The following is a 72,089-nucleotide window of genomic DNA, read 5'->3' on the forward strand; positions in this document are numbered from 1 at the left end:
AATGTGTCACTACTGTCTTGTTAATGCTCACCTTATGAAAGCAATATTCTTTGAATGGAAACATCAAAGATGTTCCTTAATCTACCACAAGGAAAAGTCTCTATTTTATGGCCAACACTAAGTACATAGAGAAATTGCAATACTGCACGTCACTGAAAAAATGCTCTTTGTTATAGCATTGCATAGCTAAAGTCAGCACAATATCATTGCATTAATAAATAAAAAGTAATCGTATCAATATTTGCTTGAATAAGTAAATGATGCCTTCTTATCTAACTAAAGTCAAACTGATACATTAATGAAATTTCTTCGGACTTGTTTGTGGGTAGAAACCAAGTATCTATGTTGCAAAAGGACCTGAAAGTGTATGTGTGCTGCAAATGATGTAAATTCACTCTTAAGGCAAGAACCATATTCTGTGAAGCCTGCATAAATAAATGTGCTGTCTGGCACAAGAGAAACACACCCCCTGGAGCAAGGAATCACGTGTGCCAAGGCCAGGGAGCAGACAGCCTCATGCACCATCTGCCCTTTAGCCATTGGAGGAGGCAACTGTCACAACAGCCTAATCAGAGACAAGACTTTCAATATGGATAACAGCATTAATAATAACAAATTGCAGACTCTGAGTTTGAATAATTCTACCAAAATCAATGGATTTCCATAACACAAACAACGTGGTTGTATTGATGCTTCATGACCAGGCATTGAGAAGTGCACCTTTCAGCACTACAACATCTCCGTTCAAAAGATCAAACCATAAAAAGAAATTCAGTATGAACATAATGATTAAATAACTTACATCAGCTTGAAACCGTGTGGATGCCCCATCCCTGGAGATGTTCAAGGCCGGGGTGGATGGGATCCTGGGGAACCTGGTGTAGTATTAAATCGGGAGGTTGGTGGCCCTGCTTGTGGCAAGGGGGTTGGAGATTCATGATCTTGAGGTCCCTTCCAAGCCGGGCCATTCTGTGATTCTGTGAAATAGAATGGTTTTAGGGGACAGTCACTTTGTACAGATGTTCAAAGGGTGTTTCAGAGAATATAAGGCAACTGATCATAATTTCAACACCAGCAAAACTTGTTCTTAAAAACAATAATCCCCGCATCAAACACATACTTTCAACACAAAAAGTGATTTTTTTTTTCACCAGACCAAATATAAATATATCTGAAAAGCAAGCATTTTAGTGATAGACACACAAATAGGAAGTTTTAACTAGAAGCAGTATGTCATAAAGAACACAGCTACTAATTATATGACTAGAACTATAACAAATAGAAAAAAAAAAACAACAAAAAACTGGAACAATGGTTTATATTTTCACTGACTTGAAATCTGTAGTTAGACCTGCAAGAAACAAAGATACTACAAGGGTCCAATGAAGGCAGATTTTGGATAACAAATTTAGATTTTTTTTTCCTCCTAGCAACTTAATAATCATGAAATTATGTAACAAATCTGTGAACCAATTACCAAATGTCAGAAGGTGCCCTGATTAAAATACACATATCCCCTGGAACGTGTCATATTCACAAATTAGCCATGTGTTATTTATAGCTCCTCAAGGCACACAATAACGAGGAAAGTGGTAATGAAATCTGAAAGCCTGAATATCTCCCTTATGTTTGAAAGCAAATCCCATGAGACCCATCTGTAGTTCAAACTGGTGAAAAAATTATTTCAGAAACAAACTGAAAAAAATTAAAAAGAACATCTATCATCTCTACAATTTCACACTTTGTATTTTATTTTTAAAATAATGAAGCTCACAGTCACATGCCATCCTCCATGTTCCCATACATTCCTTCTATTATTTCTTCAAAATTATCTCTGAGTTTCTTATTGGCCCTTACTGGGATGACAAAAAACATCTTCAGAGTTTCAAGACAAAATCCTTGTAACTTCAATAGTCCAAAGAACTTGAATCCTATTGTCAGTCAGATTTGTTTCCACCTACAGAGCAAATGATGGGGGGGTGAGGGGGGGAAGGTCTTACTAACTCCATCTCAGGTCCCTCATAAGGTACATTTACACTTACCTTCATTCCTCAGAGAGATACACTTGCTTCAACATTTTAACATCCATACATTAACATTCACAAGGCCTTTATGATTTCATCTCTGCCACTTTGCTTCCCACACTCTCTAACACTAATCTTAATTTTTTTTCTCCTGTATTTACTCTGCTCATTATCAATAAGAATGATTATTCTACTTTGGATGTAAGTTTTTCTACTTATGATCACATATACACATACAACATAGGACATCACCTTGTGCTGTGTATTTTTGCCAGTGATGAACAAGAGACTGCATGCCATGCTCATAAAAATCTGCACCAGAGGAGGTGACCCACTGTTGTCACCACTGCTGAAATGCACCACCCACATCCACAGGCTGGTTTTCATCAATGTTCAGCAAGTATTGATGAATGTCAATAGGTGACATTTTTGTCCACAAGGAGGAATTCAGTGACACATCTTTGCTTCATACGCATTTCCATGTCAGACACCATTTTGTCAGACTGCCTCCCCTGCTGCCATTTTCCACATGGCAACAAAAATAAAACATTAAAAAAAATCATTAAACTACAAAAACATTTAAACATATATCAGAATATTTAAAATATGTTTCTAATTACTCACTGGTAAAATAATCATTGCTGTTTTTCAGCTCCTCAGTAATTTTTTGATTTTCCCTTGAGATCTTTCCACAAGAGTCTCCCTCCATAAAAATTCCAACAACAAAATGAACAGCAACAACTTCCACCCAAAGTCCTGTAAGAACATGCTGGCTTTTTCTTTTCTTGTCCTTGTCCTCCTTTTCCCTTTGACTGCTGTTTTTCTTTCTCTCTCCCTTTGCCTTTGTGTTTTTTCTTTTTTCTATTTCTTGTGTTGTTAGATACTTCAGGCAGCCAAAAAGCTCTTTGAGGTGTCTGAAGGGGCGAAAATCATACTAGAAAACAGGAGTTGCATCTTTTTATTACTTTTGCAGACCTGACTTTTAGCCAGAGGGTTAGCAGATGGGCATGTGCTGCCAGAACATGTTTTGAATTTAAACAAAATGACACTGGCTCTCTCCAGGCTGCTTGAGAGACACAGTGATCTCAGATACTGCTTCTACCTATACCCTGTGCCCAAAGACGAACTGCATAAAGGTTTGAGTTACTTGATTTTGATCTTCTCTTTATGTTTAAGAAAATGCAATCAGGTCTAAATAAAATAGTTCACATCATCCTTAATCTCCCATTTTTGCTGTGCTTTTTACCTATTCTTTAATATTCTGCATTTTGAACAGATCTTAAATATGATTTTGAAGTACTTCTAATGAATAGAAGCTTCTGATTTGTGGAGACCAACTTTAACTGCAAAACTACAAAAAGCAAACCTCAAAGTATGTAAATTGCTCCAAAAATAATACATTCTATTTATTTCCACGGAAACTACAACAGCTAGAAAAATCTCGTCAATACCATCTGATAGAGCAGATTCTCAGATACAAAACACTATTTTTTCAACATCTTCACCACCATTAGCTATGCATTTTTGTGAACAATGAAGAAGAGCGTGCATGCCATGTTCATAAAAGTCTGCTTCAGCGGAGGTGACCAGAGTTGCTGTCACCACTGCTAAAACAACATCACCCACCACCTCACCGTGTTCACATCCACTGGTTGGTCTCCATTCAGCAAGTGTCAGTGTGAGTCAGTGGGAATCATTTTTTTCACATGAAGGAATTCAGTGACACAAAGCTCCATACACACTTCCATGTCAGATACCATTTTGTCAGACAGTCTCTCTGCTGCCATCTATCACACAGCAAGAAAATGTAACGGACTACTGTAAGGAAGGTTCAGCCTCTATACTGTCATACCACCAACATCCACCTCCAATGTCAGGGACCAACATCATAAAATAGAAGGCATTACTTTCAGAGCTGTCCTTGTAGATGTCTTTCTGTTTACTTCAACCAGAAGCATTAGTAGTCACCTACTAGATGGCATCAGTGAGAAAAAGACTTCCCACCAGGTGAACAGAAGGCCTTTGGTTTTAGTGACTTACGAAAATTTTAAGCTGAATGGAGCCTTCTGCCACTACTCCATTTTGGTCTGTGTACTACATTGCTCTTGAGTGCTATAAATTTGCAACTGGGGTTGGCCAGCAGGGTGAGGGAGGTAATTGTCTCCTTTTACCCTGCTGTTGTGAAGCCCTGTTTCCAGGCCTGAAGCTCCCAGCATGAAAAGGATGAGGTGATGTTGAATCAGGTCCAGAAAAGGGCCATGAGAATGATCAGAGGGCTGGAGCACTTCTCCTGTGAAGAAAGGTTGAGGAAGTTGGGCTTGTTCAGCTTGGAGAAGAGGCCCTAGGGAAACCTTGCTGTGACCCTCTAGTACTTAAAGAAGATTAGAAACAAGAGGGAGAATTTTTTTTACATGATGTGACAGAGGACAAAAGAAAATCGTCTTAAAGTAAAAGAGAGGAGATTTATATTGCATTACGAAGAAATTCTTTACTCAGAGGACTGAGAGGCACTGACATAGGCTTCCCAGAGAAGCTGTGGATGTCCCATCCCTAGAAGCGTTCAGGTTGGATAGGGCACTTGGCAGCCTGACCTAGCAGCTGGCAATGCTGTCCATGGCAGGAGGTAGGAACTAGATGATCTTTAAGGTCTCTTCCAACCCAAGACATTCTATGATTCTACAATTTCTGTCTCCTACTGATGATGGTATTGAAAACAACCAAGCCAGAGCTAGCTACTTGTCAAGTGCATTCACAGGCTTCTATTCAATGGACAGACTTGCTTAGAACAGATATGAGTTGGGTACATCAGGTTTTAGTCATCAGGAAAACTTTCTAGGGCTATCATAATGCAGATTTTTCCCTGCCACCTCTTATGTTCCCTAATTCCAGAGCTGCCAGCTGGAGGGTTCCTATTTCTCCCCGTCAGGGACCTCAGCGCGAGCTAATGGAGCACCCTGTCAAAAAGAATTGTCTTTTCTGCATTTCACTGTCTGCTCCCTGAGATTGACTTCTTTTCATGACTTAAGAGCTGACAGAACAACCTGAACAGATTTGGTTGGGTTGAGATTTCACACTGAATCCAAGACCAGCTCTAATTGCTTCTGCTCCCTGGAAGAAATTTGCATTAACTGCAAATGCATCATCTTGCTTCAGAAAGCTTTCTGACGACCTCTGGGGCTCAGAGGCCACCTCCGTACCCAAACATTTGCAAAAACTCTTTAAATTGCAGGGTATCAACTGACACCCTTTTTATTTTAAAATTTGATGGTATTTTCACCTAAGGATAGAATACTCATTTCAGGAAAGATTCCACTTTCCAAGAAATTTTTCCATGTCTTCTCTGACCGGCGGTGATGTTCAGAAGACGTAGAGGATCAGTGTCCCAATGGCCAGTTCTGTGTTGCTGGCAATTGTGCCCCAAAGGGTATCAAAAGGCATCAAAGCAGCCAAAAAATGTCTCCCTTAAGAATACCACTGGAGTCACTGATGTGAAGATAAGAAATTGAGTAATGCAGTCAGCACCTATTCTCTACTTGAGACCACTTTCAGCATGACGGTGTCATCAGAAAGTCTTCTATTGAGAAGTTCAAGTTCAAGTACCTTAACTTCAAAATTTAAGTTATCTTCATGAAACCATGCTATTTTGTTCATTTCAGAATGTAACTACCTTTTCTTACCAGGACTGTACAGAGATGCTAGGTGGTAATGATTGCCTTTTGTTAGCAAAAGCAGACTCTATAAGCTATTGTGTTGCTAATTTTGTAGTTATCTTGACTTCCCTAATATCCATTTAGCTATTTCTTTTCTTTATGGGTACCTCATTTAGCTTGATTCTGTCTCACTTTGAACCTCTGTTGATGCTGAGGATTTAATGCATTTTTTTTTATCATACTGTGCAAAATGCTGATGGAATTTTTTGTGCAGATTCTTTATTGTAAGAAAAAGATTATTATTATCCTCCCCTTTATATTGTATCTCCAGAAATCTATGCACATGCTTTGCAGCCACCCACTTTGCACAAGAGTATGAGGAAATCATTTTGTTTTATTCACTACAAAAGCACATTTTTAGAGATGTGTCTTCATAACTGTCCTTTTTTAAATTTGTGTATGCATAATATATTGCTTTTAAACAGGACTTGACTGAATTGTGCCAAATGTACAAACCTCACCACTCTGTCTGCTTCTTAGCTCAGAAGTGAAGTAATTTACGGTGAAATCAAAAGGACTTTATTAGATTTGAATGCAGAAAGAGAAGACTTTAATTCAGTGACTTTTGTGATGAGAAAGCCCCATCTGCATTCTGTATTAGTCATTCAATTACTCAATTTCTAGCATTTTTAACTGTGCTAAACTCACCCAAACTTTTTATTGTCCCACCCAAGCAGTCCTTGATCTATAATGGCAGAGAAGAGAGAGTGAGCTTCCTTCATCCCTGTCCTCCCAAGAGTTTTCATACTTCCATTAAACTCCTTTCTGTCTGCTACTCTGACTTATCAATGATCTATGGTAAGGATCTGCAGCTACCCAAATTAAATGGCAATTGACTAAAAGTATTCAGAAACATTTTTATGTAAGCAATGAGTACACTGTGCTTATTATTCCAGCCAGCCAGCTATTCAGACATCCTGATTTACACACGAATAGCAGCTGGTTATTAAGATGTAGTTGTGATATCCATATATTGACCATATGCTCATGTAGAGAAGCAGAAGCGAATGTTTTCTATGAAACAGGATTAAATGAAAATAATTAAATAAAACAGCATAAGACTGAAAATGCTGCCTAGTGAGTCTATTTACTTATTATGCTCTGTATTTCTACAAATTCATTTTGCAGTCAGGACACATGGGGTTTGAATAATTTTCTGCCATTACATTTTTCGTGCTCCTAAAGGTAACATGGTAATGATTTTCAGTAAATATAAATCTGCTCATTTCTCTAAAGATTTGTGTTCACTCTGAATGCATTTGTGACATCACGTTTTCAGTGGAGGAGTGAAAAAATAACAATCTATATTCCTGAAAAACCAAGAAACCAAAACTGCTTTTGCAAAAGAGAGGACAAGAGAGGAGAGGAGAAACAAGGCAAACTCTGTGTTCAAGTGCAAGTAGGCTGAGAAGTGTAAGCAGGGAGGCACATATATAGTGTGGCACAACACTTTCAAAAGCTAGACACAAATACTACATCCAAATAAAAGCATAAAACTTCTAACAGACACCTCTCAGCAGCACGGCTCACTAATGTGTTAGGATTCCTTGCTAATAGTGCTCTGAGAGCAAAGCTATGGCACAAATTAAACAGGGAGTCCATTTTACAATAAAGTCTCAATAAGAAATATGTCATATTCAGTATTAGTGTTTGAAAAAAACCCTCCTTGAGCCTTTAGATTATGTGTTTTGAAACACATAATCTTCCAGCTGCAGCCATAAGGAACAAGAAAATAATTTCTGAAGAAAAATAATATCTATATAGCCTCTTCACAGCTTTTTTATTTTGTGCATACTTCCTTTTAGGCACTGACAATAGCTGCACGTGGAACAAGCAGAAATTACCTCTTCTGCAAAGAAAACCTGCCTCATTGATCAAAGCCATATTTTCACTTGTTCATATACAATATACTGTTTGTTTAGTAGGCAAATATTGAAATTTGAAAGTGCTTGGAAAAGTATATTTAAAAATAATAAAGCATATAAATAACACTGAGAAATGCTTTTAAGGGCACCCATTCCCTATAAAACTCTCCCAGCTTCAGGTGTTATTACTGCCTTACCAGAAATTGGCACTGACATCAGTGAAAGAAGACTCGGCATTTCAATTCTTTAAATAAGATCTCTAAACAGGACTGTCACTTTCACTTCACTTGGACTGATTCAGTTGAAAATCCCATATAGAGGAATCTGTTTGGAAAAAGTCAACCTACAGTTTGCAAAATATCAGTTGTAACAGCTGCAGTAAATATTTCTATAAAAGATTATCAATATTTCTATCAAGGATGAGCTGAAAGCAGATCAGGATCTAAAATTTAATTATATTTACATATGCATGCCTCAATATACAAGAAAAATTGCTAAGTTGATGGAAATTTTTCACCAGCTTCAGTGGAAGCAAAATTTCCCACTGAATGCTTTACTTTTTACGATGTCAACTGCGACAAATGACTAGAAACTACATTACTCATTTTCAGTGCAGTTTAAAACTAATTAGAGGCAGGCCAATTGTCCAAGTGTTACGCTTATACTAAGAAAATACTTAGAAAAATCATGTGAAGCTTTATAACCTGAGGGGAGAAAAAGAAAACAAGCTTAGGTTGAGGTCTAAATCAAATACGAAGCAATCTATATTTTCCATTAAAGCCAATGTGAAATTGGCCATTTTACAAAGGTCTTGATTGAAAACCATGTGAAAGTTAATGGCTTTCACTCAGATGATCCTCAGCACTCAAATAAGAAACAAGGCAAAAGCAGACTCAGAAAAAAACGGATCTTGAAATAAAGACCTACTAGCACAAATCACAGAAAAGAAACAAATTAAACATCTCTAGAAAATTATAAAATGATAAGACTAGAGGGAGAATCAACAATGAAGACTCTCATTATACTTGTCATTTCTGCATTATATTTCTCTGCTTCTTTTTTGTTCTTTTTCCTTTATCAGAGACATACCAGTTAGATTTGCCAATATTGATTCAAGATGCTACAAGCCTTATTATTTATTCTTTGACATTTGGTGCTTTTCTCATTCTTCACTTCTAGCAAAAAAACAATAGAGATGTTTGTTAAGACTTCTTGATTTGAAGTCTAATTAGCTTTCTGTGAAAAAATCCAATGTCTTTTGAATTCCTATTTCTAGGTTCTTTTGTGGTCAGTTTAATTAAGTTTGTTAATATGATGCTTCACGAATAAAGAATGAAAGGAAAAAAAAGTCTTAATAGTTTAAATAATTTAGGTTGGGCTTGTCAGCGCCAATTAACAATTAGTGTCCATTAAACTAAGACAGAAATCAGCTGAATCATTTTCTAGTGTGGTTTTCTTTACAACCTAAGGCATCCTACGATTTCATCATGATTTTTTTTAATGTTGTCCTTAAAATTTTGGCATCTTATAAAAAGAAGCCAGAGAAGAGAAAGAAGCCATGAGACAATATGGCTACTTCCGTTCTCCTCTCTCCCCCCAAAACAAGAGGCAAAAAATTGTTGAAAAGCTTGAAAACACGAGTTCACAGTTTAAAAGGCCTGACAACCTCTTATGGTGCTCTGCTGCAGGAGCTATGATTTCAAGAGTGAGAAAAGTGGCTCATAAACGCTACTGATAGCCGAAAATTAGGTGATGAAGAACACTTCAGAATGTTTAAGTGTGGTAGGTATGATTACAGCAATCAAAATCCTATCCCATTTTGCTACAATTTATTTTGAACAGCAAGGTTAAAAAAAACATATAAAAAAGCTGCATGATCCTAAAATGTGCAGTACGCATAAATGTTAGAAACAGTAGTGACAGAAGCGTACACAGGCTGTTGACCCAAAAGGCAACGTAGCTTTTATTTTGTTTTGTTCTTTCAACCAAAAAGATTCCTACTGCTTCTCCAGGAGGTTTCACCCCTACGTTATGGTCTGAAGTAATTCTTTGCCAGCTTGGTATTGCAGACTGTCCTGTTTCCCACAAAATACCTATGCCAAAAAAGGGCTTCATCCTTAATCATAACTCTTGGGCATTGCAAGGACGTTTGCATAAGTAATTGATGAGCTGTAATGATTTGGTATACATTACAACGTACAAACAGTAAAACAGCACAGCAACATAGGCAGTAAGACATGAATTTGGTCTTACAACCATGAATATAACCTTTTTTGCTCCAGAAAATGAATATTACCTTAACATTTATATGTACTATACGCATAATAGTCTTTCTCCTTTGGAAAGCTATTTTTGGCCACTTGGGATATTTTCTCCTCTTCACATAGTGACTTCCCATGTAGTTTCAGAGATGTTTATTGCTCTTGTTCTTTGCCTGGCAATTGCTCCACAGCTTGAGGCCACAGTTCATCCAGAGCACTCTAGGGTGAAGCCATGAAGCCAGCACTAAACACCCTCAACTCTTGGCTCTCCTGTAGAAAGCTTGCAGGAGATAGGATGTCTCCAAGGTTCATCACATAAACCTTCCTATCTTCCCTACCAGTGCAAAATAGCCCCATAAATACACTGTGACACACATTAAAAACTCAAATTGAGCTAACCTACCACAAGAGATCTGCTCTTTCAGCAGAGGACAAGAGAATAAACAACAGATGACAACTGTTAGGTTACACTCATCTTAAACCAACATAACTCCACGCTGTCACCAAATACAAACCCTCTTTCTTCATTCTGTCACTGAATCAGCAAGCTCATCCCAATTCATTGGAAAGCTGCACTACTGCTAATGGACATAGAAGAGAGTCAACGATGTAGGACAAACATATGGAAGAAAACACAAAAATCTAGTACTGATAGCAGTATTCAGTATTGCTCAGATTAAAAAATGCGAATAAAATTCATTTCTATCTTTTTAATACTAATACTTAAGGTCAAATTCATCATGAATGCCTGTGTGCTTTATTCATTACCAGTAAAATAAACTAAACTAAAGTCTTTCAGTAAAATAAATAAGATATAAAACAACAGAAACAAAAGTTGTAATGAAAGAAATACAAGTTAAATGAAAATCTCTCCTGTGAGGTTAGGAAGCAACCAGATGTTCTTAACTTCTGCCAGAAACTGAAGGTAAATCAGAATAGGCATGTGAAGCTCTCAGCTGAAGATCTGTACTCCAGACACAGAAGTTAATTGGCAGCTAGCTTCTTCACCATAGTTTAAAAGATTTTAAAACCCAAAGGGATTAGCATGATCGACAGATTTGACCTTCCTTATACAAGAGGCCAGAAAATGTCATGCAGTAAATCCTACATCAAATCTCAAAACTTCAGAGCTAAAGTAGAATACATATTCAGCTAAGTATCCAGACCCAGCTTCCAAGATGTAAAGATATGAAGTGTTCATTGGCAGCCTTTAAAAACTGATCTACCTGCTTTTATTGATAATGGTTGCCTACTAGGTTGCTCAAGGAGGTTGTGGATGCCCCATCCCTGAAGGCATTCAAGGCCAGGCTGGATGTGGCTCTGTGCAGCCCAGTGGTTGGCGACTACCAGGGGCTGTTGAACTAGATGATCATTGTGGTCCTTTTCAACCCAGGCCATTCTATGATTCTATGACTCTATAACCCAGTTTCAGTAGCCCTTTCTTCAACAGAAGTAGCCACTGCCATTAATTCCTGGCTTCTTATTACACTCTTTTTTTTTTTTTTCTGTTATTATTTTAAAGAAGTAAAAATGAAATTGTAATTTCAAAAGTGAAATAATGCCATCAAACTAAAATTAAAAAAAAGAAAAGAAAAAAATACTCAACAGTGCTTATTATATGATTTTAGAGAAATTCTGATTGAAATGCTTTGAGAGAATTGTTGAGAGATATTTATATTAATACATTCATTAAGCACAGAATGCACTACTCATTGATTTAATCACCTTTCATAAACTAACCGCTATTGCTATTCTTTGTCATCTTCTCTGCTTAGAGAGTATTCAGTGACATAACATTATTTGTTTTGCACAGCGTCCATCATTGCATTCAAAGGAAAAATGTAACATTAGCTAAACAAGCAGCCCAGGAGGACTTGTGAAACTCTTCAGGTTTCCTGCATACACAATCACTCAAATCACTCACTAAAACATATTAGGAATAAAACTGCTTTCTTCAACCTCCTCCCTTGCAGACAATCTGCAAATTTTCTAGCAGCTGCACTGAAGCCATTCAACTGGTGCCTAAAGTGAGCAACATATAGTAGCCCCAGGCACTCACCAAGTCCATGGTACTGCCTGCAATACAAGAAAAATCCCCTTTTTCCTCTTTTTAATTAGTTCTTGAAGGAAGCCTCTTGCTGGCTTCTCGCTTGTATGCTGAGCTGCTTGCTCCCTGCCAGGCTGATGAGATCTTGTAACTAGGTCCTCCCTTGCAGTCTAATGCTACCAAATGCAGACAGGGAACCAATCCTGTACTCAAGTAACCATAAATCAGGATTCACTGATGTGATAATTTAGGAGCTTCCATTTTCAAAAGCATGTGTACAGGAATTGCTTATACAAACAAACAAAATAGCATTATAGAATCATAGAATCACAAGGTTGGAAATGACCTATTAGATCATCCAGTCCAACCATCTCCTCATCACCATTGCCACCACTAGCACTAAACCATATCACGCAGCACATCTTCTAGATGCCTCTTGAACACTGGCAGGGACAGTGGCTCCACCACCTCCCTGGGCAGCCATTCCAGTGCCTGACCACTCTCTGAGAGAAAAAGTTCTTCCTTATGTCTAATCTAAACCTCCTCTGATACAACTTGTGGCCATTTCCCCAGGTCCTGCTCATTGTCTGGGAGAAGAGGCCAAAGCCCTCTTCACCACAGCCTCCCTTCAGGAAGTTGTAGAGCGCAATGAGGTCTCCTCTGAGCCTCCTCTTCTCCAGACTGAACAATCCCAGCTCCCTCAGCTGCTCCTCATAAGACTTGTGCTCCAGACCCCTCACCAGTTTCGTTGCCCTTCTCTGGACACACTCCAGGACCTCAACATCTTCACTGTAGTGTACAGGGACCCAAAACTGAACACAGTACTCGAGGTGCAGCCTCACCAGTGCTGAGTACAGGGGGATGATCACCTCCCTGCTCCTGCTGGCCACACTATTTCTAATGCAGGCCAGGATGCCATTGGCCCTCTTGGCCACCTGGGCACACTGTTGGCTCAGGTTCAGCTGAGCATCAACCAACACCCCCAGGTCCTTCTCTTCTTCACACTCATCTTGCCACTCATCCCCATATAATAATAATACTAATGCAATGCAAAAACAGTTGTCTTTAAGAAGTATAAGCAGGAACTCCCACCTAGCAAAGCACTTACCAAGCAAATAATATAAATGCAGCAATTTGAAAAACAGCAATAATAATGTTTGGCAACTAAGTGGATGTTTGCTTATGGAAATACCATAGACAAGTATCAGCCCTGCCACCCACTGCCTTCTTTTCCAAAGAAAAAGAATTTCATGGTCGTATATCATCATATTATAGAGAGCTCTCTGCAGCCTTTTTATTGATTAAAATGCAAGCAATTGCTGACAAGTTTGGTGGAGCATAGAGACCCAGTGCTTGCATCTACAGATGCAAGAGTAGAAGCTTGTCCACATGCACCTCAGGAAGACATGCTTTGAGGTTTTTTTTTTAAGTTTTGAAAAAAAAAATCTATCATAATAAGAAAACAACAAAAAATAAATTCCATAAAAACTCTCAAGTTCAGTACTTTCAGAAGGAAGTCTGTAACCATTAGCTATACTGTATAATACTGGAGTATATTGATGAAGTGGGAAGGCAAAGTGAGAGGGAAAGCACTCTGATACTAAAATTAAAAAGAAAAAAAATCAAAGAATACATTATCTTCACGCATCCAAAGTGGGAAATCAGTAATTTTCTTTCGTAACTAAATATATATATATATATATATATATATATATATATATATATATATATATATATGTATATATAATGGAGTAACATCAGTATAGGAAAATATGAGAGAGCACTACTTCTTACTTCACATTTTCTCCTATCGGAGTGAATACAGTTATTACACAAGTTTCTCTAGAGGGGATGGTTACCTTGTGAGAGTGATGCTCACATAGAGGCAGCCCAACTGAGAGTCCTACAGCTGTGGAGGTGAAACCACCTGCCTGAGTTTTATTGCACAACTTTTTGTTTGTGGTTTGGTGACTTCTGCTGTCGTTGCTTACCGCAATTTACAAAAGTAAATAACACTTTTTAATAAACATTAAAATTAATTTAGTTTTAAAAAGTAGTTGCTGAGAAGCACATGAATTTCATGAATTCAACTGTTGATTTATATTTAAAATGTATTTTATTAAGTTATTTAGTGAATTGTTGAATAAAGGCTAGTTATTTATGATTTGTGAAATAATTCCAGCTCCTGAACTAACCATTCCACACTGAAGAGCCAAGACACCTTTACATAACTATGAACTGATAGCTAGCAAAATACAGTGCTTTACATTAATGGGAAAAATTATGTTTCTTTTTCTCATTTATTGCAACAAATTTAGAATACAAATGATGTACTAGATGCAAAGAGGATCTAAGGTAGATGCAGAAGGAAAACCTGTGAAAGAAGACAGTCTGGTGAAGTCTCACACACAGGGTGAACGCAAAGTGACAGATGGAGAGTTTCCACTATGCTAAATTTCATAGAAATGATTCTTTGGATGGTGAATCACCAAATTAGGTGACTGTTGAGTGGTCCCACCATGGGGTCTTAATGAATAATCAGCAACTTCATTTCAAGAAATTTTACACAAAAACACACCAGACAAGCATAGCCATGACCATTGAGCATCTGCTTTCACACTGCCAGTGCAGCCAGGAGTTGGAAATCCAAGCAGTACAATCATTACAGACCTATTCCTGAAGGTCTACTTTTCTCTTGGAGCACAGGGAAATATCATTTAATGAAACATAAGGAACTCCCATTCACCTGAACTACACATTCATGAACAGAGTCAGTCGGAAATATAAGTCATTATTTTCACAGATCCAGCAGAAATCTGGATCACTGCACCATAACAAAGCACGTGTGGAGGGAGCAGTGGAAGAAGGTCAGGGAGAAAACACAGTCCATTATATGTTAATGGCTATAAGAGGACAGTGTAATGCATTTGGTTTTGGTCCAAGATAGAAGCAAGTAATGTAACATCAAGTCAGGAAAAAGGTACACATTTACTTTCATATTTCATTGAGCTTCTTACTTGAAAACTTTGCATCTCAGAGTCTTTCCTGATGTGCCCCTACTAGAAGCAATATGTCTGTAAATGCACACTTTTTCTGTAGCTTATAAGATGATTTATTTTAAGAAATCTGTTTGCTGGCAATAGGTTTTCTTTTCTGTTCATAAACAATTGATAGTATTCTGATGTACTTTTTCATGAATCTGGGCTACAAATATAGGATTTCTAAAGTTCTTCTAACATCCTTCTATTATTTCTTCTGTTTCCAAAGTTTTCCTCTTATCTCCAGAGAGATGAATTACTCTTAAACTGTAGTATACAATACAGATAAAATACAGAAGAGTAACTGATGCAATTTAAGGTAGAAAGCCAGTGAATCTTACAGAAACATAAGGAGCTGTACACCAATACCTGAAATTAAATATAAACTATTTTTTCCCTGCTGAAAGTTTGTGAATGGTTTTTCCTCTCTGTCAGACACAATTCTTCCTAATCCCCAGATTAGAAAAAAAAAAGTTTAAATGGCAATAGCAGCAAATGTCCAGCAAAGGAGGACTGATGAATATTTTTTACTGCCTCTGCGTATTTACGCAGATAAAAACCCTCCATAAGTATTTGTGTAACCAAAAGCATACATGCTCGAAATGTTGAAATAAAATAAACGAGTGCCAATACTGTTGAATCAAACAGTTCTTAAAATAACTGTTTTCAAAAGAAACTTGAAAATGTCATCACAAGTTTTACTGATGTTCTCTGTCAATGGTACTGGCAATTAAACACAAGGGGAAAAACAGCTCCTTCACGCCTTTGACTGAATACAATATTTAATATAAGAGAAAATGCAGCTGCAGGAATATGGCACATTTATGTAGCTGTTCAGCAATCTCCTTTATAACCGTTATTAATAAACAACTAAAAATATGAATTATGACTCACCAAAATTCATCTGGTTATGTGGCATCTGCACTGCATCCAACAGATTCAGTAACAGAAGAGACTGAGAACAAAACATAAAAAAGGAACTTTTACGACTTGGAAAATTCAATATTCCACCACTTATTTTCATCCAAGATGGGGAGTAAAGCTATCTGAAACTCCTCCATTTGTCTGAAAGAAAACAGTTGGGCCTTTGCACCTCAGCAGGACCGGGGCACTGGGCTCCGCCATCTTGTGGGGAACTGCAGGCCTTGGCCATGCTAGCATGAGGAGACCCTCCGTTCTGAGGGCTACTGATGCTGTAAGTTGGCTTTTGTAAATAAATAACCTTGGCTAACCAAAAATAAATAAATAATTGTGGAAATAAAGGCTAAGCATAAACTGTTCCTTCCTATTTTCTATTCGTTCTTTCAGTTAAATAAGAACACTCCTGAAGAAGTCTGAAGTTAAAATAGCAAAAAGTATTACAGAGAAAAATACAAACTGCATTTCAGTGGACTTAAACTAACATTTCGGCAATGTGAATTTGACCCCGAATGTTAGCATGTTTGTTCAAATGGCTTTCCATAGCTGCTTCCTGAAAAAATTGGTTAGAAGCAGGGAGATGAGGGATATAAGACACTGCAGAACATTAGGAAGAGAGCAACATTAGGACCACTGCAAAGTAGAGACTGCACCCAGAACCTATCATTTAGACCTAACTAGCCAAATAGTCAAGTATTTTAAGTGTCATTTCTAGATTGAAAGGAGAAATATCACCAAACTGTAAGCACCCACACTATGAAAAACTATTTCAAGACCTCCAGAAAATGCAAAGGCTGCACCGAAAGTAATGTCCTCGTAATTTATTGTATTGGCCCATGACGTCAGAGGCGGATATTGGTGATACAGCAGTAAAGGCTGAATCTTCCAAGTGATAATCTATTAAATTTTGTTGTCATGTGACAGATGGCAGCAGAGGGGAAATCTGATGAAATGGTATCTGACATAGCAGTGAGGGTGAAGCAAAGGTGTGTCATTAAATTCCTCCAAGTGGAAACAATGACAACCATAGACATTCATCAATGTTTTCTGAATGTTGGTAGAGACCACACAGTGGATGTGAGCACAGAGAGCCAGTGGGTGGTGTGTTTCAGCAGTGGCAACAGTAATGCAATATGACAGAGAAGCTGGAATGGACAGACAAATAGATTTTTTTTTGAGAAGTCCAGCATGCAGGCTCTTGTTCATCACTGAAAATGCATAGTTAACGATTCTGTTTAGTTGAGAAATAGTGTTTTGTAGCTAAGAATTAGCTCTATCAAATAGTACTATTGTGCTTTTTGTATCTGTTGTAGTTTCCATGGAAAGAAATAGGAGGCATTAGTTTCAGAGCCACCTACATTATTTAACGAAATGACAGCCACTCGCAGATCAGGATCTCCTTGACACAGGCCACTAGAATATATGGTCAAAACCCTACTGCATGAGTTGAGTAGAATTTACTTTTACAGTATAATCAGTATTATTTTTCCTCCCTCACACACATTCTTTGTCAGAGCTTTCCAATAGTTTTCTTACAAACATAACTACATTGCTGACTGTTTCTTTTCTTTTAATAAAGCTGACCTAGCCTTGTTAAGTTTATGCAAGATATCTGCCTAACAAATGTTAGCTCTCTAATCCCAGCAAGTATTTTATATATGCCTGATTATCTTCTAAGTACACATTGTTGTTTTCACAAAGCAGAGAGATGCAGTAATAGACGTCTCAGTTCTTCCTCTAAAAACTTTCAATTTGTCCCTTCCTTTCCATATTATCTCAGTTGACAAAGTAGGAATCAAACATTTATTTAACTTCTCTCTTGTTCTTCCTGTCCTCCATAAGAAAGCATGCAGCATGCCATACACTCGCTAGATTGCAGACTTTAGAAATTGAAAAGTCTTCAGGTTCGACAGAAATGAGGATGAAGCGAGAAACTGTGCCTGCAGTTCTCTGAGGCAGTTACCTGGGCTGTGACTTCTGCCATTGGGACAAAGCACATTTCCCTTCATGATTTTGCTTTCAAGGTCTCCCACCACTTCTTTTTTTTTTTTTTTTTTCCCCTCAGCAGGCAACCTTCTTAGGACACCGTGGGTTTCTGCCTCATGTTTCCGTTCCTTTTTCAAGGAGATTTTCTGAAGTTCTCTGCCAAAAACAACAACAAAAAGTCTTTCAGATGTGATAAGGAATAGAAGTATAGATAAATTGGGCAAAATAGGTAGAATTTGGATAGAAACATCCAAATCTCCACTCATTTAACTTCTACAATTTCTAGCAGTTTTCTGATCACGTTCACCAAATACCTGCAGGCAGAAATGTTCACATTTCCAACTCCTTTTCAACTGAAAACAGCAGAAACAACAAACAAGTTGGGAAAAAAACTTCAACACTCAATCTTCTTTCATTTCCTCATTGTTAAAACAGGCACAGTCCATTTTGGAAACTCCCATGTTTATTCCGTTCTGTAGAATAGCAAGAACTTCTCATGTTGAATATTAAACAGACTACAGTGCATATATCATTTGCTGTATTGTGCTCTGTTTTGTTTTTTTTTATATATATATATTTTTTTTTTTTTGGAGTAGCTCCATTACAAGCTAGCTTTGTGTCTGTCTAATGGAAAAGTTTCCTTTACTTGCAGTTGAAGTACAGAAAAGAGCAGTGTTTTTCTGCCTTAGCAACTTCCATAGGCTCAGCAGTTAAAAAAAGCCTAAAGCTGCTTTTGCTTTTTTTCTTTTTCTAATAGCTATAAAAATAACTCTAAATCTCCTGAACACGCACCATTTGACCTACTGAGCTCATTAATTTAGTGGAGCAAGGCCTCAAATAAGAAGTCAACAGATATTTAGATGAAGTATTGATGATGTGTAGGCAACAAGCTAAAATTCTAAGGAAAATGTTGCTTTAGAAAAATTTAATTCCTTCTTTGCTTCAGTTTTCTCACAGGGATCTCTGAAAAATCTCCTTTGAACTACTTCATGATTTTCTATGTCTCTTTAAAGCATGTCAGGGGAATGAGCTGTAAGTAAATAAATGAAATGAGTCGTAAATAAGTGTATGAACACCTCTAACATAGAGCTTTTCAGAATATCAACATATTTTTACTGAGGGAGGTCACACAACATCATCAGTGGAAGAATTTTACTACTGTAATTAATGAGAAGAACCTACTCACCAACATTGAACAGTTATCAGCTTTATTACTCATAGGGCTGCTTTAAATGATACAGCATCTCTTGAGCTTCACTCAACTCCCACAGCTCCATGGAGTCATATAGGAATCTTAGTCCTATCTTCATGCAGTTTCACTTCCGAGTACTACTACTACTAATCATAATAATTTACAAAAATCCAATTCTCAGAAGTTCAAGGAATTTGTCTTTTATCCAGACTGTAAGTGGCATTGTAGGTGTTTGACTGTCCTAAGAACCACCGCAAAATAATAACCATTTGATGGTGCACCTTCTCACAGCTGTAGACCTGGACGACACTGCGGTTTGAAAATATTTCAATGCTAAGCTTCATAACAAACACCCAACCTTCTACGCTGTCTCAACATGAGGTAGAAATACCAATGAGCGAATATCAACATGAGGTAGAAATACTAATGAGTGAATATTTTTTTAATTAACTCTATTTTAATCCTGATATCACCCTGATCCTTGAGGAAATCTTTTATATTGACTTCAACAGCAGCTTTAGAACACAAGCACCTATTCATGTTTTTAATGAAATTGAGAGATAATGACTGCAGTTTTTCATGAATTAAGGTTCCCTTTTAAAAACAGTATTAGAGATCAGCATTCTTTTTATTTTATTTTTTCTCCAGGATTATACAGCTTTTTACAATGAAATTTAATGAAGTACGCTTTTATTACAGGTATTTCCTATAATATATTTCAATGGAAGTAAATACAAGCCAGCAAAGTTGCTCATGTAAGTATTTGGGATTTAAGGAATTACTTAAACAGTGAACACATAAAGTTATTAACCTTCTTAGGGAATTAAAATGTGCCACTACAGGATGAATGAAAATCAGTAATCATTTCAAACTTAAAGGATTGATTCTGTACACGCAATTGAAACATAATTAAAAAATTACCCTATTGTGTTGCTTCTACAGAAAATTTGAATAGACTTTAGACTGGTACCTTTGCAACAGCTTATTTCTGGTAAATTTATAAATCAGTTGCATCTTTGTAATGGCACCAACTCAGCAAGATTATATTATAGTACTTATCTTCGAGTAAAGTAACAGTCTAGTGAAATTAGATATGTTTTGGTTTTATTCCTTTGCAGTATTCTGATAAATGGAGGCCATTATTAGGATTACTGTGAATAAAGTAAAATTTTGGTCATGCACAGCATAAACACAGTAGCAGCGAAAAATATATAGATATAAAAATTAATACCAACTAATCTGCATACAATTTATCTGCGTATGTCAGGTATTTAATAGCAAGTTATGGATGATAAAAAAAGGCTGAGAAAGTTTATAATTTTTTTTTTTAATCTCAAGTCACAGGAATGTTCTCTTTTGAAAGCAGCTGGAAATTTGAAAGCACAGGATTAAACATAATATTGAAAAGATAAAAGAATTACCAGATATTACCAGCCCTTTCTGGTATCCTTTTGGTGTGTAACAGATTTGCCCCCATCGATTCATTTTCCATCACTATCATGCTTATCTTATTAGTGCTAATCTGTCATTGTCATTTAGGAACTCAGGAGATCACTCCTGACCATTAAATAATATCTAAACGTAATTACCATGCTATCTACCAGATTTTATGTGTTCTTTTCTTTTTTTTTTTTAGATTGTACTGATTTGTTTGGCTGCTGAGTCTTCCAGACATTCATAATAATGCTATTATAAGTTGTTTGCGTGCGATTTAAATAAGACCACACAGATACTACATATTTTTGCTATCTGCATGGAGTTGTTTAACAGCTCCTACGCAAGTGATTACTGAGCATAATGATAAAAAAAATATATGTAACTGCCCTCTAGCTGCATTCAAACAACAGTTCATTTGCAGTTGCTTCACAATTGAAATGTAAAAAAGTTTAGTTCAGAAGTAAAGTTCAGATCTATTTCAGAAACACTTGACATGACTGGGAAGGGAAATCTGAGCATTCTCTCTTTAAGATGCTACATCTTCTTTTTTTTTTTTTTTCTATTATAAATTTAAAATAAAGAAATAACTATAACTATAATGATAATTCATTTCTGATTTCAGTTTGGCAGGGCTGAAGAAAAGCAAATCAACATTGCAGAGTAGCAATGCTTAGGCCAAACTAAATTCCCAGCCCTAAATTCTCACTACTTTTGTGCCCTGTTTCTGAGTGTGTCCTATAGTATACTATTAAAAGGATGCAGGATTAGGGCTCTGTGAAAAAGTTTCCCTTTTCATCCCAGTGCTACTATTTCCTAATCTAGAAATGATTCCCTCTTTATAAAGCCAGGGGACTGTCATTAAAGGAACCAACACTTTACCTGTGGTCCATCTGCTCTGCATTAACTAATATAGAAACATGGCTAAAAAAAAAAATACAAAAAAATCACCAGAACCAACAACAGCAACAGAAGGAAGAAAACATCATAAAGAAGAAAAAAAACCTCCCAATTGGTCATTGTATCCCTCACCTGTCTGCTGACTTCTCTGTCAGTTTTAATGGGGAACAAAAGGAGGCAGACTGGAAGAAAAAAAAATGCTTATTTAAGAAAGAGGTTTTCACAGAGTCCTGACTCTGTGTGGGAAGGCTAAAGTACAGATGAAAACACAAGTTATATGCAGGTTCTAACTTGGTTCTCCCTTTTTGGTTTGCTTACTTTCTGCTTCCCTAAAACAATTTCTTCGTTTAATTTTTCCACTTCTTCATTTGGCACTTTCCATTCTTTAACATTTATTTGCTTTCATATTGCCCTTGCTACAATTCACCTCTTCCTTGTGCTTCAGCTCAGCATTACTTCTTCTCCGCTTAGCCCTCCATTTTTAATTTTAAACACTTTTTGTTTTTCCTCCTGTTCAGCTTTTGAAATTTTCCCCTTTGTTTCTTCTTTTCTTCAAGTACAATTATTTTCAATTACCACATATAGAGCACACCCACCTGCTGGGAATCATGGGTTTTAAATGAAGTGGTCAGGATGCAGGAAAAGGCAGAAGGAGCAGGTGGTGCTAAGCACTTACTTGCAGAAACTGAGACTGGTTTTATCTCAGATAAAAGGGAAGATACTCCTTGCTCCTGAGATTCCATCATTGTTGGTCCCATTAATGTAAAAAATGTGGTAAGATAGTTGTGCACAGGACGTGAAATGAGCACACATCGAAACATTTCCCCATTCTATGGGTAATTACATTTCACAAATAATCTAATTTGCACATTTGGGTTTGTCTTGTACTGGCAACTAATTTTTTATGAATCATTGTTCATATATGCTGTCAGAACACTGCCCCATTTTTTGTGCAGCCCCATATAATCTAGTGACAACAGCAGTATAGCTGTAAAGTCATAAAATGGTGGTGATTTTGTATAATAAAACCAGCACAGTTTATTTTCTAGTGATAGTGGTTAAGTTACTCTTCTTAATGGAAAACTGCCATCTCAAAATGTAGAATGGTAGTAGGTCAAGTATTCAGATTGCTATTCCTTGAGCCAAGTACAAGCAGAGAGCTCAGGAAGATTGGGACTGCTATCAAACATCTTAGTTAAATACAAGAAATATCATATGTACACACTTGCACACAAACCCGAGGTTTCATTCATTTGATTACATCTGTGTTGCACAGAATTTGTTTCCCCTTTGAATTCATGGAAGTATCAGGATTTAACAAATCCTCTAATATGAGTTCAAGAACCTGAATTCAATACACATAACAGATACAAAAATGAAACTTCAGCACATCAAAAACTAGAAATAAAAAATGCATACTTTCATAAAGAATACAGAAGAGACTGAGCACAACTTACTAAGTCATGAAATAGAAGCCACTGGTACGTGGCGTAAAACAGATCATGCAGCTAATAACAACTGATCTAAAAAAATCTCTTACCAGCAATCAAATCCAGAAACAGACTTCATAAGAGTAATAGCAACCATGTCTGGTTATTGCATGGTTAATGTGTAAAGCATAATTTACTTGTTAGCAGTAACTGGACTTGGGACAGTGCACCTTGCCCACTGCCATCACTGAGATTCCCTATGGTCTACAGCTAGCAAAAGGTAATTTTTTTCTTTAGCTGATAAGACAACCACTAACAGCCTAGGGTTAGGAAGCAACTATCCTTATGGATAAATGATTCCAAGCTGTTCAATGTAAACATAATTAATACAGAATGGTAGCCACCACATCAACCACAGATAAGTTGGTCAAATACTACAATGAAAACACTCAATCCTTCCATTTCCTTATTTCATTCTGTATGCTGATAAGTCACGTCCAGCAGGGCAGATGATACATCTAGACTTACACCAAACCTATGACTGGGCACACCAGAACCATAACTTTCCATGAGGAATGTGACAGCATCAAAGACCAGTTTACTGGCTGTATGGGAACTGCTGAATCACAGCCTGAACCTCTGATTGACAACCTGAGGCAAGCAATGAGTCAGCCACAGGAGCACAGGTGAAGGTAATTCAACTGTGCTACTGGAAAGGATGAAGCCTGGCTCCACCTCTCCTAAATCCCATTTAAGTGCTGACTGCCACTGAGGAAGGATCTCTTCCTGGAGATTGCTCCTTGCGGAGAATATTGTGAACCTACATCAGTAAGCATTTTCCATTTATTATCTTCCTGTTACAGTAATCTTACTTAGCCTGACTTTCCTGGATATTTTTTAATTATAACATCAGTATATTCATTGATTATACACTGGCTTACACAGGCCTGGCAGGATAGCATGGGTGCACAACAGAGCTGCTGTCCTTCTGGGAAGCCCTGGAAAGTCAGCGGTGGAAGGAAGCCACAATGCAGGGCTTGCAACAGGAGATAGACAGGAATGTTTGACTTCTAACTCACAGGACAGAGTGCTGGCTTTCCAAATAGCCTCTTTTCACTTCTGCCTCCTTTTTCTAAAGGCTTTTTGCTTTCTTATTAACTTCCTTAGCACTATTTCTCAGTTTTTAATCCTTTTCTCTGAAGTCTGATACCTCAATTATATGAAACATTTCCAGCCCAAACACTGTGAACTTCTCACACTTTTCTTCTTACTTTGACATTGAACTTCTAAAGTCCAATGAGCTATAACAGAAATAAATAGTCAAAGACTTTCCTAGTAAGTTCACAGAACTACACTCCCCTTGTATCTCTTTAACTATTGCGCTTCAATTGCTTGTTTGCACAGGCTCCAGCCATCCAAAAGGCACTTGAAAACCACCTATTGGCAGAGACAGGCACAGAACACTGTGCTAGGTTGACATGGGTGCCCTTTGGAGGCTTTACAGCGAGTAGCTGGGATGAAGATTCAGCTGACAACTTCATTCATATTTTGACATGAGTGAAGTACTTTGCTTTTCTCTAAAACCAAAAGGGACACTCAAATCCTGTCTAAATGTTTAGCTCACTTCTCTGTGATTCCCATTTTTAGGACTACACCCTTCTTCTCCTTAATGTACATGTAAGCAAAACCTCTATATCTGCTACCTCAGCTCAGAATAAGTCACTTGTATATTTACTCAATACTTACATTTTGTAAAAGGAAAAACAGAGAAGGAGGACCACAAGTATCTGCTTATTGTTGAAATCCATTTGCAGAGACCAGTGACAATTTGGGGTTTCTCCTCTTGGTGCTGTGTCTTCTGAGAAGGCAATAGAAAAATAAAATAACAGAATTGTAGAATGGACTGGGTTGGAAGAGACCTTAATGGTTTTTTAGTTTCAGTTCCCTTGCGGTTGGTAAGGCTGCCAGCTACTAAAATCAGGCATCAAATCAGGCTGCCCAAGGTCTTGTTTAACCTGGCCTCCTGGCTACTCCAAAACACCTCCAGGGATGATGCATCCACAGCTTCTCTGGGCAACCCATACCAGGGCCTCACCACCCTCTGAGTGAAAAATTTCCCCATAACATCTAATCTATATTTTCCCTCTTTTAGTTCAAAACCAGTCACCTTTATCCTGTCACTATCAGATTGTGTAAAAAAGTTGGTCTCCCTCCTGTTTATGAGCTCCTCTTAAGTACTGGAAGGCCACAATGAAGTCTCCCTAGAGCCTTTTCTTCTCCATGGTAAACAAGCCCAGCTCCATCAATCCTCCTTCATAGCAGAAGTGTTCCACCTCTATGATCTTAGTGACCCTCCTCTAGACCTCTTCCAACAGCTCAGCATCCTTCTTGTGCTGGGTGACCCAGGCCTGGATGCAGTACTTCAGACAGGGCCTTGCAAGGGCAGAGTACAGGAGGGCAATCAGCTCCTTCTCCCTCCTGTAATCTCTCTTTTGATGCAGCCCAGGATGCAGTTGGCCTTCCAGACTGCAAGAACACACTGCAGGTTCATGTCCAGCTTTTTGTACACTAGGACCCCCAGCTCCTTCTCAGCCGGGTCACTCTCAACAATCTCTTCTTCTAGTCTGTACTCATATCTCGGATGTCCCCAACCCAAGTGTAATACCTTCCACTTGGTCTTGTAGAAACTCATTAGGTTCATGTGGGCCCACTTCTCAAGCTTGTCCACGTCCCTCTGGATGGCATCCTCTCCTTCTATTCTGTCAACTGCACCAGTCAGCTTGGTGTCAACAGCAAGCTTGCTGAAGGTGCACTCAATTCCATCATCTGTGTCACTGTTGAGGAGCACCAGTCCCAAGACTGATCTCTGGGAGATCACTTAAAACTGGCCTCCACCTGAACATAGAGTCACTGACAACAACACTCCAGCTGTGACCATCCAACAGATTTTTTTTATCCATTGAATATTCTAACCTTTAGATCCACCTCTGTCCAATTTAGAGATAAGTACGTGGTATGAGACCATGTCAAAGGCCTTGCAGAAGTCCAGGTAAATTACATCAGTTGCTCTTTGTTTGTCCACTGATGCTGTCATTCAATAGTAGAAGGCCACCAGATCGGTGAGGCGCTATCTGCCCTTGGTGAAGTCATGCTGTCTCATATCACCTCCTTGTCTTGCATGTGCCTTAGCTTCCAGGAGGATCCATTCCATGATCTTCCAAGGCACAGTGGCAAGGCTCATCAGCCTATAGTTCCTCAGGTCTTTCTTTCTCCATTTCTTAGTAATGGGAGTGATGGTTCCCTTTTTCCAGTCACCATGAACTTTTCCCAACAGTCATGACTTTTCAAATATGATGCAGAGCTTCTTGGCAACCACATCAGCCAATTCCTTCAGGATTCTGAGACACATGTCATCTGCCCCATAGACCTGTACACATTCAGCCTCTTGAGGTAATCTCAGACTTATTCTCCTCTTACAGAAAAAGAATGGCTTTTCTCCCCTGTCCTATGCCTAAAGAGATGTATGAAGACTGCCAGTGAAGACTGAGGCAAAAAACTTGTTGAAGACCTCAGTCTACTCCATACCTGTTGTAGACAGTTTCCACTTTTCATTTATCAAAGGGGGATACACTCTCCTTGGTCTGTCTCTTCTTGACTAATGTATCTATAGAATCACTTCCTGTTATTTTTCTCATCCATCACCAAATTCCAAACCTTGGCTTTCCTGATCCCATCTCTGCATGCCCTGTATTCTTCCCAGGCCACATATCCCCATTTCCAGTGCCTTTCCATGTTCCTCTTTTCCCACAGGTCTTTAAACAGCAGGTCTTTCTTCAGCAATGCTGATTTTCTGCCTCCTCTGCTTGATTCCTATGCTGGTGGACAGAGAGCTCTTGTGTTTTCAGAAAAGCATCCTTAAAGAACTTCCTACTCTGCACCTTTATCTCTAAAGGCAATCTCAATAATTCCTTAAACAGCCAAAAATTCACTACAAGTTCAAAGTCCTGATTTCATTTTTTGCCAGGCCCATATTCCTCAAGATCACAATGTCTACCAGGGCACAGTCACTACATCTCAAATTGCCTCCAACCTTAACCTCTTTAACAAGCTCCTCTAAATTGGTGAACACTAGGTCTAGGAACACTTCTTCTCTGGTCATTTTATGAATAGCTGGATCAGGAGGTCTCAACACACTCCAGGAGTCTACTGGATTTCCCAACAAACAGACAAGTGGTTGAATTTCCCCATCAAGATGAAAGTCTGAAAGCACAACATTTCCTGTAGCCAAAGCAAGAAGGCTTCACCCATAGGCTCTCCTGGTCAGGCAGCCTGTAGTAGACCTTGATCACCCAACATCCTTTGTTAATTTGGTCCCTGATTTTTACCAACAGACTCTTGACTTGATCATGGCTGTACCTGAGAGAGCTTCACTGAATACCTCATGGGTTGCACAGGGAAGTCTCACCAACACATAGTACTGGGCTGTAGTCATGATCTGGCACACAAGTAAAATTCAAGGACAGCCTTCCCAAACCTCTCAATTACAGTCCAGGCAGGCCAAGCTTCAGGAGCATTAATGTACACTCATGTAGCACAGTATTGGACGCTCAGGGAGCTGCTCTAGTATAGGTCCTAGAAAAAGTGTGTTTTAGCACAGTATTACATTCAATTAAGTGGTTCCGCTTTTTAACAAATAACCTCAAGAGTTTGTACTAAATCCACTGCTAAGGCTCTACTGGTTGAAAAGAAAAGGAATTATAAACACGAATCTGTAATAATACGAACACAAATCTATTGGTGAGATTATAACATCAGCCTGCATATGAGTTTCGTATGTAACAGCTCAAGGAAGGAGACAGTGAACTGCAGGATATGGGTTGATTTAAAATTCTCTAGAAACCTAGTACCAGGGTGAAAAAGGGCTGCTGAAACAAATACTTAGCTCTTCAAAAGATGTTCTCAGAATAGCTCACTCTAAAGCATGTGGTGAAAACTTGTGCCCCATATTGAAGAAAGCTGGGTTCTGATTGAGAACCCAGAGAGAGAAGCAGCTGTACCTGAGTCAGAAAAGAACAAAAGGCCCCCATGCTGATAGACTGGCTTTAGATACGAGAAAATAGTATTTCCCTGAAACTGGGAAATTAAGGACTGAACATAAGTATAGAAAGAAACTTTTTGGTTTTGTGTTGTTTTAGGAGGCAGCACTGAGTAATAATGTACATTTTGCAAGCACCCAAAATTGTTTGTTTCTTTATGTTCATTTGGTCTTCTTGCATGTAATTAACTACTAATAGAAATAAAATCCACAAGGATGAAAAAGTATTAATATGAATAAACGCAATTATTATTTTTTTTCTTCTCTCATATCACACACTTTCAATTGGAGGGGAAGGTTTCAGTCTATCTGCGTGTTGCTAATAGAAAGCTCTTTTGCTGTCTGGTCTAGTGCCAGTGCAGTCACAAAGCACAAGCAACTCATGCCCCAAAACCATCTCTATCTTATAGGGCAGGAATAGCATAAGAAAGTCATATGGAAATCATACACTGAGATCACCTTCCACTCAGCAGTTACCTTCACGCTATGTAGATCTGCTCTTGGCTATCTAGGCGCTGAAAGAAAAGAAAGAAAAAAAATAAGAAAAACAGACGCCTTCTGACTGAACACTAAGTAAATTTTAATTCCAATATTCCTATTCTCTGTACAGCAGTATGTCATTTCTTATATATGTCAGGGATTGGGTTCAACACATACTTCAGACTTTTGCCTGCAGTAGCAGGTAATACACAGACACAGCTCTTGGCCAAATCTTCCACAGTGAACAAATTTGACAGAGGAACCACTGATGCAGAATGAATGCAAATCAGGATGCCAGTTTATTTTCCAGTCAGTTCTGCACATAACTAGAATCTAATCCAGTTATGGTAAATATTCAAACTCTAGATGCAGCAGTAAAACATATGTAAATTGCCATTGTGATTATTTTTTTAAATAAACAAGATTCCAGCAAATCCATCTCATTTCATTATCCTCTGCTGCAGAAAAGAAAATTCAGTTGCCAAGAGCAAATTAAAAATAATACTGGTAATACATAGTTTACAAAGCCATTCTACATCTTAAAAAAAATAAGGTCCCTGGATGCCATATTTTTGCACAGGCCACAAGCAACACATCTCTGCACAAAGTAGATTATCTGCTCACATAAACAAAACAAAAAAGAAAGCGTGCCACTTCAAATATGAGAACACCACTATTATTGCATTTTATAGTTTTAATGAAATTTTAGAGGGAATAAGTGATTACTATACAGAAGGTCTGTCCACTGTCAGTTGTCAGTTTACATAAATGCCTAGTAGGGAAGCCAATATTAATGGCCTCAGCTTCTCTATAGCCTGGAGCTACATTTGGTTGTGAACAGAGAAGCTGTAATGCCAGGCTCTCTGCCCTGTTTGCCTGCCAGACTGTGATGCATCTTTCAGAGGAGTGCTGCAAACAGACATGAGTGCCTGCCTGCTTCTGTTGTCAAGGTTCTTAAAAGCAAACTTGTTGACCAGAGAATGAAAGCTAAATGGTTGTCTAGCCAAAATTACACTATGCTGCTGAGGGCATTTTTAATACAGGAAGTGCTGAGAGCTCACTTTTGTATATATGCCCTTGCAGATTGAGTCAAGTGTCAACACAATTTATGCATTCAAATGGAAATATGGTACGTGTACTAAATAAAGCCATATTAAGAACAATAGTTGTTTTTGTATTATTTTTCTAAGCAAAAAAAAAAAAAAAAAAAATGCAGTTCAGTATAGGGAAAGACCAAATTCAGTAGTTTGCTTTATAAGGAATGTAATGGAAACAGCACAAAATATTTTACGCTAACAAAAGTTAGTGGCCATCTTATACCAAAAAAAAAAAAAAAAAACCAAAAAAAAAACCAAACATGAGTTTTGAACTGAAAGTAATGAATTTTAAATTCTCTCAGCCTCTTATTTTTGTCCCCCAGCATTGTGTTAGAGAGGTAGAGAAAGTGAGGTGAAGTCTAGAAAACTAAATGCTTCTAAAAGGAAAGCAAGGACAGCACAGTGTAACTCCTGAGTAATTCTTGCTCAAAAAATCCTGTTATGCTGAAAACAAAAACACAGTTATAAAATTCTCAGTGCATATACAAAGCATTTATCTGATGCATTTTTCTTCATCTTCCTCACTTAAATCTTCAATTCATATCCAAAAGAAGCCACAGGAAATATTCTCATTAGTTCCACTGCCCCTCCTCAGGCTCCTAACACCATCATTTCATTTAGGATCCTACAGTGCCTGCTGCTATCAACTATCACAAAATGTTAACAGATTAGTTAATTTTCCTGAAAATGAGAAATTAATCTGATAACAGATACCACTAAATATATAAAACAAATAGCAACACTCACCTTTTTCAGCTGTATGTCTATCAGAAGCAGGATATACATCTTGGCAGGAAAGCTGCATCTCTGTTTTGAGAAGTGGTACCCAGATACAAAATTTGTGACCACTGCCTTTTGGACTATAGGTCAGCCTCCATGTTTGTATAGCAAACCTCATCTACTTTCAACAGTCACAAATTGAAAGGCTACAGGGTTTAAACCATTTCCCAGATATGATTTTCCTACCAGGCAACAACAACTGAGCAATAAACTCATAGCTGTAAACGTTTCTGAAAGCATCAAGTTCATGGCCAAAACCATAACTACAGTAGTATCAATTGATGTCCAAAATGCAATCTAGTTGCATGGTTCCTTTTAACATGAAACAATATCTTACATTGCAGGGTACTTACCAGCAGCCTCCAGGTTAAATAAGATGGCTTAAGGTCAGGTGGGATGGCTCTGAAAAGATCTGTTGAGTCAGCCTGAGATTTGTGGCCTCCTCTGAGCCTTCAGGGCTCTCAGATTTCATCCCCCTTCTATCGAACACTATCAGTATCACTTTAGACTGGATATTGAAATCACTTAGCTGCAATAAAGGAGTGCTACAGAATTGAATCCCATTTTGCTCAGCACTATCACTAAACTATTATCAGTGTGAAATGAAATCTAATGTCTCCCTTAGCAATCCCATCTTCTTTGTCCTCTTGTTTTTCTAGGAGTGTTATGATACACAAAATTCATTTATACACCCAATAGTACATGGACTGTACTACAGATTTCCAAACGTATTCTCCAAATTTATGCAGCCACTGTGTCAGGTTGCTTTTCAACCATCATACACTCTGAGAAATCATTAATAAAAGTAGAAAGAGACAGTGCAAACACCTTAGATAAAAGACAAACTTACATAAAATGATTAGAAATGTGAGGCTGGTGAAGTTACTTTAGTAAAACAATGAATCTAATCTCCAGAGCACTCACAGTAGTGGCTTTATGGGAAGGCAGTCAAAATTCTCTGCTGCCATTCTACAATGTTAATTTAGATTTTTTCACACACTCTTAAAAGGAAGTAATCTCTGTTAGGTTGAATAAATAAGCCCAACACATCCACTCCCTCTCTCTTGCTAGCAGTTACTTTCCTTTTCCCTCATCTGATTCTTATTTGCTGAAATTTGGTTTACAGACAAGATACCTATAATGAAGGTATGGTTATCTGTAACCACATCTTCTTTTCCTTATTCAAAATCATATCATAATAGAAAAAAAGAAAATGTGACTGCATCTCTGCAGTTTCACCTGATGTCCTCATTAACAAAGTGAGCTCTAGGACAGTACAAACATACAGAAAATAGAAACAGTTGAAATTCAAATGCCTTGACTTTCATGGGGAAAACAAGACAATAGCTATGGGTTATGCTATCTGAGATGGATCTTTTTCTCAGTGCTGCTAAATAGTCCAATTTCCATAATCTTGTCTTTTTGCCATTTGTGATATCCCTTCTTTCTCTCTAATTACATCTTATATTCTGCAGTACTGGAAGTTTCACTGAAACAATGTACAAGGCAGGCAATGAATCTGCAGAACTAACTAATTAAAGGATAAATTTGCAGGGCAAGTGAGGATATAGCCTGCCCCAATAAGGAGTTTTAGAGAAGGATTACTGTGTTGTCAACTACTGAGAACAGATGTACTTTATGGAGCTTGGGCAGCAAGCTCATCTGATAGCTCTTGGCCAAGTTAAGATGATGGCTAGTCAACAAAATACGATGTCCAAGAGACTGTGAAACTAAACCCTCCAGAAATATGTCCAAAGAATAATCCAAGCATAAGGCAATACTGTACTAATAAATCAGCTTAGCCTCTTAACACTAACAGAATCAGATATGCGTATAATGATTCTGTTTAAAACATCTGAGGTGCTTGTCAAAGCTTTGTTATCGATATACATAATATACATAATTTTATTAAATAAAAAGAGATTGTCAGATTCCAGTTTTCATCAAATTTAGTAAATGCTTTTACTCTTTTTATTACTGAAGATAAATTTCTTTAGATAGCTGCATGTCACAGTGTCTTCCTGGATAGCATTTTTAACTCCTCACGATTATTTCTGGAGTGCATTAGTTCCAATAATGTCATAAAGATAGGATCTAGCACCGTGAGGCTTTGACATAGCTCATCAGAGTTACAGCTTGCTATGCATATGATACCACACTGACTGGTAATAAAGTAAAAAACGATACATTAAAATAAAAGTCTTGGGAGGGAAATATGCAAAATGTCTCCACTGTTTACTTTGAGCAGTCAGTAAAAATGGTATATAAAATAAAGCACAAAATTAACAAATCATAAGCTAACAATAAGTGCTGCCTAGTGTATATATATACACACACATATATATACTACTCAGAATAAAGAAGAATGAGTGTATTGTGTATTTCAAGGTAATTAACTGTTTCAGTAGTTGTGGGATCAGTATGTAGCTTTTCTTCATATAACTTTCAAACTTAACACAAAATCAGTAGTGAAGCAGAATATCAAGCTATTGCTTGCATTAGGTAGCATCTTGCAGCTTAGAGTAAGAATAAAACTACCACAATTTATACTTATATTCAAGTTCCAAGTTCAGGATAAATAATAATAATATTTCCGTTCCTCCTCTTAAACCATACTTCTAGGGGAGTTGTTCTAATTTAAAGTGTTGTTTTTTTTTTTTTAATCTCTCTTTTATTCAAAAACATTTTGGTGAAAAGCCCTTAAACAGTAATGCCCACCACTGCAAGAAAAGGTGGAAAACTCACTTAATGGAAAAATACTATTTTATGAGGTACAAAAGGCTACCCGAACACTAAAAACAATGGCTACTTATGTTCCCCAGTCAAGGCTCTTACTAATTGCACTGAATTGACTAGATATATGGTAGACAACCAACTTATATAATTTGCAGATTATGCAAGTTATAACAACATCCTGATGTAGAAAATATTTTTTTTTCAGAAAATATTGCCTCTTAAATTAGCTTTACATGTAAATATAGAACAAGACTATTAGGATGGCTATTAGACCATAGCAAGGGATGTTCATGATTTATCTCTTAATTTTTTCCCCACTACCGTAGCATAGCAGTACAATTCCCTTTTCAACCACAAACCATGTTCATGACATAATACTGTGCAATAAAATTGACACAAATAAGAGCAATGGGTCATATTATTCTGTGTGATTGAATCAGAAGGCAACACAGTTCCAGAGAATTGGTAATTCATTGAGTATCTTTCATAAAATGTTAGAAGATCCAATTGCCACAGATGAATTAGAAACCAAACAGCAACAAACAACAAAATTACAGAAGCTTTTTATAAAAAGTCAGGCAAAGTTCTCAAAAACAGATTAAGCAAGACATCTCTGACACTTGTTAACTAGGTCAGAGTCAACTGCAATTTAGTATGTGAATTTTCATGCAATTCATCTAATGCAGTAAAAAAGTATAATTAACGATCATGTGGGTGGGTCACCATTAACCACCTGCTGAAGATACAGATTGTAACAAAGGACACAGCAGGGTGCATTACAGAAGAACTCATAAATCTTAGAAGCAGAGAATTTAAAGGCTTATCTCAGAAACCTCCCCTACCTGACCAGTACGTAGGTTGCTCTGAAAGTAATGCCTTTGATTTCTTTCCATGGAAACTGCAATACATACAAAAAGCACAAAAAAAACCTGATAGAGCAAATTCTCAGCTATACAATGCATTTTGCAAGATTTTTACCAGCATTACTTATGCATTTTTATCAACAGTGAACAAGAGCTTTTATGCTGTGCTCCTAAAAATCTGCACCAGTGTAGGAGCCCCACTGTTTCTGTTGCCACTGTTGAAACACACCACTTCACATCCATTGTTTGGCCTCCAGAAACATTCAGCAAGTTACAATGAATGTCAGTGGGTCCACTTTTTTTTCCACATGGAGAAATTCAATGACACACCTTTGCAAAAAGGTGTGAAGGCAGAAAGACACAAGAACAAAATTCATAAATGTAATAAGGAAAAAATATACTTAAATTTTTGTTTTCCCCTAAATAGCTCTTTAAATTTAGAATTAGAAACTTGATGTCTGAGAAAATGTCTGTGACAGACACCTGAGAGAGGCCCATCAGAGCTTTACAAAAATAATTTTTAAAGAGTCTGGATGGATGAGATGGAATGGTGTATCAGTTTCCAGATAAGTTTATCTTCCTGATCTTTAAAATAAATAAATAAATAAATAAATACTAAATGATAAAAAATAAACAGGCAGACACCCATAACATGCAAGCTATACAAAAATAAAAATCTTGGCAAACTGTAGCCATCAAGCAGCCATATACACATTCAACTTAATCTCACTATACATTTTATATGTCAGAATACATTTTTCTTTTTTAGATGGCAAATCATTCATGATGACTTCCTATAGTAACTACTTACAAATTAAAAAAAAAAAAATTTGGCTATTTTGCCCAGCCCATTCTTTACATTACACACAATGCAGTTTCTATTTGGTGCAACAGTTTTTCCATAAGCTACACTGGCATAAAGCTGTTGAAATGCAGGCAGTAATCAAGATCTTAGTTTTACTGGATGTATTATATTGCGCATAAACATAAGGTACTTGCCTGGTTAAGCCACAGAGAACTGCTGGTTGAACTCGGTAAAATAAATACTGCATGTTAGAAAAATGGGTCTTCTAGTACAGAGATTATTCTATAAAAGATAAGAAAGAAAAAAATCATCCTAGACATATAGTTACAATGTAATGTTTTGTTCTATCCTCAACCTGACAATTTTACTTGGTTCAAATCTGAACAATTTCACTTCTATCTGGAGAAGTAATATCTACAAAAGAATTAGCTTAAAGTAACAAAGAAAACTTTTAACAAGTGTCTTCCAAGAAATACTGGTGTTTGGACTATACTTGGAAGACAGGCAGAGCACTGAACTAGATATTTCGCTCAATGGTGCAATCAACAGAAGGAAGCCAGATGATTTGTAGTACTTCCAGGACTATAATCTATAGGGAATTTTGCTATTTTATTATTAAAAAAATAAAAAATATCAAACACATAGCCAGTATTGCTTCTTGTAGCAAATACATAACCTAGAATTTTCAAGAACATTATTTTTTAAAAAAAGAATGACAGCTTAAAACACACTCACACAGTTTAGCTTAAAAAGCATATTCTTTGTTCATATAAAACAGGCTGGGCTACTGTATTCTTACTGCTTCTAAATAATAGCAGGTCACAATAGCAGGAAGAATGATAAAGAGTTTTTCAGGTATGGATTAGGAATAAAGCGTGCAATCTTGCATGTTGAAGAACAACTCCTACATATTAAAACAAGAAACACGAAGTTCAATTGTATGTTCTTATGTGTGTGTGTTGAAGATTATCACTGTAAACATGAAAACTGTGGATGTACTTTGCAGCTGGCTGAATATACCTCCAGTTTTAAAATGTCATAGGGGTTTGTTTTTCATTAGTCTTCAGCCATCTTTTAAAGAGACCAACGCCAAATCATTGGCATTTTAAATTGGTCTAAGATGCCATCAGTGTATAGAGATAAAAGCTTCCACTACATTTCTGACTGCTGCACTATTTCCAATTTCTAGGCAGTAGAAAAATTCTCTTCTTTACAATTATACAATTTACTTTTGTTTTTCCTCTTTTGAAAACTTACCATTATTTGCTATAAACCATTAACATAGGCTACCTAGCACACGCATCTGGGTGAGAGAAGCTTACATTGGTGTCCCTGTTGTGCTGAATTGACCGAAAACAACATTGAAAGTGACATCCAGGATCTCTTCAGGTACTGCTATTTACTTCTAAAATATAGATTCCATTAGATAGAATAACACTTTCATTCCAGGCAGAATGAAATCTTAAAACTGATGACATGAAGATAAGAAACAATAACTGCAATGTCACTTTCAAGTGCCATTCTGCAAATAAAGTCATAATATCTGCAGACGATATAGGGCTTTCGTGTAGGCTACAAGGGAATTCAGAATTTGAGCTACAGTTTGCAAATTGAACTGGCTGTAGTCTTCTCTTAACAAGTCAAAGCATGCTGACTGAGCCACCTAACCTACCTAATTGAATACACTCAAAGCAAGGTAATAGTTCTTGCTGAACTCGAGTTATGATTCTGAACATCACTGCTGTTACATCATTTCTGTACTCTGTGGTGTTTATGCTTATTATCTATACTGGCTATCCAAATAGTGCTTTTCCCTCTAAATAACAGCTAAAGATACGGAGTTATGACTAGCACATATCTCCATGGGGACTAGATACCATACCACTCAATTTTAAGTGTGATATAATGGAAAATGGAGCAGGGATTTCAAATGGCCTTTAGCTGTTAACCTCAAAAAGCAGCTTTAAAAATACTGTGTTTGTTATTGTAATTTCTAATACTGTCCAAAAGGATAACTCGTGGGACTGCAAGAGCTCACTGGCTTCACTGGCATCCTTCAGAGAAGGATGTGTACATCCTTCTCTGAGGTCAAACAGGAACCTTTCAAGAGTGCACAGTTGAGAGAAGAATTACCTAATGAAGTGCTCTTGCCTGAGCACATCCAGTGCTCAGACAGTGCTTCCTTGCAAACATAAAAAGCAGCTTTTAATGTGAAACCTGTTTTTGTTTGAGACTATGAAATGTTTATGGGAAATTCTGCCTGTAGGCTCTGAGACATGCACATGCATAAATGCACAAAGTATTGTTCTCATTTACATCATTGTGATCTCCAGGGGAAAGAAGGTCTGAAAAACAAATTTGTTCTTACAAAGGGGATGAAATGAAATTATCAGGTTAGAACATCTTACTAACTCTGACAACCAAAGGTGCTTGCTGAAGTACACTTTGTTGAAACCTAGTCTGTTGACAGACTCTTCAAGAAACAAGATACAGAAGTCAAAAGCACGTGTTTAGAAGTCAGTATTGCAGAACAATGCACTGAACTTGGTTAAGCAATGAAAAAAAATGGGGGCATTGTATAATGACAATCCTTTGGGGAACCAGAGATACAGGACAATGGTGAAGTGATTATATTACAGACACTGTAACCTCCACGGTAGTTTGATGATAAGTTCAGTTATTGTTGCATAGTAATTCCACAGCATATGAAGATATTCAGTAAGAATTGAAGTGAAAATCTCAACTAAAATTTCAGTGGCTCTTTCAACTTACAGTGATTTTCTAGAGAATATCTTAGAGGCAGCAAGAACTTACTAAGAAAGAAAAACCAAGCAGATCACTGGATCAGAGCAATAAGGTCAGATTGCTCTGGTCACTTTAAGGTGACTTTAAGGTGACTTTAAGGTCACTTCGGATAAATAGGCTGGGACTGAGATTGATATCAAGAATGAGAAAGAACATATGCATTCTTAGGTTAATAATTGTAAGATTATTTCATTAGCTGATGCTTGGATAATTGCTAGCGTTCCCTGAAGAGAAATATTGCATGATGGCAGAAATTTTTCTAGCCCTGAATATACGTTCTCTTTCTTGGTCTTGAGACCAAGAAATCATTTGTGCAAAATGTGAACAACATCCTCATGACCATATAAAGGCAAAATGAATAAGGGGAACACTACCTAAATGACCAGAAAGAGTTCTAAAAAACTCCCATACAACCCTATGTAAGTGCAGATGGCAGAGGAAAGTAGCCAAAAGGGGGACAGAGTATCATGCTTGCACATGAAGATGTATGTAATAGGCATTTCTTTTGTATTAGCAAGGTGAAATAATGTAGCTCTGCACATAAAAAAAATTGCATGAGCTGAAAGAGGTGTGCTAAATTTGTGGAAATATTCCTCCTAGTACTCTGCCCAGAAAATAAACCAGGTCTCCTCCTCTCAACATGCTTTGTGAGTATGTTTTAGGAGTGCATAATTGCTACATTTTCAAGTAAAACAAGATAAGAAACCTTAAGTTTGGAATCTTGGACTGAGAGTACTGAGGACTAGGGGAAAAAAGACAGAAAATTAGAAGCAGAGACAGTTTCTAGGCCACAGTGTGGTATTTGAGTACCAAGAGGTAAAGACTCACCGGCAAACTGAGCTCACTGTCCATTCACATCTGACACTGGAGGAGTGCCTCAAAATCCACAGAGCCCTTTGACAACAGTACTCAAAAAACTCAGCATCAGTGTTTCTATGCCCATTTATTACTACAGATATTGGCCAGTTAGCAGTGCCCTTTATTCTTTTACCTCAGTGAAAGGACAGAAGGATGTAGCTGACTCAAAACTTCATTGTTGCAGATATTCTATATACCTGGCAGTAGAAGTAGTTTTACTGTTTGCTCTTCTAATGTCTAGCAAATTTCACATAGGATGTATAAACAAGCTATTAAGGCTGCGTTATCAGAAGTTGGAACACATCGTAACTACGAATGTTCGTGCTGCTCAGACTACATGATGATATATTATTTTTGCAGTATTATCCATCTCATTGAGTGTTAGAACAGTCCACCTGGGCAATTTCTGTCAGGTGGAAGGGAGTTGTCTATAAAGACCCAGTTTCACATGCAGCAGAGCTAAAAGCTATGTAGCACATATGAAAGGAAACTGGAGAAAGATCACCAGATCTACTCTGGAGTCTTGAGAGGATTCATGTTCTGCCTCAGATGACTTATGTGATAATAAAATACAGTTCTATTTTTTTTTTGTTTTGTTTTAAATTGCAAGACTACTACTTGTATATTTCTCATCCTGTAGGAGCCTGACATGATAGTCTGAAGTCCGAGTGACAGATCATCAAAAACACTTCTTAAGAGAACAGTGAGCTGCTAAGATCTGCTCTTCAGCGTTCCTCCGTAACAGGAGCCACAGAATTTCAGCCCATCATTTCTATATCCACACAGAATACAATTTGTTTAAACAAACGAAATCCATAACTTTTGACTGTAAAACTGCTACCTTGGAAGTATAGAATAATCACATTGGATTGCCTACCAACACTCAGAAAACTGGGTAGGAAAAATCCAGTTAAGAAAAGCTTTAAAATGTAGATTTGCACTTCTGGAAGTTTGTGTTTCTTATACAGCTCCTGGGAATACGTAAGATATAAATAAGCAAACAAATTATCTTCTGCATCTTTTCCCAACTACAGAACAGGAAAAAATAACAATACACTCTCATGAGGTGTTACAAAATAGAAGATTCAAAGTTGCTAATGTTTAAACCACAAGGGAGTGAAATGTAAAGACTAAAGAGACATTAAGCTGTCACCATCATTATTAGGCAAAAAAACTGTTAAACACTGCTGTTTGGGAATGCTTCCTTTGCTTTTCTAATTGCTTCCCTATGGAGAAAAGGGTGGAATGCACGTGTTGATTTTACTAAAGTCTTCTTCTAAAAGGGCTGTTTAACTTTTAAGTAACACTGAAACACAAATATCCGCATTCAATATACATACAAACAGCTCCGACAAGCCAAATACCCTCCCCATAACAATAGCTGAAGCAACACAGCCTGTGTCTGCTGCCTTTTAGCTCTCCTCCTGCTAGCCGTGCACCACACAGACACTTCACATTCTGCAGTTACTAAGGATATAGTTACCTATAAAGCTGGGGAAAAAAAGTACCTTTTTAAACCTCTAAATTTTCAGTCCTAACTTTCTTCATAGCATTTTTGTTTCAGCAAGGCACTTAGGTATAGATGTCAGTGAGAGGAATCAATACTGTTACTTTCTTTCAGTTGGTCTGTGAAATGAGCAATGTGAAAATATGTATTGGCGCACCGCCAATTTCCATTAAAAACTGAGTCTGGTTACATTTTTATTTCACTTTCAATAGCTTCTCTTCATCTTTAAGTAGTGAGTACTGTACTCATGGCTGCATACTCTGGGAAATCCCTCGCAATTCCATCCAAAGAGAGAACAAAATAGCCCTACTTACTTCAGAGCAGATCTATGCACCCTTGAAAGTGAAACAGACTTGATTTGTAGGCATAAGTGCCTCTTCACATCGCTCAGGGGCTGCAGGGTTTGCCATGCAGGAGAGTCAAAGCTGTATCAAGAATGTTCCCTGAACGCCAAAAGTCAAAAGAAAAGACAACACATGAGAAAAAACTAACACAACTCTACTGCATTAGCTGTCACGCTTACTTAAGAAGCATTTTTTGCTCAATATTTTTTTTGTTTTTTAAGCAGCTTTTTCAGTTACTAGATAAAAGAGTGAGAAAAAAAATCACAAGTTTATATACAATTAACAAAGTCACTAGTCATCACAAGGCTTGACAAATCAAATTTTTTCATTCTCTCCCACTCATGTTTAGTACTTCTATGTAAACTACAGCAGATTTAGGATAGCTTTTTTTTTTTTTTTTTTTTTGTGAAGTAGTTCAACGATTAGAGTACCATTAAAGTGACATAAATTCTCTTTTGCCTTAGCTAAGCTACACACCAGTATTAAAGCAATACATTCAGTGAAGCAGGGGGGAAGCCTCCCTCTTTCTCTGCAGATTCTGAAAAGAAGTATAAAGAAAGGGATTTACACACACATGAGAGAAAACACTTGCTGAGAAGGGTCTTTTCTGAACAATTTTTCCTCTCTCTTTCACTGAATTTTGCTTCCTAGGACCCTGAGCCTCTGTCTTATATGTAGGGTCTACATACAGCATGTCACTGAACATCAAGCTGTTGATCCCACTAAAATGGAAGTACCATTTAGGAAGCTTAATGTCATTGGACATCCTAAACTCTTTTAACGTGGCCTAAGCTCCTAATCTCAAGCATTCTCCTTCAGGAATTCAGTCTCACAATTCAGTCTTTAACTCATAGCTATGATCATACCAACAGTTACTAACCGTTTCTGTGACACCATTCATAAGCATAACACCTCATTACCTCACTTTTCAGGAGTTGCCCTGGAGAAACGCAGCATCTGTAGGTTTCTCAGTCACTCTGAGAGCAGCACAAGTGGGGCCCCTTCAAAGTGACACGTTTTGCTACTGCAGGCAACATTTCCTCAGTGGCAATACTGAAAGAAGCAGCTGCCATTGTCACCGCCTATCATCTGCTTTAACAAATACTAGGGAACCACTGCCAGGATTAATCCCTCTCCTGACTGAAATTGATGTCGTAACATGTACAATGAGTCTTCTCCTTGAGCAGCTTTTTCTATTTATCTCTATTTTTTGCTACAGAAGCCATGTCAATGCAAGCAAGGGTTCATGTGGAAGAATGAATGGGCTCCGATTATGCATATCACATCTGACAGCCTTTCAGAGGCACTTTCTGGGTCAGCATGCTCCATTATTCTCCAAATGTCACAAAAAGGTATTTAAATCAACAGGCTGAAGAGCAGGGATTAACAAGCACAGGAACACAGACATCAGAGCACTCAGTGACATGATATTAAATACTGTACGCCATGTCTCCACCGGTCCTCTCTATGACAACAGTTGGGAAGCATGCAAGCAATGCTTGTTCAGGGCAGGAGATGTAGATGCCAATAGGGCCCATCCTGAACACAAACTTTTTTATGACTATTTTCACATTGGTTCATGCTGCTGGAGCATCCATCAGCCCCTTTCCAGGCAATAGACCTCACATACAACAGCAGTGAAGCCACCGACAGCCACAGAAGGAACCCGAGGGCTCCTCAGGTCCAAGGCTGCCAATGAAGGCCTTCTACCACCAGGCACAGGAAGACATAGTGTAAACTGGTACACACCAGCCCCATAGTTCTTCCCATTTCCTCCTGGTATTTCTCCTATGTCCCTCTCTGTTTTCTCCCATGAGCATCCCATCTTGTGCAATTTGCAGAAGAATCACAGAATCACCAAGGTTGGAAAAGACCTTCAAGATCATCCAGTCCAACCATCCACCTATCACCAACAGCACTCACTAAACCATGTCCCAAAATACAAAGTCCAAACATTCCTTGAACACCTCTAGGGTCAGTGAATCCACCACCTTCCTGAGCAGCTCCTTCCAGTGCTTGACCACTCTTTCAGAAAAGTGGTATTTCCTAACGTCCAACCTAAATCTCTCCTGGCATAGCTTGAAGCCATTCCCTCTAGTTCTACCACTAGTTACACGAAAGAAAAGGCCGACCCCCAGCTCACTACAACCTCCCTTCAGGTAGTTATAGAGAGCAATAAGGTCTCCTCTGAGCCTCCTTTTCTCCAGACTGAACAATCCCAGCTCCTTTAGCTGCTCCTCGTAAGGCCTATGCTCCAGACAGAATCATGATGTTCAGAAACATTCTTCCCTACCTCTTCCCTTGCAAACACAGTGTGACTCCTCAAACTCATCTTAGAATCATAGAATCATTAACGTTGGAAAAGACCACTGAGCTCATCTAACCCAACAGCCAATTCATCATCCAGTAAACTGTCACTCAGTACTACGTGTACTGAGCCCAGAGCTGTGCCTGTGCACCTTGCTTCTCTGACTATGCTTGTGACAACCCTTGAGTCTGAGTCAGCTACTGCTCTTAGTTGTTTCTGGTGAACAGCGACTGTGTTGAACTTATGCTGTTGAACTTATGCTATGGAGGCCCATAGCAACACTTAAAAAGAAAATGGCTGTTGTCTCTCTAGCTTAAAATGCAGAATATGACTAGATTCCTGTGTACACCCAATGACTCACCCAGTTCTTGGTAAGGACTAGAAGCAATGGATAAAGGCACTCATGGAGCAATTAGAATTATCAGTGAGTAAACTGTCCAGCTGCAGCATGCAGCCTCCTCTGTGCAACGACAGGGCTTGGTTCTTCCCCATGCACTGCAGACCCCATCATCCTGCATCTGGCATCTGCACTGCCTGCCACAGTAAGAGCGCTTACATTTGTTTTATTTCTAGGCATCAGGCTTGCCATTGTTAACTACTGTCACTAGTCGATTAGACACTAAGCAGTTCCAAAAATATCAGTTTGGGGTAATAATTTTCTCTCAGGTGAAATCTGGTATCTTGAAAAATAATGACACATGTGTATGCTTATATATTTTGAAATATTAGCACCCAGAATTATTTCAGCAACAATTCTCACATCTTGCGGGGTTGAAATTAATCATTTAGAGTTCAGCCTGTTCAAAGATTTTAGTTATATATTTACTTTTTAACTGTCACACCTTTTCTCACAGCTTTGAAGATGCTGTAACTTAAAACTTCCTAAGAACGTATCAAGGGATTAATTGCTGGTACCAGCTCAGAGATTCACTCATCCAGTAATTATTTGGCAACTTTCAAATGCCATTGAGGTGCCTTCATTAGAGCCTTTACCTCAACCATTGCTCAGGTAACCCATCTTCATTTTTCTAGGGAAAAAACAAACAAACAAACAAACAGACAAACAGACAAACAGACAAAAACTTTACCTGTTTTCCTGGGGGGGGGCGGGGAAAAAAAGGACTTAAAATGTACAGCATTACAGTAGGCAATACCTTCAGAGGATTATAAAGCTGTAACGGCATTTTGGATATTTAGCTAGGATTGGAGTTACTTGCTCTCTTTCTGTATAGGAGTGAAGAATAAAAGAAAAAAGATCTCCCTGCAGTGCTTGCTATGAATCCTCACACTGACACTTGTGTGAAGTCCTATAGTGTTTGGTCATATAAAGGAAACAGAATTAATCTTTAAATGTAGTTGTTGGGCCTTATCTAGAATCTACACTTTTCAGCAAACTAGCTAACATTCAAAGAAAGAAATAATCAAAACTCCAAGCCCAGTCTCTCTGCCTTACTGCTATGAACACATGATTTTTGGTGCACCGTAATCTTATGTTTAGGCTGATTAATATATTTTTTTCTTTCTTTGACAAGAAACTTCTTTGATCTCTTTTACTCAAATATGGACTGTGTGGCAATGACTAGATGGTTGGATGCAGTTCTCGAGTTCCCTCTCCACTTTCAGGCAAGTTAAAACTGCAACCATGTTAAGAGTTTATGTTCTAGCAAACCTATCTACTAGGAAGTGATTTTTCAGTGTTAATCCAAAATACCATATTTTAGTATGTGTATCTATATTAACAACTGCTAATGAGATATGCTTCTACTGAGAAGTCAGGATGAAAGATCCCCACAATACCACCTTCTCAACTTTATTACATACCTCAAGTTAGCAGTCCTGAGGAAAATTTATTTGCATTGATACAGATCACTCACAACCATAGACATATCATAGAATCATTGAATCACAAGGTTGGAAATAACCTATAAGATCATCTAGCCCAACCGTCTTCTCATTACCATTGCTACCACAAGCTACTAAACCATATCTCACAGCTCCTTATCCAGATTCCTCTTGAACACTGCCAGGGACGGCGACTCCACCACCTCTCTGGGCAGCCATTCCAGTGCCTGACCACTCTCTGAGAGAAAAAGTTTTTCCTCATGTCCAACCTAAACCTCCTCTGGTACAACTTGCGGCCATTTCCCCGGGTCCTGTTCTTGCCTGTGAGAAGAGGCCGAACCCCTCGTCATCACAACCTCCCTTCAGGAGGTAGTAGAGAGCAAAATTGGAGAGCCCAATGTGCTTCCACACGTGCTCTGAAGATTTATGAAGACAGTGAACTTCCAAGTACTCAGGTCACCCTCAAAAGATTTATAGGTCAGGATGGTTCAGAAGAACAGTGAACTGTGGGTCTTCAGAGACTCTGTGTCTGCCCATGGAAAACAGGCATCACAAGCAAATAAATTTTATAGTTTTAAGCTTCATTCTGAGAAAACGACTGTCAGGAGTGTTGAATCAAAATGTAGAAATACAGAAAAATACAGGCAGTCCTTTGGAAAAGCTTTGAAGGTGGAATTGGTAATTGGGGTGGTTTTCAGGGTGAGCAGCTCAGAGCTGGCAGAATAGCTCCTCCTCCTCCCAGGCCGCTCAAAGATAAGGTCAGGGTTGCAGCTTCACCCTTCTATAACCTTCTGGATATTAGAATAATGAGAGTTGGGTTCCCATCTCAAGGTCTGATCTGCTCCTTCTAAACGTTCATAAATCAGCCTCTGGGACTGAAGCTCTTTGTCACTTAGAAAATATTTATGGGTTGGAGACATGTTTCAGGTACATGAGATATCTCAGAAAAAATTAAGCTGTCCACATAGACATAGATATTCTGCAGAAGGAAGTTGCTTGTATAGGCAATCTTAAAGGCATCAAGGACTGCATAGTTTAGCTTTTCATTAGGTATTTGAATTTGAAATGTTCATTTGAAGCGGCCATGCTTTTGCAAATGTTGCCTTTGTTCTATGTTTCTTTATCATTGGATTATTCAAAAACACTATCCTTCACAGATAAGCCTAATCTGCTTTTATGTGTTGAAGCAACAGAGATGGAGTAGTCATGAACAGAGTTTGATTAAAATAGAAAATGGTGCCAAGTTACAGAAAAATTAAATTCAGTAGTTGATATTTTGTTTTCACTGTAATAAAAAGGCAAATGCAATTTACCAGAAATTGTTGTTCACCACAAAAAGTGTATGCTATTATGCACCAATTGACAGTGGTGAATTTAAATATTCAGTACAGTGGAGAACTGATGTAAAAATAATCCTATATTTCTCTTTCTCCTCATTCAGCAAATCAGGTGTAGTGTCTTCAACATAAATTCAGAAAATACATTTCAGCACTTAAAACCGGTTTTAAGCAGTTCTCATTCTTCCTGAATTCTTTGCCTATGCTTTAGAGGAAATAAATCACATTCTTAAGCTGCTGCAATAATCCCCAAGAAAAAAAACAGGGAAAAATTAATGGGATAAGGTACCTTATGAGTAAGATTTTGGCAACGCAAATGTAGTATCTCTGTCCTTTACGCCAGTGTTTAGATTTATAGCTGTCAAAATCAAATAAAAATAGTGGGGTTTTCTTTGTTAAAAATGTGGGTTACATTTTATAAAAAGCACATTAAAAAAAAAAAAGTAATGCCAATCTGTGCAAGGAAAAAATACTCAAGCCGCAAAATAATTAAGTGTTCTCCAGTAGATTTTGGAAGAGACCTCAGGAAAGGAAGAAGGCAATACATTCAGAGGAGTACAAAGACAGACAGACAACCTGTCCTGTTTATAGACATAACCACCCTTTACATCTGCAGCTCCTCAGATTCCCCTTGTAGCTAGGGAAGACACACCATCTCCCTCCTGGACAGGAAGACTTGACAAAGTGGAAACATGTCAGACTTAATAACGTTGGAAAAAATTGCATGGACTGGGCATTGGAGTGCTTGAAAGGAACCTTGGGGCAGCACCAATAACAACTTCTCTACTTATTGACTTCTTCCCCCTGCCATGTTCCTCTCCTTCAAGCCCCTTGAGATTATACAACCCTCTGAGACATACATTATCATCCCTTTGGCCCTAGTTTTGCTCTCCTAATATTTCTTTTTTGTTACTTACTGTTTGATTATCTTGATAACACCCCCGTCCCTCCCCAAAGCAATTTGCTAACCCTCTATTTTTATTATTTACAAGATTTGACCACTGTTCACAACACTATCTTCTTGTTGCAGCCATAAAATGAGGTTAGACTGGGAAACATGGACACTGCTTTCTCCCTGTTTTCAAGAAAGTTAATCAGTTCCTTTTATTTGTTTTGTTTGTGCAAATACATGGCCAGGGTAGGCTACTCTCACACTGTGAGAGTGAAATTCTCACACTGTGGTTCTGACCTACACAATCAGGACAGGCTTTTTGTCTACATGCCTCAACACAGTTGTAGTTCATCCTTTTCTACTTACAGGTCTTTCTGATCTTGTGAAAAAAAGACGAGTTACTTTTCCAAATAAATGGTATTTCACTGACATTAATCCTACTGCAGCATGGGTAAACTTGTCTCCTATCCCCAGCAGAACATGGATAATTGCAAACAACTTTAGTTTTATGGGAAGCCCAATAATGCACCTGCAAGCCCTCTTCTACAAGAAACCTGGGAAGAAATAGGCACAATTTTAAAGTTGCAAATTTAAGTACATTCAGAATAACCTGCACCTCACTGACTTGTCTTGATTTATTGAGAATTATACTCCCTTACAAGAAAACCGCATCATATTTTGGAAGTTTGTTTGTTTAGCTGTTGCTTTCTTTAAATTAATTGGTGAAATACAATTGAGAGTACATCTTAAAAATGGTCCAGAACTGTTTTCCCTCTTTCTATAGCTCTTATATGTATAATGAACTTGCAGGGAAACTTACCCACTTTGGCCACTATGCATTCTTTTAATGAAATAGGACTAAATAGCAAAATAAAGAACATACACAAGGATCCTTGTGCAACCTTAGAGGTATCAAGTTAAATTTAAAGATACACATCTACTATCTTGAAAGAAATACTTTTGGGGAATTTATCTTGACTAAGAAGAAGAAAAAAAACCACTAGAAATACATAATGCTTTACATAGATGTCTGTGTGCATATGTTTGGGTGCACAGTCACGCATCTTAAAAAGGCACACAGCTCAGGGGCTTTTTGGTTACTTGATTTTAATCTGTTCCAAATTGTGGTCCTCAAATTGTGTTTCCTATAATTTCTTTCAGCCAAGCTATAACTCACTATATTTGGAAACCCTAAATCTTCCTGATCTTACATTGGGTTTTGGATATGATTATTAAAATAGACTTCGAACCATTTTAGTAACAACCACACGAACCAAGCCAAACTTTCAAGAGTTAAGAAAAATGTAACAGCTTAATTTTTGAAGTGGAACAGCTATAAAACCCCCATGAAGATTTGCTTTTTTTATTTCAATACAAATATCTTAGGTTTTATGACCTTATTAAAAAAAAAACACAAGAATTTAATTGTTCTTTTTACACTGTGTTTGTGCCCTTTACATCATATCTCCTACTACTAATAACTAATGAGGATAGTAATTACTTAACAGATGGTAAAAGTGCTTTAATTGCTTTTAAGGACTACTGAGCTTGGCTGTATTTGGGGAGCATTAACTTCTGTGACTTTTCATCTTCCTCAGCTCATTCCAAGTTTGTTCAGCCATCATTAAACATTGAAAGGACTGAGCTTTTTTCTCCAGCACCACCAAATGAGAGGCTAGTAACATGCGGCTGCAGTCCATTGTTATTTCAGACATATATCTTTTGTGAGGTGGCTCTTGGCATTGAGAAAGTAGTACCCTTCCCTTTTCTCCTCAGTCCTATCACCATGTCACGTTATGCAGTCCAGGGCACCCAACCTTTAGTTACCAGAGCTGCATCTCTCTCCTTTACCACAGCAAAGAACTATCAGATCTTTAAGAGGAGGCTAGGGGAAAAAATGTAAAGCCTCAAAATTAAATGGGCTGAAGCCTCATTAACATCTCACAATGCATTTACATTATCTCCTGAGTAACACAGGCAACAGAAATTTTCAAATCAGAGGAAAGAAATTCACAGTCAACACTAACACAGTGACGCTCTTTAGACTTACCTTGCTCTTCAAATAAATTGCACACTAACCACAGGAAATGCTGGCCTAATTAGTCAAGCTGCACTACAAACCACCACCAATTCTGCTGAATGCTTCTTCAGATCTAGTGCTTGTCCTTCTGGATTTGTATGTGAATTTGGACAAGGAGCTGCAGCAAAAGATTAAATAAAAAGACTCAAAAATAGCAAAGGATATGTCTAGAGACACATCATTCTATCTCATAATTGTAGCTAAAATAAATTATATGGGTCTTGCTTTTTGCAAAATCTGAAATTATAAATAAGGAAGAATGATTTCATCAAATTCAGGCTCAACTGCCTTCTTACTTATAACTAAGGTTACAATTAAGTCATGCATTTTTATTTGGTATAAGGAATTGTACAGCAAATATCAGATGTGCAAATTTGGGTTAAGTATGCCCAGAAGTATGATTCATTATTAAAAATAAATGTTTACATCAGATTTGTTACTTGAAATAAAATAGGTAAATAATTGGATGCGGCCCTGGGCAGACTGTGTGCTTGATGCGGTGGTTGGCAATCCTGCTAATGGCAGAGGGATTGCAAGTGGATGACCTTTGAGGTCCCTTCCAACTCAAGCAATTCAATGATTCTATGATTACAGACATATTATAAGGTAGAAGTCATTACGTTTTTATTTCAAGTATAAAATGTAAAGGTTTGATTGCCTTTTGGGAGGAATTCAGAGTCAGCCAGGAGTAGAGACAGACAGCAAACTCCCTCTCTCCTTTTGCTGAGTGATGACCCATTGCTCTCCATTTATTGGTGAGCATTTACAGAAGGTAGCCATTCAATGACTGTATGGGAGGCAGCAGCGTTGCCATCTCCTGCGATGTTTAGCCAGTTTTCCAATACTAAAAAACAGCTCCCGGAGTCATAAGGGACATTTTCTCATGATAAAATGCCCATTTTCAGTTTTACCAGTTCTTGGAAAGACTGAGAAAAATACAGTATAAATAATTAACAACGGGAATGCAGAATAAATCAACATTTATGGTTTTTCAATATTTCAATATTTATCAGGGCCCAAATTCTACTTTTGAATGTTTGCCTAACATCCAGGAAAATGTTTCCTCGGGCTTTTTAGATTGATGGCACCTTTCACCAAACATTTAAATCCCCAAGCTCCAGGACTGTGACTGCAACCATTCAGCAAGACGCCAGGGCTAACCCAAGCAGATCTTGTCAGAGTAAGCAGTTGACTTCTGCTTATTTTCCTCCATGTACCTCTGAGTTCCTCCGAGTGCAGATATAAACTGTCCATTTATATGCACTGAATCTGAACACCTCCTCTAACACTGCAATTTTATTTTTCATTGAGAAGAAAATGATAGTTATTTGCCCAATGAAAACCCGAACATGACCTGCAACTTGCATTTTGTTCAATAATCTCCAGTACATTCGGTAAACTGCTGTTCTGAGTGTATTATGTTCAAACATAGAGCAAATAATTATAATCATCACCATAAAAAGAAGGACTTGGTAGGTATTAATTTTTTATGCACTAGGCACTTCCTTTGCAATTCTGTTGTCATCTGGCATCATTGTCCCATAAATATAGAGTGCAGCCTGAAACAGCTCTGCCTTGTTTTGTAACATGGTTCCTTAGGAGTTAGAAAGTTTAAGTGGATATAGCTGATTGTAGAGACATTAACATTTAGCACAGATATTATGATGAAAGATAAAATCTAAAAACTTTTAAAATAGAGCTGCACAGTTTAATAAATTCATAGAATCATTTGAGTTGGAAGGTATCCGTAAATGCCATCTAGTCCAACTCCCCTGCAGCAAACAGGAACACCTACAGCTACATCATTTGCTCAGTTTGGTTTAGCCTCACCTTGAGTGTCTCCAGGAACAAAATACCCACCACCTCTCTGCGCAACTTGTGCCAGTGCCTCACCACCCTTATTGTAAAAAACTTCCTCCTTATATCCAATCTAAACTTTCCCTTTTTTAATTTGAAACCATTTCCCCTTGCCCAAAAAAATTGTTTTGAAGAAGGAGAATCCTTGATTATTTTACACACCAACTTAGGCTGGGCTTTACAAGAGCTTGTAGAGGCTTGGGGAAAAAAAAAAAAAAAAAGGAAGACTGAGATATATATATGTATACATATATGCCAAATGAATAAAACCAGAAAAAAATAGGAAAAAAAAAAAAAAAAGATAAGGAATAATCACTCAACTGGGGAGACACTAGGAGGAAGACCAAGCCCTCTTTTGCCTAGTTTTTCTTTCCTGCTTCATAGCAATGGATCCTCACATGCTGCACAGGATTCCCTGCTCTAGTGAACTCTTGGATTTGGCTTGGGTTTTCCTAAACATGAACAAAACACTACAGAGCATGACAAACTGGTGTTCACAGTTACTGCGATGTTTCCAAAACTGTATGCACTACTCTTTAGAAACAGGTAAATACAGAAGCTGAGCTCTGGGCTGTTTCTGCAGAAAGGAAAGCTGTTCTTACAGTCTCCCAGCTAGTTGCAGCTGGGGTGCATCTCTCTCCCTAGCTGCCAAACCCCTCCTCCAACTCTCCCCATTTAACTATCTTCTCTTCCATGCCAAGTCGCTCAAAAAAGCGTCCTTGCATGGAGTACTGTGCGGCAGAGATAGCTGAGCCCTCCTCTGCATGGGCCAGCGGCTAAGCTGGGCTTTGGAGGGGTGAGCCAAGTCCAAATATACAGATCCAGGAAACATCCTTGCACGAAGAGCAAAGGAGAGCAGCAGTGAGGATTCCTCACAAAAATTCTCTTGAAATTCTCTTACTCTTTTTTTAAATCTCACAAATAAATATTTTTCCATTTTAATATACCACTGAATTAAGTGCAATTGCATCATGAGACTTTGCATAAATAATAGTTCCCTATGACATATGCATTTAGTCTTGCAGCCTAACAAAAGAAATGGAGCTTCTTTTACACACTATTCATTAAAAAGTGAAACAGAAAATGGATCCTCTTCCCATCTGGAAAAGTGCAAAAGGTGCATTACTGGAACTTTAAGCTCCCCTCCTCAGCAATGAGCAGCGACACACTGTCCATACTTAGAAACACAGGAAACAATACATGTTCATTAGGCATTATGTACTTTTTTCTATCTTCCTTTAGAAAAAAAAAAAAAAAAAAAAAACCAAAAACAAAACCATTACGTTCTTTCAAGTCCTCCAGAATCATTAAAAGCAACCACTTTGCAGGAGGCTTTCTGAACCTTGCAGAATTAAAACCATGAACAGTCTATCACCTTACTTACACTACATGATTTCCAGACCCAGCAAGTTCTCTAAGCTCACTCATAGCAAACCACAGATTTACTGTAATTCTGAGAGCCCTGGGTTGGAGCCATTTCAGACACAAAGCACAATCAATCATCCTGAAGCATTTCAGGCTTTTCATTCTTGATAAATGTAAAACACAGAAAGGGTAAACAAAGAAACACCTGCAGTTTAATTAAGGGCTGAAAGTCACAGGTATCTTCTGATATTTGAACAAAATTTTAAATAACAAAATTTTAAATTTTATCTGTGTGTGTTATCACACATCTTCCAGTAGAATGCTTCCATGGTTCTAAGCTAACATGTTTTTTGTCTTTATCTTATTTATTTTTATTGAAACAGTAAAATTAATACTTTTCTCACAGCCTCTGGATACTCAAGAACAAAACTATACAAAAACTCCCTTGGTGTTAAAACAATCACTGCAGCAAGATCTCTGAATCTGTAATTATAAAGAACATTTATATTCAGAAAGCAAAGTAAGCATGTTTGCCTTACTAAAGGTGACAGCAAATCGGTCTGGGAAAAGGGGAAAAAAAATGAGTTCAAGAAAACATTAGTAGATAACACACACATCAGCCATCCTGCTACAATTGCTTAAAGCAGTGCCAGAAGTCACGTCTGAGTTAGTAGCAGAGAAGGTGAGAGGAAAATTGACCATACTCAGCATCCTTTTACTCATCAAGCATTTTCAAAGCAAACTCTGATTTACTGTCATCCTTCCAAGGACATCAGGGAAAGGAGAGAGAAGAGAGCTCACCCTAATGAGGAGCTGATTTGCACCTGAGATCTTGGAGGGGGTGGGGAGGGAGTGGTTCTGATGCAGAAATACCAATGAAGAGCAGAGATGGTCTTTGGGGAACACATGTATCCTGATGGAGAAGGAAGAGAAATTTCAAGACTTCCACAGACCCTGAAGTATTTGTTCTGAAGTTTCTAACTCTGTTTGCATTCATCCTTCAGAGATATCTGCTTGGGCTAAGCGCATGCAGATCTGGTTTATCACTTCAACAGTTTAGCAGAAACTTGCTCCAGTGGCACAACAGTGATTAGAGTACAAGAATGGCTGCTCCCAACATCAGCAGAACAACTCAACGAGTGGATCAGGAAAAACTGAATTGATCTTAAGTTCTTTGGTCCACTGTCCCTTCTGGAGTCAGTGCAAAGAAATATGTTCCACATCAGTTACCATGAAGCTTGCAAAGCACATCTTGTGCTTTGTTCTTATGCTGCAAGGATATTTCTAGACTGCATCCAGACTCATTTCAGCTTCTTGGCGGCTTGCACAGGGGATGGAGCAGCATACCTATTAGAACAGCTTTCTGGGGAAAGAAAAGCAGGAGGGCAAAGGCGCACACAGCCATCAGCTGTCTATCAGGGACAGCAGCTGCTTAGTATTAGCTTTTGCTCTGCACTAAGCTCAGAGCATCTGGCAGCAAGAGAGAGCAGCAAGAACACGATCCAGCTCCCACATCAGCCTGCTTCATCCAGAGATTTTGCAGGAAGGAATAGGTGGGAAGCTGGACAGAGCCTCAAAACTCCCAGGTATCCACAAGGGAACTCATTCACTACTGTGAATGCACCATGTATCTGGGAATAATTTCTGTTCTACTGACTGGTTCAATATAGAACAAACTCTACAGGCATTTTCCATAATGTAATAGGTTTGCTTTCATAACTGATACATCTGTGGAAAGGTATCTAGTCTGTAGAGAAGCGCCAAGTGGTACTGTGAAAGTACTGCAAATGCTTGTGAACCCAAAACTCTGACAGAAGATCTGAAAAACCTTGGAAATAAACACAGCATTTACTTATTATCACAACAACCCTCATAAAGAAGAGGCCATGAAGCTTCTGCAGAATAGCAGGCTAGGCAGAAGAAAAAAGTGATGGTAGTAATGTCTATGCTGCTTCTACTTCTTATAGTGTATTTATTTATTAACTTGTCTCCACTCTAGTGGAAGAAAAAATAATTAGAAAGAAGAAAGAAATTAAATCCAAATATGTTCATTAGCCTGCAGCTGGGATTCTGACAGTCTGGTGCTTAAATCTACATGATGCTTTGAGGAGCTCTAGAGTACATCCAGCATCTGCAATTCTGTGGATAAATGAACAGCCTGAACTGAAATAGATGCTCTTGAAATAAAACTAAGTCACAATATTATGAGTTTACACTCTTTTTTTCCCCTTTTTTCATTTTATATGGGTAAATTGACCAAAACATATAGAAGCAGGTGGCTATTTCTTCTGTTTTTTTGTTGTTGTTATTTTGTTGTTGTTGTTTAATGCTAAAACTTTGAGAAAAAAAAGTTAAGCATACAAAGTTATTGTGGCCTTGTGTACGAACAACACCTTGATTCTTGAATTGCATATACCTGCATTTACATTTAAGCAAGAAATCCTTTTGAATCTTTATGATTCAAAATAACAAGCATTTTGGAATGAAATAATTTTTTTATTTATAAACATAGCCCTACATGTAGTATTATACCTCATGGTCTAAATCTGTACAATTAGTATTACCTGTCCTATTAAAAAGTAATCAGTTTTTCATTGGCAATATTCTGGTCTAAAATTATTTGCTGATGCTGTGTTCATATATTTATATAGATAAATCAATATATTGGAGAAACTGTTCAACTTTGGATGAGGATTTCTTACCATAAGAAAAGGAACCTGTAAACCTGTAAACTGAAAAAAACAGTGATCTCTGAGAAATGGATCAGACAAATTTCTTTAAAGCTCAGTGGTTACGAAGTTAGTTTTGGCTTTTTTTAATCCCTGGAAATCCATCTCCTCCAGCAGTTTCGTAATAATAAGTTAGAAGAGATTTTCTTATTCATACAAAGTGCCTGTGGGAAAAAATCCTGCTTAATTCTTCACAGCAAATCTTTGAGTACAAACTTCCACAGAGTCACTTTAAGTTGCTCCGAAAACTGGAAATGATGTTTTGGTTACAGCTTACAGACGGGCACTGCTTTAGAAAGATCCTATAAGTAGATAGAGACAAATCTTATTAAGTCAAATCTCTTCATTTCCGCCCTTATTCTTCAGTATGTTTTGAATATGATTTCAAGAAAGATGATATCTGAGCTCTGAACTTTCAAAGCAATGAGAAAGACATGTGCCACTTAAATCTTCTTTTATTCCTAGAATATGTTTTTAGATCTGGAAGTGCAAACTGTGTCAAGTTCCAGGGTAAGAGCAGAGAGAGGGGCACAGGAAATAACCAAAGGAATTTGGAGTTTCACACTGCTGGTAATATGAGTATCATCTGCCCCATTAAACAGCGGCTACAGTTTCTTTGAGCAACATTACTGTTATCCAGCTGCCTTTAATGCTCAGTTTAGGAAAATGAACTACCATGTGGCTGACAGATGTTTGACTCGAATAATGTATTATGATCTAGTGGAAATGTCAGATAACATTCTTCACCCATTTGCTTAAGGTTCTTTTTCCTCATTCAAAATGTAAAGTGCAACATCTTGTAGGTCTATGAGTAAAACTCACTTTTGGATTAAAATTATATCCACTTAGATGGTATGCAAAAGTATGCAAACCTCTATTTTAGTGCTTTCAGCTTATAAAAAAGGAGACCAGAGTGAAAAATCGTTAAATAAGTAGATAAGTATGCAACATAGGTTTATTTTAGCTTCACTGGAGACAGATGAACAAGATCATACAGTCCTAAATTTCCAGTTTGCCTGAGAGCAATGCTCTCTGCGTGTTTTTTTAAAGATCTTGTCAGTAAGCTCAGCCAAAGTATCTTGAAAATTTAAAAATTACTGTTTTTGGGGGGTAATCACTAGTAATACTGATCAACAGAACTTGTTTCCTTACATTCTTGTTTCTGTCCGTTGGTGGTACCTTTCCATATAACTGCATTAAAATGGGGCACCTTGAGGATCTAGAACTATCTTTTAGTTCAAGGTGCAGTCATTATTAATGAACTGGGTATGTCAGTGCTTCGTACTTTTCAAAGCCTGCAACAGTAACAACAGTGCATTATTAAATGAGAATTTTAAAATAATAAAATAATTGTGTCAGTTGGTAATAGAATACAAAAATAATTGGGCCAATGCATTTCTATCCAGAGAGAGCTTACCTAACAAATTGGGGAAGACTATGTTTTGGTATTGCACAGCTTTGGAAATGCAAGGTTCGCAGAGCTTAGATAATAGTGAGCTGCAAACCTGCAGCATTTTACAATCCCCTGAACTGAACTAGCAATCCAAAAATACCAGTTTTCCAATTACTAGGCAATGCATTTCCCCTGACTGCTAACAGAAATGTATGCCATAAGAATCTGTTGGTTTGGAATGTTTCTCACTATAGTAGAATAGAGTATGTAGTAAAATAAAATAAAATTATAAGCTAAAGAATTTAAATAAAAAGCTGAGTTAGTAAAAAAGCACTGAATGTTCCACAGTCCCAGGAATTTAGAAGATAAATGTTCAGAATTTTTCTTCCATAAGTCTATATGTTTCCTTTCACAAAGTTTTGATATGTTAACAGATATATATTTTAGTTTACTGGGTTATTTTCCATCTGATGAGGAAAATCTAAGCAATCTAAAAATCTGAGATGTTCAAAATGAGTTGTCAATCAAAATATAGCATAAATATGCACAAGCCTTTGGAGAAAAGGTGTTAATTTCATAAAAATTTCTCTAGATGAACTGTAAATTTTGTATTACAAAAAAGAAGTATAAGCAGAACTCATGGAGGAGAAGAATAAACTTGCGATGAAGATCAAAGCTTGATGTCACAAAAAACCTTCACTGCTATTAGGTAATTCTTTTTCTCCCCTAGTCACACATAGAATAATTACAGAGTTTTATCTGTTTTTGTCAGGATGTAGGAAACACATTAGACAGACATGTAGAAGACATTCATCTGAATACTCGCAAATTTGCCTCACTGAATAAGAAATACTTAGATGACCTCTCTAGGTACTTTCCAACTACAAATTACTTTAGTTTTATTCTTTCTATAGTAAATAAATGATGTACGCTCCTCTTTGGTAACAAAAGGACACCTCTTCAAGTATGTTTGTGCCCTTTAAAAAGAAGATAGCGCCTAGCAGAATTCTGAGGAACATATAGAGAAGTATTTCCTAATTCAGAGTCACCTTGATAACAGAAAGATGATCCACACAGAAATTTTTGAAAATTAAACTAAATATATTAATATCTTTGAATCTACCCAAGTTCCAGACTAACTAGTTAAATGGACCAGGTCTTTGGACTTGTTCCATTAAAACAAAGGACGTTACAGTCACTTATGGTCTTGCTTTCATACTCACTAGAATTACTAAAACAGCCATTTTCAAATAGAGTAAACTAAGTCATACGTACAAGGGCACAACATAATGCATTTTTATTAAGAAAATAATTGGGGAAAATCCAGAAGAAGCAAATACTCTTGAACTGTGAGAATTCCTGACTCAGGATTATGGTACAGATATTGGTGATCTGTTTGTAAATGAATAATTATAATCATTCCACAAGTAAGAAGTTTCCAAAGAAGTTCTGATGAAACATTCATAGAATTGAATAAAATCTTGCTTCTAATCTCTCGTTGAACATGTAGAATATTTCAGTTTATTGCTTCCAGCAAATGTGATGCGTTTTTAAGAAACTTGATCTTTATATTTTTAAGAATGAAAAAAGAAGGGAAATTGCCTGTTGACTCTGATTTATGAAAGAACTTGCCTCACTTTTAAGCCATAAAAGAGTACATTCATTCTTTCTTACAAAAAAATAAAAAAAAAGCCAATTGCAGCAATTTTCCAGGTGCTTTTTTCTTTCTTTTTTTTTTTTTTAATATGAAAATTCAACTACTGCCATCTATTGATACACAGTGAAGGGTCCCTCTGAAAGAGCACATCTTCCCTCCATCCTTTCTAAAAGTAAAATATCAAGAGTGAAAATAGGGCACTGAAAGAATTCTTCTCTTTCATAGTAGTGAAACACAGTGATTTTGGGAATTAAGATTAAGTAGTAATTTGAGAGCAAAAGACCAGGCTGCTTTTAATTAAGAGGTAAATCTTCAAACATGAAGGACAACACCCACATATACTGGGGAGATCTGTCATTAAATGACTTGTCCAATAAACACATCCAAAATGCCTATTTGCACTACGCTCGTTAGATCATATTCAGGTGCGTTGGCCTGCATTCAGCTCTTTAATAGCAGCCTCATCTCACTGGACATGCTCATTCTCAAAGTCTTTGGAAAACATCCTGTGTTTCCAATCATCTGTGGAAGGAATGCACTGACCTGAATTAATTAACTGAAATCAAGCCAGTATTATAAAGGAACAAGACCAAAAAAAGAAATGCAATGAATCAGAACAAGAAGAGAGTTCTGACTTTCACAAAGCTCAGGCTTCACAACAGAGAGGAAATTTTGATCTTCAGGAAACTGCCATTACAGCTGAGGAATGCAGTTAGAGCAGGGCAAGCTCATGGGAGCGGAAGGAAAGGCAAGGAAAGGTCTGAAGTAGAATCTAGTCATTTCTTGCTGTTGTATATCACAGCAAATATAGTGCAATTCTCCAATACTTATTTTGGTTTCTCTTGTGCTGAACAGCAACAGCACTCATTACCTCCTTTATTCTACAAACTAAGGTCTGTGTCTATATAACACACATTGCTCTCCCTTTCTCAAATGAATAACAAGGCTATTTACAGCTTCCATGAACAGTTCTTCACTCACTGCCTCTTGCATCTTCAGCTGATGATGCACATATAAGAATTTTGCCCTTCAGAAAACAAGCTTGGCTTATCTGTACGGAAATCTGGTTTATTAGTTTGTTTTCAGCTGAGTATACAAAATATCTGCTGTGCACTTTCTACATTTTGTCAACATCTTGCTAATTACTTAAATGATGCAGTTTTTTGGTTTTTTGTTTTTTGGTGTTTTTTTTTTTTTTTTTTTAATTTTTAATGAGACATATTGGGGAGAGGGAAAGCGGAGAGTCTGTCTTCAGTTACTCATTTCATTTATTCAAATTACAGCTTTCCAATCCAATATTGCAGAAAAAAAAATGCTCCAGGGTAAATTTGGAAGTCTGTTTCATTATGATCCCTTAAGTATAATGTAATTAGAATCATGCCATGAATGAATAACAGTTTAGAAGCAATTATTTTATGACTAGGTGAATTTCTACCTCACAGCAAATATTCTCACATTTTTGTCTGCTAGCCTTTTCAGCTGCTGTTAAGATTAGAAAGATTAAATAGGCATTTATAATCATGAAAGGAAACCAAGAGCAATCTTACTCTTGTTTGAGAAAGCTGAACTGGGGAAACTGAAGACTCGGGTCAGCCATAGGTCCTGTGAAATAAGCTGGGGCATGATAGAGACCTGATGCAGAGCTCACTGAAGACTCACAGTGTCTATTGGATTGGGACTTTCAGAAACTGCTGGTCCTTAGTCTGTGATCAGTGTCTTGGAAGAAACACAACACAGATTCAGCGTTAGGTTGGAGAGGGCTTTAACTGATGGAAGCACAGCACCCTCATGGTGATATGTTTGAGCATAGAAGTGCAATGAACACAGAGAAAACTGAATTCAATTAGCCTACAAATCAGTTAATTGCTCTATTATAGAAAGGTAAGAATGGAGACTTTAGAGCTGAGGCAGTTCTCAGCTTATTGCTCTCACTCTCTGCTTGAGTTAGAGCTGCCAATTATGTCATCTCAGGGTATTTCTGTTTCAAGAACTAAGCATCAATGGAGAGCTTCCAGGACTGCTATAGATTTCATGACTGGTAGTTTCCTGACAAGTATTTGAAAAAACTAGAGTGGTAACCATAAGAAATTCACTTCTTAAGAAATTATACTATTTAGACATTATAGATGAAAAACATATAAACAATCTCTTTAGCCATGTGAAGGAATTCTGCCCTTCCTAATTAGGATTGTGTAGTCTATAACTCTGCCATACCATGTGAAACAGTGCAAAATAAGAAGTGCATTGCTAATTGCTTCTTCATTTCAGCACTGTGCAAGAACTGTAAGTCATTTAGTATTCAACCTGAAAACTTAGCTTCATATATCTCTGGTGGAATTCCCATTTGAAGGCCTTGGAGCTCACCAGAAGTGTGTCCCTTCTTTCTTTTCTACTAAACTTATTTTTTTTTTTTTTTTAATAAAAGTTACATTAGTTATTATTGTAACAGTCTGCACATAATCTGCTGAGAATAAATATCCATGTAATGAGCCTGAAATGATATGGTAATTTCTTAATTCAAAATGATTATATGGCTATTTGTGCCCTCTAAAATAAGGTATTACTTATTCAGCTCAAACAAATTACTGTTTGCCCAGGTTTTGAACTCTGGTAAACAGTAGCATAACAGTCAGCTGAATACAAATTCTGAAACAATTTTATGTTAGATGTTTACTCACACAGAAACAGAAACAAATATTTGACAAAGCAACAGACTTTAGTACAACCAAGGGAGAAACAACAAATAGGCCTTGAAAATAGAACTGAAAACACAGCCAAGTCAGTGTTACAAGGTCACCAGCTGGCACAAAGTCACTTCGATGCCTGCTATAAAGTCTCACAAGCTTGAAAACGTAGATAAAAAAGTGGGATTTGCTTAGTTTATTTCAGCTTGTTGTTTGCATCAGAGTTAACTGCACAACTCTCTTCATCACCTGGAGACACAGATAGGAAAGCCAACGCAGAGATGAAAACTGGAAGAAGGAACATGAGAAGCTATTCACATTATTGATTCTTCCAAGTCAATAAAAAGTCTTCCACTAGCTTTAATGGAGTCTAGAGAAGACCTAGATTTCAGAGCACTAATAAAAGATTTAAAAGTCACCTCGTTCTAAGTGGCAATACAAGGCTTTTTATTAACTTTAATAATATCAGCTAAAGCCACAGGCACTCATGACTATTGACTGCTAAATGGCAATTCCTAGCTTTCTCAGCCTGAAGGATGACTGATAATGAAGGACTTGTAGACAGATTGGTGCTGCTCTGTATGAAGGCAGAGCCCTTCAAAACCCAGAGTGGACTTCAAGTATTTCCTAGACATGAATGAATGTGCACTGAGTGAATTATGCAAGTGAATGAAATTGTGTGTACTAATCATTCTGTTATGATTAAATATTTGGGCCTGTGATGAAAATTAAATCTATACTTGATTTCCTATGTCTGTGCTGCCCAAATACTCATTTATTTCCTTTTCTTGATTGAAACTCAGTGGATTGAGACTTAAACCTGTATCTGTACTTGGAGTTGCAGACTGCACTCATAGAAATGGACCTGTACGCATGATCTGTTATACCATTTTCTGCTTCTAGAAAAGAAATTAAAATCAACTTAAATCTGATGCATCCTAATTACATACCTCCTGGGTGAGGAATAAAATTCAATAACCAACTTTCCACTTAAAAAAACATAGGCAACACGCAATAATCTGAAGAAAATATTTTTAGAGGATGACAGATTACAAGGAAGAAACATTATATAAATGTTTTCAACCTAGAACAGAGTCATCCAAAAGGTGTGGTGAATAAAACATTCCTTCATATTCAGAGATGTCTCAGATCCACTCCTAACAAGAGTAAGTAGCTGCTCCAAATCTCTAAGAAAATACTGCTTATTTCCAGTTAACATATGTGCAAAACAGTATGTAAAACTTTGCATAACTTAAATTATAACATTCATTTTTATGTACAACTGATTTTTTTCTTTCAGCATTTGGTATCCTTGAGCTTATTTGTGCATCAGATTATTGCAATATCGTTAGTTAGAACTACTGCAGAAAAATCAACATTGTACTCTGTTCTTCATTTGCTTTAGTTTTTAAAAATGCAATTTGTGGAATCTGACCAAATAGAAAAAAATTCTACTTTGCACATCATTGATAGGGTTAGAATTAAAATTCCTCAACCAGCTGTTTTGCATTATTTGGAAAAAAAAAAAAAAAAAAAAAAAAAAAAAAAAAAAAAAGCTGCATGTAATGGTAAAACATAATATCACTCACACAATTTTATTAATTTGTTTTTGACCAGAAACCACCATTTTCTCCCATTATATCTATTTCTTATCATTCAGAAAATTGATGACATGCTGTGTAAGTTTGTCTTCCAGTTTGTTTTCTTGGAAGAAGTTTTCTGGTTGTTTCATCTGTGGTTGTGTCATTTCAACAGCATATTATACCTCTGTCCTATGGCTAAGTGGCTTCAGATTGCTTTGTGCTTTTTCATGTTTGGTCAATTTAACTCAACCTTGATCTTTGCCTTACTGTTTTACATACCAGTATTGTTTTGGGTATTGTTTTGGGTGCTCTTGGTATTTATGCTTACATATTTTTGAGAAAACAGGCCTTAAGCTACTCTCTCTACAGTTTTCTACATGAATTCTTTTAAAGAACCACAAGGAAAAAAGAAAAAGCAAAACTAAAAAAGAAATCAGCAACAACAAAAGAGGTTTGGCCCTTTCTTTAGCTGTAAGTTAACATTTTTCTTTTAGTCTGACATAAATGGCATAAATTTGGCAGCTTTTTTGGCAGTAGTTAATAGTTCCACCATTGTTTCTTGCAAACAGCAATGAAGATTGTTTGGTCTGTCTCATATATTTATGGTACAACCAACAAAACCTCCACTACATTCAACATGCTGTTCCCACTACTTCTAATGGGACTTCCATCACTGTGTTTAGATCTGAACACTCCACTACTAGTAGCAGTACATATAAAAGAGTGGAACAGAATATCTAGAATTGGAAAGGATCAAAAGGATCATCAAGTCCAACTCCTGGTTCCACAAAGAGCCACCCCAAAAATCAAACCATATTTATGAGAGTGCTGTTCAAATGATTCTTGTAGTTCAGAATGCTTGGTGCCACAACCTGGGGAGCCTGTTCCATGCCCACTACCCTCCAGTGAAGAACCTTTTCCTAACACCCAACCTAACCCTCCCCTGAATGGCTCCATGCCATTCCCTTGGGCCCTGTACCTATCATCAACACTGACCTTCCACTCCTTGTGAGGAGCTGTAGGCTGATGAGGTCTACACTCATTTTGTATAGGCCAAGGAACATCAGTTGCTCCCCATACATCTTGCTCTCTATACCTGTCTTCTTCTTCCTAGCCCTTTTTTTGGCACTCTAATAGCTTAATGCCCTTCTTAAGTTATGGCCCCAGATTTGCACTCAGTGCATGAGATGCATACAGGTGCCTTTGTCCATTTTAGGTGATGATATCCCAATGATCTTGAACATATCAACTGAAACTTCAGCTTTTATTCTAATGTAAATGTTATTTTACCATCTCGAATAAACGCATCTTACCTGTCTCAACAATATTGCCTGTTTTCAGCTTGTTTGGTTTTAAGTCAAGCCTCAGCTGCTCTACAATGATTTGTTCAAGTTTATGACATTACACATTGTTGACTAACAGCCTCATTTTGCTTACCGTCAACATTACAGCTGGTTTTGAATTTTTCTAAGTTCCCTATTCTGGCATGAATTTAATTTCATTGATGTTTAACACTGATCCTGAGGGCTCCTCTTTGACTGTTTGTCACCCAAAGATCAAATACTTTTGCTGTTGACTTTTAAAATCAATTATAATCTTGCAGGATTTGGCTGAGAGGATAACCCAAAGTGAAAGGCAACGAGTCTTAAGAGAGAAAATTTCCTGATGCATTAAATAAGATTGATTTTCTACATGCAGAAACAAAAGATCTAGTAAAAGAAAGGAGGAAAAAAAAAAAAAAAAAAAAAAAAAAAAAAAGAGCTAAGTCTTTCCTATGATACATATAAAATGTGCATAAATCCATATTGCTGTTGTTGAATTTTAGGATCTGTTATAATAGAGGACAGTCTGGCAAAGTGCTGGAGGGATGCTGCTACACAACATGTTCACGAGACTTAAAGGCACCTTTTCTTCTTTTTTTAAACACTTCAGTTTTTCCTGTGACATGTTCTATCTTTAGTTCAATTAATAATATAAAACAAAAGAAAAATTTAAATATATCCCTGTCAATAAGTCCCTTTAACCTAATATTAAGAAACAACAAAAATCTAATTGAAGTGCAATTTTTCATTTCTACACATTTCCTCATCTGCTTCCTAGTTCAGACAGTTTTGTTAATTGGATCTGAACTAAATGTCCAAATTTAACAGAACAATTGAGCCAAACTGAAGTAATGCACTACATAATTTTTTTTGTTGTTAATAGATAAATGCCTTCACTTTCAGAGTCATTTTCTTATCTATATAAGTGACTAATACAGATTAATAGACTCCTTGGAAAAATACACGATATCTTAGATGAACAAGCAAATATTTTCTTGAAAATATCCTTTTCACACTGTGAACAACAATTCCTCCAATTCACAGAAAAGATATACATTTGCTTTACAGTTTGAATTAAGTTGAAAAACATTTTAAGGTACTGAATTTGAATTTTTTTGGAGGAATTATTCACATATGGAAAAGCAGAAGGTCACTAAAAACAGATTTTAAAGTGATGTATTTTAAAAGCTTATTTTTACAGCATATTGAATCATCACAGAAGATAAGCATAAAAGTACAAGGCCTTTTGTCTAGCAGTTCTTAGTGAGGAGTTGCTGTTATGTGATCGATAACAGGGAAGAAGCTTGGGAAAAGACAGCCAGAAGGTAGAAAACAGTGATAGAGAAGCAACTCAGGGAAAGATGGAAGAGCTGCAAATAGCAGACTCAGAGAAGTTAAGGAAAAGAGCAGATGGGCTGGCAGAAAAAGCTACTCAGAGAAGCCCGTGATAATATAATTGCTTAATTGGCTAGAGCGTCTGAGCAAGGAACTGCAGGATTGCCCTTTATTTGTCTTTCCAGGCCACAGATTGCTATAAGTAGCTTCTTTTTACCCCTTCTGCTTTTCAGTTTCTCCTTCCCACAGTTAAGAACCTTCCCATTAATGAGAATTTGTTATTACAGAAGCAAGCCACAAAGTCCTGAGAGACAGGGAATGACCTCTCCTGAGGTCAATGCATACACTGACATGGAACAGAAATCCAGAATTGTTAGGAAATAATTTCACCTAAAAATTATGTTTGGAAATGTTTTTGTTTTCCAAACACCAGTATTTTCCTTCTGAAAACTGCTTTTTCTTTTTTTTTTTTTTTTTTTTTTAAGTCCAAATGGCAACAATTTATTGTATTAAACAGGACAATATATTCTGCTAAAAAATCAATGATAATCATTTTCTTAGAATATTGTCTTCTGGGAATTTGGACATTTTTAGCACAAGTGAGGAAGAGTTTCAAGTTACAGCCAATTATATAGCCATGTAAGTCATTAGCTAGCTATATGTATTTCAATCACATTATCTAGGGAGGAGTATTTCTCAACCCCACAGAGAAAATGGAAGCCCAGGCAATAACAGCAATACAAATGTGGCTACATGCTGATCAGCTCATGAACAAAAGAAAATGAACCATTTCAGGTTCAGGAATACAGTGTTTTATTTCAATCAAAAATGCCAAAACAAAATATTTCAATTTCTCCAAATGAGTGTTCTGTGGGCTGGTGTTAAAATTCCATCTTCCTCAAAATAAAAGCAAATCTCGATATAGCCCAGGGGAGGAAACCATGCAATTTCTTCTCATCTACTTGTTTCTACTCCTCATTTTCAGAACACATCCTAAATTATAGAAGTAGTTAGTAAAGAGGCCAGTGAACATTATGAAATGTTTAAAAAGAGATAGTCTGAGCTTCACAGTAAGTTAGTAGGAACCATAGGAGTCTAAAGAACCCTACCAGTGTGATGAAAATAAAATTTTATTTGGGGTAGAATCATCGCAACTGAAATCTAAACAAAAATAAACAGATCCACAATGTAACTGTTCATGCACATACAAAACACTAAAAACTAATTCATAAAGATATCCTGTTGTCAGAACTCAGCATTAATTTGCTTTCCAATTCCAGTCAATTTGTTATCACAAATGCCTTCTATTAAAATGTTTTATCTGATACAGGGTGAATTAAAACTATCTTTTTATTCTGATGATAGAGATGCACTTAGCAGCATATAAAATAGTGATTTAATGGACACTTAATGGTCTGACGCTTTAAATGAACAAATCATAAATTAAAGCTTTCGTAGACTTTTATGCTTTCCCATTTGGATCCTAAAAACACAATTTGCATTCATTATTTAGGGCTGATATATAGTAGTTTGCCTCTCAATGACATTCAGTTATATCACAATGTTTGTCCCCATCGCACACTTGATAACAACATTTTGCCTTTTAAGGAGCTCTTCATTTAAGGTCCTGCTCACAGCCCTCCCAAGCTGAAGATGGGCAGAATTGTTTCAAACTCTTCTGGGTAACTGAATTTACTGAAATAACTAGAAACGGAGCAATTGCTAGCTATAAATCTATTTCTTCTTCTCCAATTCACTTCATAATTTCAATCGGGACAGTAGGGCGTGGATTTCCAAATCATCATGTGAAAACTGAGCCAAAAACCTTGATAAGTAAATCATAGTCTTGTATGCACCAGATATGACACTACAAGAAATACCTTCACAGAAATAGATTTGAAAAAACACATTTTTTCCCTTCTGTAAGTATTTTGTGTTTTAAAATGCTCTTCTATATGTTTTTTACATCTGAACATTTACTACTGCAAACCAAGGAACCTCAAACTATGATACCTGCTTGTCTCACAAGATAAACCAGAAGAAATAAAACAAAACCCCAAAACCTACTGAAATCAAAGCATCAAGATATGTAAGTTCTTAAGCACAGCAATACACATATTCTAAATTGAATTCAAGGACTTCTACCCTACTACCTGGCAGTTTATGTCCTGGTCCTCAGTCCTGGGAGAGGGAAGGCAATTCTGTGCTCCCCACCATCCTCAGCCATGACTTGATAGAAGAGAAGGTTCATGGGAGGTAACTCTGCCAGTCCTTTAAGCACTTCTTAGAAAGAGGAGGAAAAAGTCACTACAGGTTTCATTCAAGGCATTTATAAGAAATCACACATCAGACTGCTTGGTAGCAAAGGCAGAAACACTCTGTCCTGTACCCATTTCCACCCGCATATGCAAACCATGTAGCTGGCCTTTCCTCCAAACCCCCAGTACGAAAGCCTCTGCTCCCATCATTACTGTCTAATAGACTACTCTAGAATCTGTCCAAATAGGAAGACAAATCTGTAGCAACAAAGGCATAGCTGTTTTTCTCTTTTGTTTTAACCAGTAGTTAATCCTCTCTTGTAGTTTAGCTGTAAAGCAGCTCGCAAAACAGCTGGTCACTCACTCACTCCTCCAATTCCAGTGAGGATGAGGAGAGAACTGGGGAAAAAAACATAGAGCTCCTGGTTAGAGAGTATAACACTTATTTATCGAGACAGTAAAGGAAAATCACAATGGTAATGATAATAACATAACATAAATTTACAAAATCAGTGTTGCACAACACAGTTGCTCGCCATCTCTCAACCAATGCCCACCCAGTCTCTGAGCAGCAGCCATTCCCCTGGCCAGTTCCCCTCGTTTTTATGGCTGTTTTTTTTTTTTTCACATGATATGCTATGATATGATATGGAATATGCCTTTGGCCAGTTTAAGTCAGCTGTTCTGTTTATGTCCCCTTCTGGCTTACAGTGCTCTTCCAACCCCCTTGCTGGCAGGACAGTATGAAAAGCTGAAAAACTGATATGTTCTTAGCTCTATACTACACTGCTCAGCGACAACTAAAACACCAATGTGTTATCAACACTGTTTTTCTCCTCAAGTGAAATTATAGCATCATACCAGAATCCAAGAAGAAAATTAACTGTCTCACATGCAAATAGAACCAATAACTTTTTTAAGGGGCCGTTTTTATACACACGTACTGCTATACATGTAACATAATCCTACACGTTATCCAGTTTCCCTTCTTCCTGCGTCACTGTGGCTTTCAATACATAAGTAATTTGTGATTGAAACAAATATACAAGCACCATATAACACATACATACACATAGATTTCTGGATATATATATTCATTTTGCATACAAATATTACTTTTATTGAAATATAGTACTTACCTAAAATAAAAATAATTTCTTAGTCAAAATATTCCTGGTTAAAAGCAATAAAGCCAAAATAATTTAATCATTTGCTCAATATATTTTGAAATTTTAAAATAGAATGCCTTCAATTATTTTTTTCAGAATAAGTAATGGAAATAATTTTAATATTACAGAAATAATTTTACTATTTTTTTTTCCCCCAACAGCTTCAATTAATTTAGAGGGTTGTTTTATTTCACTTCTGAATTACTCCTGCACATCCTGGTTTATCACAATCTGCTAATAAAGCATTTTCAGATTGTTTCAATGATAACACATAGGTGGAATATTTGTTGACCCCATAATAAGGTGTGCTTGCATTTTTTCTTCTTGTACTGTATGACTAGAACTTACCTCATTTTTAAATGTGTTGTCATCTCTAGGTCATTTCAGCCATTTCTGCCTTCTGCACCGTTTCCTCCCAGTAAGTATCTACATTTGCAATAATTCTCTCCTGACCAATTAGTATTGGAAGTATCATACTGCATTTCCTCCTATTCTCTTTCACGTCCATTTTCAACTTCTTCCATACTGCAAGCCTAACAGGATTATATAAATATCAATATCAGTATCTCCAATGATAGATTCTCAAATGTAAGATCTCAAATGAGATCCTACATCCTCCTACTTATTATGATTGCTATTATTAGCCAGTGATCTTTTCCTCCCACAAGTAGTATAGTTTTCTTTTTTATTTCACACAAAACTTTATTGCATTTTTAAAATATATAAGTAACAGTTTAATGCCATAAAAATGAATGTGAATTTCATCACAAAAAATGTGTTTAAGTAAAAAGAGACATGAGAGTAAGAAAAGGTTAAAAAATAAGATATTTTTATGCATACTAAGTCTTCCCAAAATAGTTTTCTAGTTGCTTAATATGTGTGACACAGTCAAATCTACACTGTCTATTTCATCTGTTTCAGGGCTGTATTCATCCCAATTAGAACAAAAATCCTCTTTATAAATTGCCATGTGATGCCTGTTCTTCATCCAGCCAGCTTTGGGACTGCTAATACAATCACTTGTAAACCATTATCAGACCTTCAGAAATTCATATGCTTACAGTCTTCATATTTCTGTCATCTTTCAGGGACATTGGATATTAAATGAATTGCTCTGTGACAGTCTGCAAAGAAAAGAATTAAAATTATTGTATAAAAAGTGTGTTCAATTTCCTTAATAAAAAATCACTTTAAATAGTCTATTAAATGGTCTTTTGGCATTTTTGTTGAATTTATATGTGATAAATGCTGGAACAAGCCTAATTAGACTTATTAGTGTGAACTATTGTTAGGGTGCTATCGCATGCCAGTTCTGCAACATATTTCTTCTATAGAATTTAATGCTTAAACCTTTTATAATTAAAGGCTAACCATATCCATTATATATGCTTATTTGTATACAGAGCTCTTTCTTCTTGTAACCAGGTAGTCAAACAAATGTTATATTCAAAGCACTGAATACACCTTCTAATAACTACAGATATGAGAAAGCACTTTTATATTAGCTTCCCAGAACTCATCACAGGTAGGAGAGCAGCAGGACAAAAATTAGGACTGATTCCTCTCTCTCTTTTGTAAAACTTAAGAGATTCACATAAGAGATTTCAGATCTCTTAAGAGCAGATTCCCTGCCTATCACACCATTCTGACGAATTTACATCAAAGTAAGACAATATAACACACTTTTTTCTTGTATTGTTTTCTTTTGTTTTTCCTGTTTTACTGATACAAATATTCCTAAATTAATATAATGCATACAGTGGCACTCTAACAATCTATGTTCCACTAACGAGGGAATTTCACATAATTATATTGTAGATTGTATAAGTGTTTTTATGTGTAATCAGGATTACATGGCTCCTTATTCAAATATCTTACAAGTGTTGTGTTATAACAGAGAGGCTTAACTCTAGAAGAGTTAACTTTCCTTCAGAAGTGATTTTGATTATCCCTGAGTTTTCCTACAGAACTGCTGCTTTCTCATTTCCATCTAACTACTTTGCCCTTAATCCCTTCTACCTTTATCAGTCTCCATTGCCTCTAAGTTTGGATTATTTCAAACTTCAGGTTATATGAAGACTTATTTTAATGGGCACTGGCCCATTTAAAAGGTTTTCAGATTTGATGTGTGGCTTTTCTGCATGAAAGTATTGCAGTTATCATAGTAAAAGATCTTTAGATTGAGTAGCATCATGGTGACTGAAGTCCAGTTAATGTGCAAAGAGTCTCATTATTAATATGCAAGAATATGACTTGAATAGTCTTGCTGAATGATTCATTTTGCACACTATCACTGTATTTGGAGTAGTTTATAAGGACCACTGCTATCTCCAAAGTTGATCGTGAGCTACAAGGAAACCCCAGTTAATTAATTCTTACATTAACTTTAGATAAGATCCTCTTCAAAGCAAATGCTCAACCTTTTTCAGGAGAACGTCACTTGTTTGATTTGATCTTCTTTCAGCATGGAAGAACATATTTGGGAAATCCTTTCTGCTTTCACAAGGCAAAAATACCTTTTGCAGACACAATCGGCAAAATCCTGTCTTCAGTGTTTTGTTTTTTTTTGCAACAAGTTTTAAAGAACAATAAAGGTTTGTGTAAGAAAGCTTTTCTATTTGAATCTGTAATATGTCTATTTATCCAAATGTTCTTTGCCAAATGCTCTCTCTTCCCTGCAAATCCATTTGCAGTTTCTGCTAAATAATGACAGGAACAGGAAAAAAATTGTATTCTAGAAAAGCTTCAGACACATAAATGACAGCAAGACAATAGATACTTCTAAATTAAATTAAATTAAATCGGGACTGGAGCACCTCCCCTATGAGGACAGGCTGAGGGAGCTGGGCTTGTTCAGCCTGGAGAAAAGAAGGCTGCGGGGTGACCTCATTGCAGCCTTTCAATACCTAAAGTGAGCCTACAAACAGGAGGGGAATCAACTCTTTGAAAGGTTTGATACGTGTAGGATGAGGGGAAATGGTTTCAAGTTGAGGGAGGAGAGATTTAGGTCAGACATCAGGGGGAAATTCTTTACCCAGAGATTGGAGAGGTACTGGAACAGGCTGCCCAGAGAGGTTGTGGATTCCCTCCCGTCCTTGGAGGTGTTCAAGGCCAGGTTGGATGGGGCCCTGGGCAGCCTGATTTAGCACTAAACATGGAGGTTGGTGGCCCTGCATGTGGCAGGAGAGCTGGAGATTCATGATCCTTGAGGTCTCTTCAAACCCTGGCCATTCTGTGATTCTGTGATCTGTGAAACTGAGCAAGAATAATTAATGTAAACATAGTAGGACACAGCAAAGTAAAATACACCAAGAAGTTCATTAAAAGCACGTAAGTAAAGAGGTTTAATGAATATTAGCAACGATGAATAAACAATGTATTACAAATGTCAATCACATAAATTAACTTAAAACAAAAAGCTAATAATACAACTGTTTAAAAGCAGACATGATAAAAAAAAACTATTCAAAATAGTGAGCATTTACAAATAACTGCTGAAAAAGTGATCAGTACAAATATTCTTCACATGCAGTGAAAAGTCAGTAAAAAAACCTGCTCTTCAAAGTTGTGCATGCATTTCAGTATTTGAAAGACTGTTTATCAGAGTTTGGTATAATATATTTTTTTAATACTTGAAAAAAAACTTCTAAGGTATTTACAGATTTTGATTGACAATTTCTCACCCTGATTTTAATACTAATTTTTAAGTCTTTATTTTTAATACTTACTAATCCCATAACTAGTGTAAAGGAAGTCCTAAATTATTTTGAACTGAAGACAGAAACTGAAATATCTTTTAAATATATATTAATTAGTCCATTATAATCACACCTACTGTTTCTCCATTTAATATTCTGAAATGACCATAAAGGAAAACTTAAAACTTCTTTGAAAAAATAACTGATTACCATTTAAATACAGAGAAAAAAGTCTGTGAGAAGTTTTATTATCTTGCTCCCATCTCTGTGAAAAGTAAGTTTAGAGATGGTGACAAAATAAATTCAAGTCACTCACAGTTGAAATAGACAACCAAAGAAAGACAAATATGCCCTGGCTCTCTTTCTGCTGAAAGAGATTGTTTATTCACTAAATGAATTTACAAT

General features: G+C 37.1%; 1 long non-coding RNA gene across 3 annotated transcripts; it reads right to left on the reverse strand.

The window, feature by feature from the left end:
• Window positions 1-808: 808 nt before the first annotated feature.
• On the reverse strand, window positions 809-33,894 carry LOC125691915 (uncharacterized). 3 transcript variants are annotated; one of them, XR_007376329.1, is made up of 7 exons: window positions 33,836-33,894; window positions 28,378-28,415; window positions 24,552-24,663; window positions 21,508-21,557; window positions 17,827-18,005; window positions 15,840-15,900; window positions 809-977 (listed from the first exon to the last, which is right to left on the reverse strand). It is a non-coding gene; the product is annotated as an uncharacterized LOC125691915 (long non-coding RNA). The 3 variants fall into 3 exon arrangements; XR_007376328.1 differs by lacking the exon at window positions 33,836-33,894 and having other exon boundaries at window positions 28,378-29,546; XR_007376330.1 differs by lacking the exons at window positions 21,508-21,557; window positions 33,836-33,894 and having other exon boundaries at window positions 28,378-29,546.
• Between the last annotated feature and the right edge of the window lie 38,195 nt (window positions 33,895-72,089).

The sequence above is a fragment of the Lagopus muta genome, chromosome 4, assembly GCF_023343835.1.
Source record: "Lagopus muta isolate bLagMut1 chromosome 4, bLagMut1 primary, whole genome shotgun sequence".
NCBI lineage: Eukaryota > Metazoa > Chordata > Aves > Galliformes > Phasianidae > Lagopus > Lagopus muta.